Source organism: Amblyraja radiata, chromosome 25 (assembly GCF_010909765.2).
Source record: "Amblyraja radiata isolate CabotCenter1 chromosome 25, sAmbRad1.1.pri, whole genome shotgun sequence".
Lineage (NCBI taxonomy): Eukaryota > Metazoa > Chordata > Chondrichthyes > Rajiformes > Rajidae > Amblyraja > Amblyraja radiata.
Window position 1 is genome coordinate 24,842,482 of NC_045980.1, and position 60,948 is coordinate 24,903,429.

A 60,948-nucleotide genomic window follows, 5' to 3' on the forward strand; every position below is an offset into this window, starting at 1 on the left:
AATCATAATGTGACATGGTTTAGATGAAATATCAAAAAGTATCCAGTACATTGTGAAACAGCAACTTTGTTTTTATTATTCGAGAAAAAGGCTACGATTTAACTTAAAAGTTCAAAGTAGATTTAGAATATTCCCTTCCACCTATATTATTTCCGCTGACTTCACAATTCAGACCTCTTCTGTCCTTATCTCACACTTTTAGTCTTTTCTTCTTTGGCCTTTGTCTAACCATCTGCCAATCAACCCCCCCCCCCCCGCCCCCCCCCCCCCCCCCCCTCCATCACCACCACCACCACCTCTATCCACCGATCATTCACCAGGCTTTGTCCTGCCCCCACCTCTCTTCCAATTTTCTTCCTCACCACAATCAGCCTGAAGAAGGGTCCTGACCCAAAACATCACCGATCCATGTTCTGCAGAAATGTTGCAGTTACTCCAGCACTTTGCATCTTTTTTTGTACAAAGCAGAATTTGCAGTTCCTGTATCTCCTATTGACTATTTTAATTTATTTAATGTATATATTTTGACCAACATGAATTTCAATCCAAAACTAGTGTTGTGCACTAACTTGAGCTGGTCTTTCATCTTATTCCATAAAGACTGACACAAGTATTTGTTTAATTTCCCTTCAATTTTCTTATTCCCCAAATAATTTCTCCTCAGAACTTACATTAACCTTTACTTTAATCCTTTCCTCTTTACATGCAGATAAAACCATTTGTAGTCTCCATTTATATATTTCGTAAGATCACGCTGTTTTCCTTAGCTCTTTTATCAATGACGTTAAATCTGGTTCTAACCTTGGAGCCCAGTTTTAAAGTGAAACGACACACAGTGCTGGAGTAACTCAGCCAATTGAATCAGTCTGAGGATGCGTCCCAACGTCACCTACCCATTATCTCCAGAAATACTGACCCGCTGAATTACTCCAGCACTTCGTGTCCTTTTGTCTATTAATCATCATCTGCTGTCATAGACAGTAACGGACACCTCTCCCTCTGCTATGATACGTTTATGTTTATGAGTTTATAACTCAATGCATTAAGATATTTCCTCGTGCTTGCAACATTAACAGAGATAATAAAAGTGGAAGAGCACATTTTAATAACCATATATAGAATCTCTACAACTTTAAAGGGCTGAAAAGTAAATTTTCAGGAAAAAAAGATAGAATAGAATGCCTTTTATTGTCATTCAAACAGACAAGGTTTGAACAAAATGTCATTCCCACAGTCATGATATTACAGAAAAAAATCAAGACACACACTTAACACAATTTACACAAACATCCATCACAGTGAATCTCCAACATCTCCTCACTGTGATCAACTCCTATCAACTTGTTGACATGGCAATAAACTTCTTGAATCTTGAATCTGTGATGGAAGGCAAAAGTCTTATCTCTTCCCTTTGTTCTTCTCCCACGGCCCAGCAGTCCAACCTCAGCGTCGAGGCGACTGGGGCTCACAATGTTAAAGCCCCTGGCGGGCCATGGTAAGTCCCGCAGCCATTTAAACCCCGCGATTCCGGCGGGAGAAGTTGCTGTTGCGGGAGCTCCGAAAAGCGGTCTCCCACCAGGGACCTGCGAGCTCCCGATGTTCCTGTCCACCGGGCCTGTGGCCAGAGCCGCCGAAGCTCCGAAGTCGGGTTGCAGCCGCGCGCCACCACAGCTCTCCCCGCTCCGAAGTCGGCCAGCTCAGTGATGGCGAGTCCGCAGGTTCCGCGACTGGAGCCTTCAGGTTGGTTCCGGTTGGAGGCCGCCGCCGGCTCCATGATGTTAGGCCCAACGACACCGGAGACCCGACAGGTAAAAAGAACCAAAAACATACACGTAACGGGACAAAAATTTTAAAAAGACAGACGGACTGCAGTCGAGCCGCTGTCGTTAGGCGCCGCCACTTTGATTTATCTCAAGTTGTGATAATTACACAAATTAAGAAAGGGTTGACATTTAACAAGTGTTTATAACCATTATAACTGAGCAATGAGTTCCTAATGAACTGAAATCAATCATACTCAAAACCATGTTCTAAACAATGATAGTTTTTGTAGATCATAGCAAATAGCAACTCAATCAGCCAATTACTGATAAAACATCAGAAGCAATCTTTGCGATTACATGTGTGAAAATGTGGTAAAATAGCAGCCAACAAGTTTTTTAGAATGTAAAAGGCTGCCGAAAAGATCTGTGGGAAGTAAAGTCCAAAGTAGTTTTTTTTTTAATAAACGGCTGGCCAACTTTTAATAAGATTTGTCTTTAAAGGTAAATCTCGATTGTTCAAAATGTTGAATGAAATGTGGAAATAGCGAAAAAAGGATGAGGAGAAATTTCCTTTATCTCAACCTGTGTTGCCAACTGATATCAGACAGCCCTTTCACACAAGCTGGTGTAGATACGAAGTGGCAAATAAAAAATTAAAAACCAGAGCGGCAGCGTGCCATATGGCCTTTCATGCACACTTTACCAACAAATTATATCAAGACGGTTGGCCTCAACCCCCATCTCCTGTCTAATCCCTATAATCTTTAATTCCTCTACAATCCAAATATCTCTCTCCGTTCTTTGGACTCAGCATTCACAGCTCATCAAAATATAGAATTCTAAGAATGCATAATCCTCTGAAGAAGAAAATAATCCCTTTTTTTCTCAGAATTAAATGGAGGACTTTTGATTCTGAGATATGAGATGAGATATGGCCTCTGGGTTTAGATTTCCTCAAGAAGGAAAGCACTGTCTCAAAATCTATCATGTCAAGGTTCCCCAGCATCTTATATGTTTCAATGAGATCATCTCACATTATTCAGACTTCAAACAAAAGATTCAATCTATTCAATCTGTCCTCATATGACCACTTTGTCCCAGAAGTAAATTCAGTGGGCATGTTCTCTGATGCCTTCAGTATAATTATATTCATTATTAAATAAGGAGACCAAAACTGAATATGGTACAGTAAAAATCTAATAATTTTCAACGTATTATTCAGAAATCACAAGGTACCAGTGGAAGTCAGCGGAACCATCTAGGCTACACCATTACATCAATGACCCCATGGACGTCCCTGGCCAGGACCTGCCCAGAAAGCAGTGGACAACCCTCAACCGCTTGAGGACAGGCATCGGACGCAATGGAGTAGCGATGAAGAGGTGGGTCCTCGTGGACAGCGCCTCCTGCGAGTATGGGGACCCAACACAGACAGTGGAGCATATAGTCATTAGTTGCCCCAAACACCAGCCACCGAATGGTGAACGAGGTCTGATTGAACTGGACGATGACACGTTGGCCTGGCTCTCCTCAACGGAGCTGCAGGTCTAAAAGACATACGACAGAAGAAGAAAAAGGTTCCTCATCCCGCAGTGCCTTGAAAATCACCTGGTTCCCACGGTCCTCTGAAATCCAGAGTCCAGTTTTCAGATTCACTTGAAACTCAACAAGCTTGTTCCGACATTTTATTGAAATTCAGAGCGTCTCCTATTGCTGCGCACCCTTTAATCTTATTGGGTCCTCTAAAAAAGATAGTTATACAGCATGAAAACAAGTACTTCAGCCCAACTTGCCCATGCCAACCAAGATACCCCATTAATGCTAATCCCACCTGCTTGTATTTGGCCCATAACCTTTCCTATCCACCTACCTGTCCAAATGTCTTTTAAATGCTGTTGTTATAGTGCCTGTCTCAACTACCTGCTCTGGCAGTCGCATGTACCCACCACATGTGAAACAGTTGCCCTCAGATTCTTAGTAAATCTTTCTCCACTCACCTTAAATGCATGTCCTCTGGTTCTATCTACTTGCATTGCCACTTCCAGGGAGTTATGGATACGGAACCCAAGACCCCTCCGTGCATCAATGCTGTTAAAGGTCTTGCCATGCATTATATATCTTCCCCTTACATTTGATCTCCCAATGTGCAACACATCACACTTACTCGTATTAAACAGCGTCAGCAATTTCTCTGCTCATTTCCATAGCCGATCTATATCACTTTGACAGTTGTCCTCACAATCCATTACCCCAGCAACCAACCAATCTACTTTTACGTCCAAGTTATTTTTCTCTGCTTCTCGATGGTGCTGTGCTTGAGAGATTGGAGTACATTTGCTCTCAACTTTCCCGCACTGGTCATCAAACTGCTTCCTGCGATGGTTTCAAAACACCACACGGCAAAATGTCGGTGAAAATATCTGTGAAATCATCATTTGACTGCAACACTTCCTTCTTTCTTTTTTCAAACTCAAATTTATTTCAAATTGCATGCTTGGATAATTTTTTTTTAATTGGATTTGAAACTGATTTCACCACACCTATTGATGATAATTGTATGAGAAACCTGAAAAGTAAATGCTGACTGAGCAGCTGAATTTTTTTTAAAAAGTAGGTATTTAACATATTTTTTAAATTTCTAATGTGCTATTGGCCCCTTGATTCTTCCCAGAAATTTGCACATTAAAACCCAACCCTATATACATAATGCAGACATACATTTCAGTTATTCAATGGTAATTCTGAGTCACTACTTATGCATGCAGCCAATACATCTATCTGTAAAGTACAGCAATTCATCACAAAAATAATGAAAAGGAAAATAATCCTGCCACATTCACCTTGTAACAGTTGACTGCAGCACACTGATAGCATACCAGTCAGCCATATGAATCAACTTATGCTCATACCTAAAAACGCCTTCTAATTGTTGGCCTGACATAGAGAGAAATAGAGGAAATAGAAAATAAAGTCATCAATGTATCATGCAGTAGAAAATGAATTCGGTGGTAATGGAAAACAGGTGATATTGCATCACCTTTTTACTATACACCCCACTTTGTATTTAATTCCATTGACGTCAAGGAATTGAATATGGAATACCATCTATGTTGTACCATCGCTTAAAATGAATCACTACCTTCATGAACTAGAAATGTAAATCAAGTATTTGACAACCACGAATGGAACTGAAATTGAAAATGTTTTGTCTTTTTAACTTTAAGAACTACTATTACTTTTTAATAGCTATCATTACATCTATCAGTGACTTAATTGATTTTTGTGCTTAATTATGCTTATTTCCCCATCTGTGCCTACAAAGATGGTTAAGAAAAAACACAAAAGGTTCACAGATCCATAAACGACATCATGAATAGCATTTCTCAAGCTCCCCCCCCCCCCCCCCCCCCCCCCCCCCCCCCCATACATCATTCTGTACATAATTTATACACACAGTCACTGGAGTGTTTTTTATGTGCTTCCTAAATGCAGAATGCTAAATTGCTTTGTAGGCAGCACAAAATCGATACTTGTTTTGCTTTAATTTACTTGCTTTATAAAAACCAGCCCTTGAGGCAGATTAAACCTGTTAAATATCATGTCTCTGCAGAATTGTTACCATGTTACTTAAAATATTATAAAGTGGATGATTAAGCTTTGCAGGCAGCTAGGGGAAATAACCATTATTAAGCAACAAATATTTAATAATATTGGTGATAAGATTAATGTGACATATGTTTAAGGTGCATGACACCTGGTACGCATGTTTAAAATGTAAAATATAACATTAATTCAGATGAGAAAATGTATGCATTTTGGAAATTGAAAGTTAAACAAATGCATCTACTGTATAACAAATCATATATCATGCAGATAATTACCAATATATATATCTAAATACATTGCTATAAAAGTCAAAAATCATTGAACAGAAGAAAACTGGAAATCTTTGATAATTTATTCAAATAAATATTATGTAGGCGTCAAATTAGAAAATTGAAAACAATTATAACCCTTCTAAATTAATTTGGTTTAAATCAGTATGTGAGTGAGCACATAAGATCATAAGATCTCACACATACTTCCAATCTCTCTGATGTCCAGATGTTGGACTAGAAAATCGGACCTAAGCAACCCAAAACTAAATAAAATATTATCAACCTAGTTGCTGGATATATGGTTTCTAGCATGCTCCACAATAAAATGACGATCTATGACACAAGCTAGGGTCTTATATAAAAATGGTAACATGACATCAGTTTGAATCTAATAAATCATGGTTCCACTATTGACTGGATAGAATTTCTGGTGGGGTTAGGAGTTATGAAACCTGTAGATCTGGCTTTCTCCGCTTATTACAAAATGTTTGTTTTTTTCTCTCCCAGCAATTCTTCTCCAACCAGATTTAGCCAAATGAACAAAGTTGGACCCCTGACTGGTATAAAGTCTGGTGCTGTGTAGGATTGTGGGAGTTTGAAATTTGAGGTGCAAAATCCCTATACTGGGCAAGTCCAGATCCTGATGGAGAGTTGGTAATCCTGGGGTAAGCAGGGTTCCACAAACCTGAGGGAGGAAGCTGCTGTGCCCAAAGGCCTTGAAAGGAGGAAGAGCTTCATAATCATGTGGGCGTGGGGGTGGTGGGTGGAGGGGGGGGAGATGTGGGTGACAGGCAAATGCAATGTGTAATGAGAGAAAATATTTGCTTCAGCCAAGGTTCCTGCCCCATAAATAGTGCTCGAAAGGTATTTAATTCCACTGCTTCACAGTGCATACCATCTGTTAGCTGCCAGCTGTGCCAGGACTCTACCAGCAGGTCAAGGTCAAACTTAAAATGGAGATAAATTAAGAAACATAAATTTTAGTTTAGAGATACAGCATGGAAACAAGCCCTTTGGCCCACCGAACCCATGCCAACCATTGATCACAAGTAGTTCTATGTTATCCCATTTCGCATCCTACACACTAGGGGTGATTTACAGAAGCAAAATAACCTACAAACCTGCACATCTTTAGAATGTAGGAGGAAACTGGAGCACCTAGAGAAAACCCACTTGGTTACAGGGAGAGCATATAAACTCCAAACAGATAGCACCCAAGATCAGGATCAAACCCAGGTCTCTGGCACTGTGAGGCAGTAGCTCTACTACTGCGTCACTGTGCCACACTTTGGTTGGTTGGTTGCAATGTTTAGTTGCAACATCTACAGTGGCTTGCAAAAGTATTCATACCCCTTGAACTTTTCCACATTTTGTCACGTTACAAACACAAACGTAAATGTATTTTATTGGGATTTTATGTGATAGACCAACACAAAGTGGCGCATAATTGTGAAGTGGAAGGAAAATGATACATGGTTTTCAAATTTTTTTACAAATAAAAAACTGAAAAGTGTGGCGTGCAAAAGTATTCAGCCCCCCCTGAGTCAATACTTTGTAGAACCACCTTTCGCTGCAATTACAGCTGCAAGTCTTTTGGGATATGTCTCTACCAGCTTTGCACATCTAGAGACTGACATTTTTGCCCATTCTTCTTTGCAAAATGGTTCAAGCTCAGTCAGATCGGATGGAGAGCGTCTGTGAACAGCAATTTTCAAGTCTTGCCAGAGATTCTCAATTGGATTTAGGTCTGGACTTTGACTGGGCCATTCTAACACATGAATATGCGTTGATCTAAACCATTCCATTGTAGCTCTGGCTGTATGTTTAGGGTCGTTGTCCTGCTGGAAGGTGAACCTCCGCCCCAGTCTCAAGTCTTTTGCAGACTCTAACAGGTTTTCTTCCAAGATTGCCCTGTATTTGGCTCCATCCATCTTCCCATCAACTCTGACCAGCTTCCCTGTCCCTGCTGAAGAAAAGCATCCCCCCAGCATGATGCTGCCACCATCATCTTTCACAGTGGGGATGGTGTGTTCAGGGTGATGTGCAGTGTTAGTTTTCCACCACTCATAGCGTTTTGCATTTAGGCCAAAAACTTCAATTTTGGTCTCATCTGACCAGAGCACCTTCCTCCACATGTTTGCTGTGTCCCCCACATGGCTTGTGGCAAACTGCAAACGGGACTTCTTATGGCTTTTTTTCAACAATGGCTTTCTTCTTGCCACTCTTCCATAAAGGCCCGATTTGTGGAGTGCACGACTAATAGTTGTCCTGTGGACAGATTCTCCCACCTGAGCTGTGGATCTCTGCAGCTCCTTCAGAGTTACCATGGGCCTCTTGGCTGCTTCTCTGATCAATGCTCTCCTTGCCCAACCTGTCAGTTTAGGTGGACTGCCATGTCTTGGTAGGTTTGCATGTGTGCCATATTCTTTCCATTTTTGGATGATGGATTGAACAGTGCTCCGTGAGATGTTCAAAGCTTGGGATATTTTTTTATAACCTAACCCTGCTTTAAGCTTCTCCACAACTTTATTCCTGACCTGTCTGGTGTGTTCCTTGGGCTCCATGATGCTGTTTGTTCACTAATGTTCTCTAACAAAGCTCTGAGGCCTTCACAGAACAACTGTATTTATACTGAGATTGGATTACACACAAGTGGACTCTATTTACTAATTAGGTGACTCCTGAAGGCAATTGGTTGCACTGGATTTTATTTAGGGGTATCAGAGTAAAGGGGGCTGAATACTTTTGCACGCCACTTTTCAGTTTTTTATTTGTAAAACAATTTGAAAACCATGTATCATTTTCCTTCCACTTCACAATTATGCGCCACTTTGTGTTGGTCTATCACATAAAATCCCAATAAAATACATTTACGTTTGTGGTTGTAACGTGACAAAATGTGGAAAAGTTCAAGGGGTATGAATACTTTTGCAAGCCACTGTATGTCTCCACTCTCTATGGAAATCCGTAGAGTTGTGGCTGGAAATGTCTTGCTATAATATTCATAATCAATCATTCAAAAAGAACGAACCCTAAATACAGTAGCTACAGGAGCTCAGAAAAGAATTGAAATTATTCAGATTAGAAAATCTATGGAGAATATAGCTAAATTAGAAAGTATTAAAATAGACAAAGAGATCATGAAGCAGAATTGTGCCATATAATACAGGTAGACAACAGGGACTCAATTTGTCTCAATGCTACCGTGTTTTCTACACATTGCCAATGCTATACCTGCTGTTGTTGGCTTCCACACATAACCATGGGACCAAAGAAAAATCACACAATTTTGCTCCCCTAAACTTCTTTGGATGAAGGTCATTGGGTGAAGATGGGCACTAATTAGCTGTGCGGGAAATAGTTCAATCGAATCAACTTGTTATGGATCACAAGGATTTCCTCAGAGAAAGTCATGCTACCGGAAAGTACATGTGACTCATATACCCTGAGGTATTGTGCAGCCAGCATTGCACAATGGATCATGGAGCACAGGGGCTATCCTCTATTTCCATGGCTGCTGACACCAGCTAGGCTGTGGGTATGCATACCCAGGCTGTGGGTATGCATGGTGGCACAGAGCAATTGGAAACCAGCTCTTTTGATGTAATAGGTCTTTGTGGGTTTCCATGACAAAACACCTGCTTTCCCTTCTAGAGTCTTGGAGCAGCTGGGCTATAGCAATTGGGGAAACCATGTCATCGCATGTGTTCACTCAAATTTTGGAAGGGATTTGGATACACATTATTAAATCATTCAAACGTATCTGCTCATGGTTTCTTATTTCCCTCATATCAAAGGAGAGGCTTCTGATGAAGTGTTGAAAGGAATCACATGATAAATATTCTGAGCATCAAATGAAATGAGGATATATTCTTGTACCTGTAACTCGATACGCATAACAATTACAAACCAATATCAATAAATGGTTTCATATTGATCACAAAACATGGAAGTACAGCAAAGGGAGTTGCACTTCATTCAGAAATTTTAGGACATTTACAGGTGATGCAGAGGGGCAGTGGATCTCTGTACATAAGTCAGGCATTCATAAACCGGGAATGACCTGTAATAGAAAATTATTGAATGTACACTAATTTAATGTACAGTTCTTTTTTTTCCTTGATGGTTTCCTTGCTGAAATTATAAGAATTATAATGAATTTAATGCAGCAAAATATTTTCAAATTAAGAAGATTTATAACTTGAATGGGAACTTGGAGGTAGTGATGTTCGAAGAAGGGTCTTGACTGGAAATGTCGCCTATTCCTTCGCTCCATAGATGCTGCCTCACCCGTTGAGTTTCTCCAGCATTTTTGTCTGCCTTCGATTTTTCCAGCATCTGCAGTTCCACACCCCCTCCCTCCCCCACCCCCCGTCACCCTCCCCCACCCCCCGTCACCCTCCCCCACACCCCGTCCTCCTCCCCCACACCCCCTCCCCCTCCCAACGGGTCCCACGTAGTCTAGTTTCCTATATAGCTGCTGTCTTTTGGGGTGAGATGTTGAACTAAGGCACCAATTGCTGTCGCAATTGCAGGCACCAGTTTCCATGGTGATAACATATCCTGCTCACCAATTCTCAAAACTAGCACTGCAAAAGTCAAGCTTGTTAATACTTCATTTTCCTTTTTGGGATTTTGTGTGATTGCAACATTACTGCAAAAGAGATATACCAGCTGCAAATTGATTAGGAAATGAAAGTTTCTTCAATGCCAGAAATATTCAGTAGAGGACACTAATAGAACGCTAATTTGCATGATGCCTTAATTAATCATCTCTTTAAAGTTTGATTATGCAGAAGCTAAAATGCTGAGGTGGATTTAAATTTGTTTATTTAACAACACTTGGTCCATTAACAAATACCTAATACAGGTCCACCACCGATTTTTCGGCATGCTTGGTTCCAGAGCCTTTCTCGATTCTAGATTTTGCCAGACCAACTGAGGGCACTTTGGGCCTTTCGCTACTGGTGGACGATTGGGGCCGGCGCCTCGTCCCTCCGGAGTTCCCCAAGCCCGCAGACCATCCCAACCCTCAGCTGGGCACAGTAGCTGATGAGGATGGCCCGTATACCTCCATGCTTGCTGATTTCCCGGAGCTCCTGAACCCCGTTTTCAAGCAACCGCCCTCAAGCACGGGGTGGTGCACCACATCCCCACCGCGGGCCCCCCACTGCATGCACGGGCGCGTAGGCTCCCGCCCGACAAGCTGCGCATCACGAAGGAGGAGTTCCGCCAAATGGAGGACATGGGAATTGTATGGCGCTCTGACAACCTGTGGGCATCCCCGTTGCATATGGTCCTGAAATCATCTGGGGGGTGGAGACCATGTGGGGATTACCGGCGTTTGAATGCCGTTATGACCGTGGACCGCTACCGCCCCCATATCCAAGATTTCACGGCCCACCTGGAGGGAGCCACCTTCTTTTCTAAGGTAGACCTGGTGCGCGGCTACCACCAGATCCCGTCCATCCCGATGATGTGCCCAAGATGGCCACCATCACCCCATTCGGCCTTTTTGAATAGCTGCGCATGCCTTTTGGGTTAAAGAATGCCGCGCAGGCTTTCCAATGGCTCATGGACATGGTGGGCCGGGGGCTGGACTTCGTCTTTATATACCTGGACGACATCCTGGTCGCTAGCCGCTCCCACCAGAAACACTGCACGCATCTGCGGACACTGTTCCAGCGGCTCCAGGATCACGGGCTGGTCATCAACCCTGCTAAGTGCCAGTTCAGCCTGCGCTCCATTTCCTTCCTGGGGCACCATGTCACCTCGCAGGGTGCAGCCCTGCTGCCCATTAAGGTGGAGAACATTCGCCAATTCCCTCGGCCGCTCACCGTCAAGGGGCTGCATGAGTTTGTGGGCATGGTGAACTTCTATCATCGTTTCGTGCCGGCAGCTGCCAAGGTCATGCGTCTTTGTTTCAGTGCCTCGCGGTAAGCCACGGGACCTAGTGAGGACTGACGAGGCTGTAGCTGCGTTCGATGGTGCATCACCGCGGGCTGATGCCCCGCCGCCCTTACTGTGGACCCCTCTGATACGGCTGTCAGAGGGGTGTTCGAGCAGCATATGATGGCCGCTGGCAGCCGGACATTTTTGAGCCGTCATCGGCGACCCCCAGAGCGGAGCTACAGTGCCTTCAGCCGGGAGCTCCTAGCCCTTCATTTGGCTGTCCGTCACTTCCGATACTTTTTAGAGGGCAGGCCCTTCACTGACCACAAACCCCTGACGTCGCCTTCACCAAGGTATCCGACCCCTGGTCCGCCCGTCAGCAACGGCACCTGGCTTCTGTGCCTGAATTCACTACTGACATCCAACATGTGGCTGGTAAACTGAACCTGGTCGCGGATGCGTTGTCTCGTCCTGCGGTCGTGGTCGTGGCGGTTGTGGACCTTGGCGTGGATAATGCGGAGCTCGCCGCGGTGCAACGCGAGCAGGGAGATGGACAACTATCGGGTGGCTGCCTCCAGGTTGCGGTTGGCCGATGTCCCTTTCGGTCCAGCAGGGATGTCGGTCCTCTGTGATGTGTCAACCGGGAGACTACGTCCTATTGTCCCCGTGGATTGGCGGCAACGGGTTTTCGATGGTCCGGCACACCTTTCCATGGTCCGGCACACCTTTTCATCCGGGCGACTTCTGCGCTGGTGGCGGACACGTTTGTCTGGCAGGCCCTTCGTAAGCAGGTCGCGGCATGGGCCAGGGCCTGTATTCTCTGCCAGACATTGAAGGTCCAGTGGCATGTGCGGGCACTGGTGCAGGGTTTCGTGGTTCCCTCTGGTCGTTTCCTACACGTCCACGTCGATTTGGTGGGCCCACTACTGCCATATCGTGGCGCCACACGCCTGCTGACCATCGTAGATCTCTTCACGAGGTGGCCAGAAACAATTCAGCTTACTGACACCTCCGCCACGCCTTGTGCTCGGGTCCTCGTGGCTCATTGGATTGCCCGTTTTGGCGTGCCGGGAGAGATTTCCACCGACCGGGAGGCTCAATCCACTTCAGCTTTATGGGCGGCTTTGGCGGAGCTGTATGGGGCGCAGTTGCACTATACCACTGCCTATCACCCTCAGGCCATCGGGTTATCTAAATAAATTAAGTCATTCACCCTTCATTCACCCCTCTAGTTTAATTCACCCCAAAATAATTTTCATTCGCCCTTGGGTGAACCATTCACCAGTTTAAGAAGCATTGGTTTAAGGCGCTCTTAACACAGGCTCAACAATGGTGGTAATCTCCTTGGTATAACACTAAATAAACTCAGGAAGGAGATCTATCATTGGGTGTAAGAGAATACAATCATATAAAATAGAAAAGTTTTGTAGAGAAGCAAGAACAAACAAATAAAGTTTTAATATATATTTGTATCCTAAACATTTAGTAACATAATGGGAACAATAATTGGTGTACAGCTGAAAATACAGCAAGATTTATTGAATGGTATTAAACTAACACAAAAAAAGACATACATTATATATTTACATGCAATTTATATTAGATGCTGCAGATATACGTCTTCTGGATTATTCTGATGGGGAATCACTCAATGCATTTTCAAGATTTTAAAAATTGAGTAGCTATTTTCAGCAATTTCATCCAGAAGATACATGCCGCAACGATTCTACGACTATCATTTGTGTACAACTAATGCTGAACATATTCAGCATCAACAGTGTGCCAGTAATCAATTTACGGGTCGGTTTCAAGATAACCAAAGGCGAAAGGCTTCAACAGGCCTCTAATGAGGCCAAAGTGGGGGTAAGGTATAGTAGTGTGCTTCATAACTTAAAGCAAAACAATGGTAGAACTCAGTGGCTCAAGTAGTATCTGTTGAAGAGAAGGGTGTAAGCCAACATTTCAGATCTTGACCAGAACCATTAACGTACACCTTTACAGATGCTGCGTGATCTACTGTGTTCTTCCAGTATTCTGTTCTATGTTCCAGATTCTAGCAACTGCCGTTTCTTTCAGCTTCATTCGAAGGTCTATCAGAATCCAGTAAATGGATGGTGAGTTAATGCAGACAGGGCAAAAAATACCAGCATTTATAGTTGATGTTTCTGGAGAGAAGAAGAAAAACTAGCACGCCAGAGCTCAAATCTGGATGGAAATGAGATTACAATACTGCAGTAATATTTTGATGGGGTGTGGAAAGGGAGGAACAAGGATTCAGGTAGAATTTTGAATAGTCATCGGAAAGGGAGATTGGAAAATCAGGTGATTAGCAGTAAAATGTGAATGGTGAGATGCGATAAAATTAGTGCATACAACACTCATTTTGGATGGTGGAGATTGCAAAATCAGGACACCAACAAAGTTTTGGATGGTTGAAGGGGATTGGAAAGGGAATTGTAATCTTGGACACAAGTACATTATGGAGGGGCAATACAGTGGAGGAGTTGACAGATCAGGGAACTGGACTAGAGGGATCATGATACACTAAAATAATCGGAGGGTGGGTGGGGGAGGGTGGTGTTGGGAGTTTAAACACAGGGAATTGAAGAATGGAAGATTGCTTGCCAAGTAATAAATTGGGTAATGGTGGTTAGGGTCTTGAACTCAAGATTGCAAAATGGTATGTACATTATGGATCAAGAGAGATCAAGAGAGGGTTGAAATTTTCGAGTGGTAATTTGATGGAAGTAATACATATTTTGACAATGAATCTGTGCCACTGAATTCTCAATTATAAGGCTGATTGTGGATAACAAGCAGCCACGTATGACAAATAGCCACAGACCATAAACCCTACTAATCTTCTAATGTTTTGTGGGAGCTCGACATTTGACTGATCCTGAATGGATGGCTAGTGGAGAGACTGGGGATGGTGGGAGGGCATGAAGAAATCTTTTGTACCATCTGGGAAGTCCAAGATATGAAGGCAAGTTTCACTTTACCGTTGCACTGAGAGGGCCAGTTTCTCTCAGGAATGTCCAATAATGATCTTGTCTGGGACAACATGATCCAAGATCCCTTTCAATCTCGAAAACAATGTTCCAAGAGAAATGTCATAATTCCACGTGCCAATCACAGGATGATTCACACCCTGAATTGTCTGAAAAAAACTTCCAGAGTGATGTAAAATAATCTGTGAATGGTCAATATCTTAATTCACCACGTATAAATTGCTGTTCAATTGAGGAATGCTGAAAGCTGTGTTACATATTTTAATTCCTATGCTAGGATACATTGGAATCAAATATGATTTACAGCACCTAGTGGCAAGTTATGGAATTACAAAGGCACACAATGTGGAACCAGGCCCTTCAGCCCAGCTTGCCAATGCCAACAAACATGCCCCATCTACACTAGTCCCACCTGTGTTTGGCCTATATCACTCTAAACCTGTCCTATCCATGTACCTGTCTAAATGTTTCTTAAACGCTGTGATAGTACCTGCCTCAACAACCTCCTCCGGCACCTTGTTCCATATACCTACCACTCTTTGTGTAAAAGAAATGGACCTTGGATTCCTATTAAATCTTTCCATCCTCATCTTAACCCAATGTCCTCTGGTTCTCTATTTCCCTACTCTGGGTGAAAGACTCTGTGGGGTTGCCCTATCTATTCCTCTCATGATCTTGCATAACACTATACGATTACCCCTTCATCCTCTTGCGCTCCAAGGAATAAAGTCCTAGCTTGCTCAACCTGGCAACATCCTAGCTGAACACCATCTGAACAACTGTAAGAAAATCAACAGGATTAAAAAAACACTGAAATTTGTATTTGTTTTTTGTTTTTTTAAGTTGAAACAAATGCTAAACATCAAATATTAAAGACAATTTAAAATCAAATAGTTGAGCAAATATTCTGAGCCCAGTAGAAGGGCAGTGAGATGCATACAAAATGAAAAATCTTTCCAGAGAAATCAGATGGAGAAAAACAGTTTCCAACAGTGGGAGAGTCGAGAACAAAAGGATTTAGCAAAATAACTAGAAGTGACATGAGCACCAATTTGTTTTCATAGCATGCTGTTCATATATAGGATTTGCTGCCGAGGTAGAGGTGGGGCAGGTCGGTGGTGAAGCCAAATTCAATCATAGCAACCAGAAGGAAAATCAGTTGGAAGAGAATAATTTGTAGAGTGATGGTGAGAAGGCAAGGAGTGGAAGTAGCTGAATTGTCTTTTATAGTGACAACACAGAAAGCAAACAGCAGTTTGGGAGGTGTCAGATAGGATATTGTGGTGACCTCTGCCTTAATGAGTCCATGCAGTGGAAAATTACATCAGTACATGTTGAGATGAGGTACTCAGTCTTCAGTAGTAAATTTCTATACAAAAGTCACATTATTTTAAGATGTCAAATAGAACTATGATTTTCAAAACCAACTGTTTATTCTGAAGTATGGCATTGCTCAATCGTTTATCGTCCTTCACTGACTGAGAGCAATTAGGATACATGCAAGTCATTGTACAATAAATTAGAACAATTTGAATTAACTATTAAGCGACGTTTTAAAGGTTTAAAGAATTATGTTTCATTGCTTCACTCCACATAAATGTATTTAGTCCTCCACTGTTTGCCTACCTGGCATATAATTATGTCATTGAAAAAGTGAAACCAGATTTCTAGTTATTTATCTCTCAAAAATTTACTACACTGCAGGTCATGGTCCACAAAGCCTTTATATTTCACAGTTTTTTAAAATAATTTCCTTTGAGAAGTTGATGGCTTTGAACATGGCTTAATTGGACGATATTCCATCTTCTTACTGCTGTCTTCGTTTTCTCCAGCCTCATTGCTGTATGGCCTTCGTCAAATCAGCTTACGAGTATCAATGGATCCTTGTCCAGGGGGGTCCTTGCTGAGTGAATATTAACATTTGAGCGAATATTAACATTTGTCTGGTGTGAAGAAAGTGAAAAAATATTACCCCATTCTGTTCACTCAATTGTTAGTTGACCACTGTGTTTCTTGGTTATCGTTAGATCAATCTTCAACTTAATCTCATGATTCAAAATGAGTTATTAAGATCCGTTATATACTCTCCGTGCCATTTAACATGTGAGGAGAATTTTTAAATATTATATTATCGACATGGAATGGAGAAAGGATTAAATAATGGGAAGGGACCATCATGGATCATGTTAAATTTTGAAAAGAATCCTTAGATGCACAACCAAACATAACCGTTCCCCTGCGCTAGCTTCTCCATATCTTGTAGAAACTAAGAACTGCAGATGCTAGTTAATACACAAAGGGACACTAAGTGCAGGAGTAACTGAGCAGGTCAGGCAGCATCTCTGGAGAACATGGATAGCTGACGTTTCTCTAACTGAAACATCACCTATCCATGTTATCCATGTTCTCCAGAAATGCTGAGTTGCTCCAGCACTGTGTGTCCTTCTCCTCATCTTGTTCGGACAACTCATCCACTGTTGATCCAATTCCCATCAAATTGACCCTATTCGTCTTCTTATGACTTCTAACTCTCTGACACCTTATCTCCTTGCTGGACCGCTCCAGACATCTGGTGTGCCCTGCTGCTAGCAAGGTTGCAGAGCATATATGTCACATCTGCAAAATCTAAATCTGCAGAGAATCCACTGTAATATGTCTCCTGATCTGTGTATCCACACAACTTGTAAAATGTCCACTATAACAGAGTCCAGTGTAACATGTCCCCTGACTTGTGTATCTAGAATTTTAACTTGAGAAAGCTATTATTGTTCGCCACTAACATCCCAGAAATACAATGGCTCTCATTGGAGGAATGATCCACTGTTATGTAAGTCATACAAATACAACTTAATCCTTTCCTTCCAAGATTCATCCCTCACGATAGCATTGTTTATTAAAGATGTTTGACAAAGGAAAGTTCCTAGGAATGAAGATATCATGTGAGCTTCCAGAAAACTAGGCAGTGAATTAAAGAAGATGTTTTTCATGATCAACTCCATGCTCATCAAGAGAGTAGAAACCCTTTCTAGTTTTTCAGAACTCAGGCTTCTTCAAGGAACACCCTATGCCATGAGTGCTGTCAACGATAAGCTGAATCTTTGGAAGGGCTGCAATGATGTCAAACCATATTTTACAGAATGCCACCTCCTCTCTCTCAAGTTAATGTATATTAAATCAAGTATCCTAGAACATCAAGCTTGAAAGACCTCTCTAATGCTTCAGTGTAAAGAAAACTATTATGTGTAGCACAGCTGTCATCTGAAGTGATCTTGAAGCTGAGATTGACTGTGACATTGACCTTAAAACAAATCAGTTCAGACTGAATATCATGTAATTTTAAGGATGAATAATGCACAGTTCCCTGAAAATCATGCCACATGTAGACTAAATAGTGAAGAAGGTGAGGTGCATGGCATGTTTGCCTAATGGATGAAGCATTGAGATGTAACATTGTTGTTAACCAAGAGAGGATGCAGAGAAGATTCAAGAGGATGTTTCTGGAGCTTGAGGGCTTGAGTTATGAAGATAAGCTAGTGGAGGATATGGGACAAACGCATGTAAAGGGGACCAGTTCAGCTACACAAAAAGCTGGAGAAACTCAGCGGGTGCAGCAGCATCTATGGAGCGTAGGATTAGGCAACGTTTCGGGCAGAAACCCTTCTTCAGACCAGCTCAGGTAGGCATCTTGGTCGGCATGATTGCGTTTCCGTGCTGTATAACTCTACTACTACCCAACAAATCCTAAGTACAGAGAGGCATAGGTACAATTATGCTCCTTTAAAAACTCAAGAGATTAGATGTGCCTACGCCTCTAAAAATGTCAGGAATAATAAGTGTTGTTCTAAGCTTCCTCATTTGCACATCACTCCTTAATCCTCTGGCCTTGCCTGCAATTTCTCGCCACAAGCTCCCATTCAAGAAGTGCTGTGAGCATTATGACCACAGTGGCACCGACTAAATTAGCTAGTAGGAATTTATCTGGCCAAAAAGCACAATGTTATTCTTCATACTTTCATCTCCTCATTTAACAAAATCCCAAACTCTGAAGTCCTGCTTTCAACAGAATGGAGAAAGCAGCAGGATGATGACCAGGGTACACAAAATTGCTGGGGAAACTCAGCGGGTGCAGCAGCATCTATGGAGCGAAGGAAATAGGCGACGTTTCGGGCCGAAACCCTTCTTCAGACTCCCGCTGCACCCGCTGAGTTTCCCCAGCAATTTTGTGAGAAGGGTTTCGGCCCGAAACGTCGCCTATTTCCTTCGCTCCATAGATGCTGCTGCACCCGCTGAGTTTCCCCAGCAATTTTGTGGAGTCTGAAGAAGGGTTTCGGCCCGAAACGTCGCCTATTTCCTTCGCTCCATAGATGCTGCTGCACCCGCTGAGTTTCCCCAGCAATTTTGTGTACCTTCGATATTCCAGCATCTGCAGTTCCCTTTTGAACAGGATGATGACCAGTTTTATTTATGGCTGCCAAATGATTGTCATGCCACAGATTGTTCAATCCAATTTATGTGCCTCTGCATGATGTCCGACGTCATAAACTGTATACTTGCATCAAGATCTTGTTAGATGCGCTATAGTCAAGCCTGACAAATTGACCACATTTTATAATGGTTCAATTGTGTAATATGACCAGAAATGACCAGACACATGATTCCCTCCAGTTTAAATCAAGTTTTAATTGCATTGCACTGAAAACCTTGCGATTCAAAACAAGATAACAGAAAATACTGGAAATGCTCAGTGGAAAGAGAGATAGTTAACATTTCCAGTCCAGCTGCGAAATTCGATATCTATCGTATACACTTAACCACTGAAAGGCTATTCCTTCGCATGCTGAAACAGTTGGGTCCAGAAAGAAAATGATGGACCTTACAGCCCACATGGCTTTAAAATGTGGCTTTCCACAAACCATGGAGTAAATCCCAATTTTTCTTTATCAAGACGTTTTCCACGGAAACACAACAATTGTGATATAATGTAGATCATTTGCCAGCTGTAGTTTATTCAATCATAGAGAATTATCCATTTCATTGCAAAAATTAAAGTATATGTATATATAATTATATTTTATAATTTAGACTCATTAAATTACGTTTTTTAATTATATAAAAAATATGCAATATGTGATTTCAATAAATGCTGTTTACTTCATAAGCGAGCATTCCATGTAACACGCAGCCGGTCCAGTACATATACTGCCTACACTGTAAAAGATAATTGATGGGTGCCATCAACTAACACATATTAAGCTTTGGAGACACTGTCAAAAGATTCATAAAAGAACTGTAGCAAATTTTCATTGTCTATATTCTGTAATTACTATGTTTTTATTTAATAAAACCTCCATTCACTTGACAAACAAAAAAAAGTTTAGAATTTAAAAAAAAAAAAACGAAAACAATATGAAAATAGAAGCAGAAACAAAAATCTAATTATAGAAGATGACCACAACAATATTACTGAACTCAGGTTGAATTGCCAAATTAATAAAAACAAACAGTCCATAAATCTGGCAAATTTGAGTTTCCTGATCACAAATTCAAACTAGGAAACAAATGCGATGGGATCAATACGTCAACAGAATAGTACCCACACACATTTCAATCCAATGTTGTATCAATTTCTTACAGAAAATTAATACTATTCTACATCAACTAGATTATGTATGATAAAAATGTTATCCACTTTCAGTAAATCTCTAGCTATAAGCATTTTATTTCCTACAGTCTGGTGATTTACATCTTAAAGGTTTGGTCTAGATCAATGGAATCATCTATCGAGCTCAGCTGTATCCATAACAGTTAAAGATGAATAATTCGCAAGGAATTTGTTGATTTTGCTCAAAAGTATATACAAAGGGTAGGGGGCAGGAGGTAGGGGGCACCGTTGCGTATGGCAACATCGCCTGCAGCTCTTCGTCCTTTCATTTAAAAAAAATTTTAGGCTGTCAGAAAGTTTTGTTTTGGAGGTCTTTTAGTCTTTTTATGTGGGGGAAGGAGGAAACTGTTTTTCTCAGTCACTCCTTGGTCGAGATGCGTCTTTCCTCCGAGCCGCATCTTCGCCCCCTCCTCGCGGCCTACCATCTGGATTGGCGCGGCCTTTCCTGCGCAGCACTGAAGTACCATCGCGGAGCAGGCGATGCCTTAATGGGGCCGGTGTGCTGGGACTGCCGACTTTAAAACCGTGGAGCTGTGGTCTGCGGAGATCCCAGCCATGGGTGGCGCTGACTTTAACATCGCGGAGTCCTGGGATCCCTTTGCTGAGAGCCGCCAATGTTGAATCTCCGCCCAGCTCGGCCTGTAGAATTCGGGAGCCGCGGTCTCCGGTAATAAGTGGCCAATTCAGAAACTCCAAACCACTGAGAATGTTCTTCCGTTCTGACGTCAGAGTTTGGATCATCCTGGCGAGAGGGCCTGAACATCGGGCCGCCGTAGCGGCGACTGCAGAGGGCTCGAAGCCCCGATCACGGGTGAACAAAGAAGAAGATGACTGAACTTTATTGCCTTCCCTCACAGTGAGAAACGCTGATTCTGCTGTGTGGGGATGGTCATGTTAAATTCTATCGTGTGTTGTGTTCTTTTTATTCATATGGCTGTATGGTAACTCAAATCTCACTGTACCAATCGGTGCATGTGACAATACATGTAAACTTGAACTTGAAAGCTCTTAATCTATAAATAAATTTATGGAAAACTCGGATCCCAATCAGCCATGATCTAATTGTCAGTCCTTTACAAAACCAATCCAGCCAAATGTATTGCATCACACGGGTTCATTGTATTAGATATTCCTTAAATTCAAATATTTATCACTTCCTCTTTGGGGTAAATATCTTTGACTACATCAATCTGCTTGTAAAACAAACTGGACTCCAATCAATTTATGACTATAAAGTAAATCTCTGATGAGTAAAAGGTTGAATTACTGCCCATTTCCCAATATTTATCCAACCCAAAAAAATATTTCCCTATTCCTTTTAATAACACTTCTGTTAATACTAGCTTCTACATTTTGCACATTGTCAAATTCAAATATAGACGCATACGGACTAAACATGTGAGTTAATGATATATTAGCCTAAATATATTCATTTTCACACATTGAGAAACAAGACAGTTTCAGAACTTCACTATTTCTTCAACATAGTGCTGCCTCCTATTGGTCCTTTGCCTTTTTGCAAATGCATTGGAATAATCTTTTCCTTTTACTCAAGGAAAAGCCAGTAAATTACATGCAACAAATAAGCTACTCAATAGACAAGAATCATAATAAATAAAATACACAGATTAATGGATAAATTACCAATACTGAATTCACATTGTTTCAAACCAATAGCTGAACAAGCTGGGAGAAAACATAATAGTTACGACAAAGTGATAGCTATAAAGAATTCCTTTCACAACTCATGCCTCGGATGGAATACTTCGTGGTGAACCAATCTAGGACCAATTTCAGTCATGAGATTTTTTTTTTAAATCATGTTTAGCAATTATCATTTTCACTAATTGCTCAGCAAGGATATGGGAACAAAATGAAAACCGCCACAGACAAATTTTACAATTAGGGAAAAAATATTTTTTCATTGGACAGCATTTCGGTTAGTAATTTCATAACATCAATAAAACCAGTTTGGTTTTTAAAAGGTCAACATTGGGAATACTTCTATATCCCAAACTATTGAATTTACCACAGTGGCCCTAAAATAACACATCGGTTAATCTTAACATACATGCAATTAATGTTCTCACTCTTTCGAACAAAGTTTCCTACCTGAAGGAATCTCTGAAAGCATCTCGAGAGCCATGTGCATGTTTCTGCGACAAATATCCACAGGATCATTGAGCAGATCAGCAAGTGGAGCAATTGCTTCAAATTCCATAATTGCAAACCTTCAGGAAGAAAGAAAATGGTAAAAATAAAAGTATTGCATAATAAATATATAATATTAGCATGAGATGGGCTTTTGTTTTGTTAACATTTTGTTGTTAACACTTTTTGCCAACTAGCTAACCTTAAAGCTAAGCTTTAATAATAATGCAAATATGTTTTTTTGTGTATCAATAGCAACAGTTTATGCAGTTAAAGAATTTGTATGATCAATAACTCAACAAAAAAAATTAATTGCACCAACATTCATTGAATTTTCATTAACATTTCTGATCTTGCATGTGGACAAAACCTGCATTGCAATGTTTATATGCATTATGTAATTATCATGCTGCTATCATGCTTGCAAAACTACACAGGATGTTTACATGTGTGATGCAGTGGATGAAATTAAAGACTTAACTGTGTGATTTAACGTCCATGATTTTTCTCATTGTATTAGATGGTTTAATACCAAGACGAGAGCAGTGGCATCCAATGCTATTACATGGCACCTACTGTATACATCATATCTAGTTTTTTAATGCATGATTAAAATAAAAATTCATTGCTCACCACAAAAATAGACAACAAGCAATTTTATAAATATGATCCTTTGAACAACATAATTTTTTTTCATGGCTTTCATTATAGTTTCACAAACATTTAGCAGAATGATAGAGCTAAATTATCTTGTTAATCATAATAAGCACCTTCCCACTAACTACTGCTACTGCTCATTTCAACCTTGTCTGATGAATTCAAATAGCAGATCAGTGAGGCAAGGTGTTTCTTATTGGATTTCTCTGGCATCTCTACTATAGTAGAGGGATTTCTCTATCGTATTGTGGCATTCGTGTTATTAAGATATCCTAGATCTTTACAGGGAATACAATCAAACAAGTATAGACTGAAACTGATGTATAACCTATAGACTCTTCAGGCAGAGTCCCAGCTTTGCAGTAGTCCCAAACCATAGAAGGGGTCGCTCCTGATAATTTACATAAGAGATGAAATGGCATTAATTTATCCAGTGTGCATTTGATTTACAGAAAAGGTTGCACAATTATCTAGATGTTGGTACAAGCTTTGGGAAGTTATAATATTGTGGAGCAACATTTTTCAACATCAAAGGTTTTCCATCTAATCTTTCTGAAAGCTGCATTGTGACTTGAGACCAGGGGAAAATAAATCTGAACTCATAGGAACAATGCTGGTGGGATGGGAAGTGAAGAGTAGGTGGGATTGGGTGCCTTTAAAAAGTAGCTTTCAGACTTATCTCAACATTCTTTCTGAGATGTTAACATTATTTAATTGCTCATTAAAACTTAGTGGCCATTATAACATTATTAGGCTCCAAATTGATTATAATTTTATAGTGTTAAGGTAAACTTTGGTATTTGCTAGGTAAAGGTAACTTCACAAATGGATGAAAAGCCACAAAGAGAACCATCTTTTATTTGGCAAAGGGAAATATTTTATTCATTCAAGGAATATGACATTTAATCAGAACTGGAAAACTGAGAAGAAAAGTATGTTTTAAGTTGCAGAAATCCCAGCATGGGGTGAAGAGAACATAGGAAATGTCTGTGATAGCGTAGAGACTAGATTGTCTAGATGACAGAGATGCTGATGATGCTATCTAAGAGATGGCGATGAATCACTAATTCTATCTGAGCTGTCTGGAGAATTCCAAAAGGACGGAAATAAATTAGCACAATACAGCGAGAAAAAATTGTCAGAACTGTATGATGCAGAATTCAGCAGTTTCTGGAAATCCAAAATAAAAAATAATGCTGGAAATACTCAGCAGGTCAAGTAGCATCTGTAAACAAATAAAATGCAATTGAATGGCAAGGATAATTGGTCAGATTCTCACTTACTGAAGATAGTCAATGCCTGGCATTTGTGTACACTATCTAAGCCTCTCATAATTTAAAAAAAAATTGTGAGAAAGTCTCCCCTCAGCCTTCAAAACTCCAGAGAAAACAATCCTAGTTTGTCCAGCTTCTCCATGTAGCTAACACCTTCTAATTCAAGCAGCATCCTAGTAAAGTCGTCAAGTGGAGTTTATTGCCACATAATCAAGTACGGTAAAGTACAGGTACAATGAAAAATATAGGCAGAAATTCTAATTGACAAGAATAAGACTGCAAAAAAAAAAGATATTAGTGCAAAAATACACAGATAGAAAACGTCCATGGTTGTGCAAGAGTTAATCCATAGTGTAGAAACAAACAATTGCAGATGCTGGTTTACAAAAAAAGACACAAAGTGCTGAAGTAACTCAGTGGGTCAAGCAGCATCCCTGGAGAACAGGGTTCCGTGACTTTTCATGTTGGAACCCTTCTTCGGACTGATTGCGGTGAGGGGGGGAGGGAGAAAGCTGGAAGAGAGGAGGGTCAGGACAAAGCCTGGCAAATAATAGGTGAACCAAAGGAGACAAAAAGATTGAAGAGTGGCGAATTGCAAAGCCAGAGGACGAAATGCAGATGGAAAGGGGTAGGGAGGGAAGAAATAGGTGTGTCAAGGTGAGGCACGGGCTTGGAGCATGATGGAACTTGATAGTTGTTGGAAAGTAGACGTCCTTGAACCTGGTGGTGTGGGACATCGGCTTCTGTATCTCCTGCTCATCAGTAGCAGCAAGAAGAGGGCATGATCTGGATGGTGGGGATCATTGATGATAAATGCTGCCTTCTTGAGATACCCTTTCATATAGATGCTTTCAATGGTGGGGACGGCTGAGTGTCTTCCTTCTATCCAGATGGGTTGGAGCAGAGAAGAGAGCCAGTGAGATAGCATTTGCTGTTACCTGGTGTGGCAATAGGTAAACTGAAATGGATCCTAAGTCAGGAGTTGATTTATGCCGTAATCAAACTCTCTGAAGAACTTCTTGCACACCATTACACTAGATGCCCTTTTGAAGCAGGAAGGATCCTCGGACTACAGAAACAAGAGATGATGACGTTCTTGAATATCCCAGTCAGATGGTCTGCACTGCTCTTTAGCACTTGGCCAGGTATACTGTCTGATATGAGATAGATGACACAATCACAACTTAAAATAATCATCTGAATTGGAACTGAATTTTATCTCCGCTCACTGCTCGGTTTCGTGACCACTAGGAAACCGTTAATTACATTCCAAATTAAAATACAACTAAAAAAAATCTCCTAGCAGCAAATAGTCACTGACATATACATCAGTGAGTAGGCTACTCACTGGTAACCTAGCATGCATAATTTAAACCACACCTAGCATGCATAATTTAAACCACAAAGTGAGCACATTGGAGTCCAGCTGTGGTCACCCTCCACATAAGTCAGCTTTTTCTAAACACATTATTACATCTCATTGGGTTCACTTATGGAAATGTGCCTTATTTTTAACACAAGGCAGCGTGCAAGACAAGATGGCATATGCCAGGGTTAAATTGGAATGTCCCTAAATGATTGTGGCCACTACAATCCACAATTACTATGCAACTATTAATGGTGATTATCATCATAATCTTCCAGCAAATATTAACTATATAGACCTTTACCATGATGTTAGCTTACATGCTTTACATCAGAACTATGAATCCACATAACATCCTGCTATCCATTGGTCCCTTGCACAGCCCAACTAAACCCCACATGTCTAATTTCCATCTGTCATCCATTTTCATCAAGAGACTCTGAGCTGCTTTAAAATTAGTTCCTCTTACCTCCCAATACTATGGGTGGCCAAAATATAGAAAATTTCTGTGGACTTCCGGCGGACAGTAGCATCATCATCACACAATAGGAGCTTCAAGTTTGGCATACAACCTAGAGAAAGCAAAAATATCCAACATTAGCCATCGAGCTAAATTGAAATCCATAAAATCAAATTAGGATATTAAAGCATATTTATAGGTGTTCATAACAATCTTAAAGCAGCCCCTTCATATATGATGCAAGAACATCCAGAATTAATCCCACAATTTGGATAACACTAAGCCATAAAACATGACATTGAATGAACAATTGGGCTGCAATGGTTGTTTCCGAACTGAAAGTGAATTAAATGGAGTAATTTTCAGTTTAATTTTCATTATTCTCATGAATTAGACAGAAGAGGCTCAGCTGCTTTGAAAAAAACTAAAAATGGGTGATATATTCCTTCTGTAACATCTACAGTTTGATCACCTAATGTTTATATTTTCACAGCAAAGCATACTTGACAATTGAATTTTTCGGGAGTAAAGTGTAATAATGACCCTATCCAAGGTAGAGAAAAATGCTGGAGAAACTCAGCAGGTAAGGCAGCATCTATGGAGTGAAGGAAATGGGCAACGTTTCAGTTCTAGACCCTTCTTCAGTCTCGACCCTAAACGTTGCCCATTTCCTTCGCTCCATAGATGCTGCCTCACCCGCTGAGTTTCTCCAGCATTTTTGTCTACCTTCGATTTTCCAGCATCTGCAGTTCCCTCTTAAACATAATGACTCTATCCATGTTGATTTATTCCTAACAATTCAATGGGACATTTCCCAGGGAAAGTCATGCCTGTGCAAAAAAGGCATGTCCAGCACATGTTTAACAACCAGTGGTGTCAATTCGCATGTAGCATCAATTTCTGGCCAACCCAGATTAAATTAAGTCACATATTGTTCTTGGTCATTCACAGGCCAAATAAGTTTTCATAATCCTACTTGATCTGAAGTTGCACAATTTAAAGGAACAGTTATGCCCCTGTCCCACTTAGGAAACCTGAATGGAAACCTCTGGAGACTTTACGCCCCACCCAAGGTTTCCGTGCGGTTCCCGGAGATTTTTGTCAGTCTCCCTACCTGCTTCCACTACCTGCAACCTCCGGCAACCACCTGCAACCTCCGGGAACTCACTTGTAACTTCTGCATCCTGCAACATGGTTCTTGTCTGGCTGACAGTCCAAAGTAAAACCTGTTCTCAATGACCACAGAGATTACTACTAATCTTTAATGTTTACCACTATAATGTTTGGAAACTATTTGTAATGTACAATTGTGCAGAAATTTCTTTGGTTTTGTTTTTTTTAAACAAATAAAATCCCAAAACAAGCACAAGGACTCCACAGGAATTGGCAAGCCAAGGCTTATTACCAAAGACTATATGATTCAATTGGCAAATAACTACATTTTCACTCTTCCATTTTCCTTATCCTATTACACAGCTCCAATGAAGCCTAATATAAACCCAAGGACAGTATTTTGCTTTTCATTTGGCAGCCTGCTGCCCTTGGGACTCAAAATTAAATTCAATTATCCCCGGGAACCACCCTTCACAGTTTGTATCACAACTGGCCAGTTCAGATGCTAATGAAAATCAATAAATTACACTTGATGCAAATCTGAAACAAAATCAGAAAATGCTGGAATCAAGATCTTCAATCTGAAAAATCGAAAAAAAACTGCAGGTGCTGGAAAATTAAAATTGAAAATGCTATAAGTACTTAGCAAGCCAAGCTGATCTGTCGGAAGAGATAGCGAGTTAACATTTCATTTCAAAAACCTTTCATTAGAAAGGTTAGACAGTTCTCAACTTGAAACGTTAGCTGTTTATTTTACTATAGATGTGAGCATAATCTGCTGATTTTCTAGCATTTTTTGTTCTTCAGTCCTCTTGTGCGGTCATCAATTGTTAACATTAGTTCAATTATTCTCTCTCTGTGGATGCCATCTAACCTGCTGAGTATTTTCAACATTTTCAGTTTATCCCATCTCACAGGCAGTGTAATTCCTTTGCTCACTTTTCCTATTTTAATGAAAGGTCAATGACCATTTTTTAATTTTACCTTTCTTTCCACAGATGCTGCTTAATCTACTGAACATTTCCAGCATTTTCTGCCTTCATTTCAGATTTCCGGCAACTGCAGATTTTCTTTAATTTTAATCCATTTATTCCTCACCATTTTCCAAAGTTTGGAATTATGACAATCATGAGAATTGGCCTTAATTTTCCAGTCTTCCTTATTTACATCTCACGCTAATCTTTTTGTGGGGTTTATACATGCTTTCTATGCAATTTATTACACCATTAACAACGGGATTCCCTTGCATTCCCTCACACTCGGTGGAAAATATTGGAAGGACCAACATGAACATGGTTCGAACCCCAACTCCGCCACCTCGACTTTCTTTTAATTTGATATCTTCACTGGTGTACATTGTGGGTGGGCTGGGGAGAGGGGTCTTGGTGACGCACTTACCGACCATCACGGCCGTATAAGCTAACTCGGGGTCGTGGATGAGGTCACAGAGGGCCATGAGCGCTCGCTGCCTAGTGATGAGATCAAGATCGACCAGCTCCCGGCTGAGTTTGGGCACAGCTCTCTCCCCGAAAGCGACCGGTGCTTTGGTCGGGTCGATATGCGGAGGTAGTTTGGCAGAAATTCTCGTGTGAGCCATGTTCTTACAGGCACGGAGATAGAATTAAATTAAACGACTGTCGGCGTTAAATAACTCAAGACAGCAGGTCGCGAGTGGAGGTGTTGGAGCGGCGGCAGCGGCGGCCGTTTGGAAGCGCTCGTGGTTTGATTCTGTTACCATGGCAACTGCAGAGGCCTAGTCCTCCCGGGCCGGCGGCCAATTATTTGTTCTCCACCGTTAAATAATCGCCCGTCGTCAACAACAAATCTACTTTGTGTGGCGAATTTAAAAGTACTGTGGCGTTCAAGGCACTCTCGGAGATACAAACTAAAGGATATCCATGGACTTAAAGGAAACGGAGGCTGTTGAAGGACAGACCTGGGTGAGGTGGGCGAACGGTCAGAGGCGGAAAATGAAAGTAGGGGCAAGGTCGGGTGGGAGGCTGCGGCCCCGAGAGTGGTTCCAGAATTAGGGTAGTTAAAACTGTTAAGATATTTAAACACGAAGATCGACTTTTGGATTGCATTGGAGCTGTCAAGGACTTGTCAAGTGGGGTCAATTAGGATAAAGGTGATAGATGGCCAAGATCTTGTGTGAAACATTGCAAATTATTCAATGATATTTTGTTTGCCTCATAATGCCTATTCCACACATTGACGTTTCCCGACCCTCCGATACTTTGATGATCATATTTTGATGAAGGCTCCTTGATATGAAGTATCATCTCTGTTTCCCTCTCTACCCGTGGTGATTACCCTGCTGAATGTTCTTAACATTTTTTTAGTTTTGTTTCAGATTTCCATCATGCCCTGGACCAGGCAATTCAACCTCAGTAATGGGTCAATTTCTGGAAACAATAATCAGGAACTGAGTTAGAATTCACTTGGCCAATTGAAGATTAATTGGAGGAAACCCACATGCAACTGGTAAAGATCATAGAAATAGGCCCTTTGCCCAAACTCGTCCATGCTGACCAGGTTTTATAGCTGAGCATGCCTTTGTCCCATATTCCCCCAAGCCTTTTCTATCCATGTACCTGACTAAATGTGTTTTTTAAACTGCCATTTTATCCACCTCCGTAGCTTCTTCTAGCACCCCATTCCATATATACACCACCCTCTGTGTGAAGAAATTGCCCCTCGTGTCTCTTTTAAACCTTTTCTCTCAGTTTAAACCTATACCCTCTAGTGTTGGATGTCTACTCTGGAAAAAAAATTGACCCTATCTCTGCCTCTCATGATTTTATCTTATACCCTTCGGATCTGCTTTTTGTAAACTTAGCACATCCTTGCGTCGACTGTACCACCATTTTTTATGTGATCTGCAAATTTACTAATCACATAGTCAACCAAGTTGTTAATGTTGATGACTAACATCAGTGGACCTAGCACAGATTCCTGGGCCAACCTTGGTCATATGCCTCCAAACAGATAAACAGCCCTCCACGACCATCTCTGACTCCTTTCACCGAATCAATTTTGAATCCAGCTGGCTAGCTCGCTTTTTTTTCCGTGTTATCTAACCTTCCTGTCAACCCATCATGCAGGACTTTGTTGATGTCCGTGCTGAGGTCTATGTAGACAACAAATCTATATGAAGGGTCTTGACTCAAAATGTTAACTGTCCATTACCCTCCACAGATGCTGCTCATTGTTCTTCCAGCTGTTCTCTTTTTTTTGTTCAATATAGATACCATCCATTGTCCTGCCGTTGTCGATACTGTTAGTGATCACTTCAAAAAATGACTCTTAAGAAATTTGAGAAACAGGACTAACCATGCACAAAGTCATACTGCCTATCCCAAATCAGCACTTGTCTATTAAAATGCTGATAGATCCTGTCCCTCAGGATCCTTCTCGTAAATTACCCACTCACTGATGTCAGGCTCACTGGCCTTTAGTTCCCTAGCAGCTCTTCTTAAAAAAATAGCCATCCTCTAGTCATCCTTGCCCATGGCTAAAAATGCCTGTGCCCAGCAATTTCTTTTCTAGCTTCGCACAATGTTCAAGGATACATGTGGTCAGAGCCTAGGCATTTATCCACCTTAACATTCTTTAAGACTGCTAGCACCTCCCCTTTTGCAATTCGATATGGTCCAATGCACCACTACTCATTTCCCTCGGTTCTTTTGCTTCCATCATCTTCTCTTCAATAAATACAGAAGTATTCATTTGCACCTGGCCCATCTGCTATGGCTCGGCACATAGAAAATTGTATTGGTCCTTAAAGAGGCCCTTTCTCTCTTGCTCTTTATATACCTGAATAATCTCTTAGGATTGTTCATTATCTTTCTGCCAGAGCGATAAAGTTCTTGATTAAAACAGAACAGAAATTGATGAGGAAAATGTAGTTGATGTGATATATATGAGCTCTCAAAGGGCATCTGATAAATGCTGTAAAATGATTTTAAGATTGAAGGTCATGGATAAAACTACAGGATGGATACAAAAATTGATTCTCACAGCTACCTTGACTGCAGTGAGTGAATCTGCTTAAATTACATAGAAATATAGAAATTAGGTGCAGGAGTAGGCCATTCGGCCCTTCGGCCCTTCGAGCCTGCACCGACGATATGATCATGGCTGATCATATTTACGATCATATTTACGGTAAATTACGATACAGCAATCCCAGTTTCAGGCTCACCCAAATACAAAGGTGTCGAAGCATTGTGCTCCCGATATATATCTAACATTGTGTTCACAATTATTTAATTTTCAGTATTGTGTTAAATGTTTTGCAATTGTATAGTGATATTTTTTTAAATCTATGATATCACTACAATAAAACTGTGATAATCTGCCATCTGATCTGGATCACCATGTGATGATTGCTCCTTCCTTTTCAACCTTCTGAAGCCCAACTTCCCAAACTCCCTCTAATATCCAGTACCGATGCTGCTTTTAATACATCAGGCTCCAGATCTCGTGGACCCTCCAAAACACCAGGGCCATGGATCCCGCACTTCCTTCCTACTCGTCTGCACCCCAGATTCTGTGTTGCGTTTCAACCTACCTGGTTCACTGTAAAATGTATTATCATGGTGTGCATGATCTAAAAAGAAGTGAATTGAAAGAAGAATGATGAGGTGTTAATAGAAATAACATCAATGTCTCAAATCTAACAATCCAAAAGGGTGGCACAGTGGCGCAACAGTAGAGTTGATGTGTTTCAGCGACAGGGACCCGGGCTCTATCCTGACCATGGGTGCTGTCTGAACGGAGTCTGTACGTTCTCTGCAGGTGCTCTGGTTTCCTCCCACACTCCAAAGACTTACAGGTTAGTAGGTTAATTGGGTTCGGTAAAATTGTAAATTGTCCCTCGTGTGTGTGTGTGTGTGTGTGTGTAGGATAGTGTTGGGGTGCGGGATCACTGGTCAGCGCGGACTCGGTCGGCCGAATGGCCTGTTTCTGCACTGTATCTCTAAACTAAACTAAAGATTGCAAAATTTGCCAAAAGCGGCACCACCAAAGTCTCAAATATGCCATTTATCAGATTTTTTCTGGCTAAATGGCTTTTTTAATGGCTAAAAGCCTTTCAGAAGGTTGCACTGCAGGTAACCTTTTTATATTGGAATGTAGCAAAGAACCTACGGAGAATATTTTTGACCTAGTGAACAGATCTGTTAAGTGTCATTGACTTTATTAGGAACTGTCACAGTGCAGCGATGTGATGTTCCCAAGTGGCGGTCTGTCCACTCAAATTTATGTATTGTGCAACTATTGCTAAAATGTGACACTTCTAACACTTCACATCTTCTCAAACCTGACAGAAATGTCATTCTGCATTTGCCCATCTTTAAGGTTAAAGTGACATCAGTATCTTCGAATAAATGTTTATCTTTCTACAACAATACTAATACCTTTCGTCAAGCAGTGAAAACTGTGTTTTATGAATACTGCATTGATCATTGACTTTTTCAATTCATTTTAGAATACTGTAAAGACTGACAGAACATTCACATGTTAGGTTCTGCAGTCAAAATTATTAAGAATCAAATGGTTGATCAACGTGATTTAGAAACATAGAAACATAGAAATTAGGTGCAGGAGTAGGCCATTCGGCCCTTCGAGCCTGCACCGCCATTCAATATGATCATGGCTGATCATCCAACTCAGTATCCCGTACCTGCCTTCTCTCCATACCCTCTGATCCCCTTAGCCACAAGGGCCACATCTAACTCCCTCTTAAATATAGCCAATGAACTGGCCTCGACTACCCTCTGTGGCAGAGAGTTCCAGAGATTCACCACTCTGTGTGAAAAAAGTTCTTCTCATCTCGGTTTTAAAGGATTTCCCCCTTATCCTTAAGCTGTGACCCCTTGTCCTGGACTTCCCCAACATCGGGAGCAATCTTCCTGCATCTACCCTTAAGAATTTTGTAAGTTTTTATAAGATCCCCTCTCAATCTCCTAAATTCTAGAGAGTATAAACCAAGTCTATCCAGTCTTTCTTCATAAGACAGTCCTGACATCCCAGGAATCAGTCTGGTGAACCTTCTCTGCACTCCCTCTATGGCAATAATGTCCTTCCTCAGATTTGGAGACCAAAACTGTACGCAATACTCCAGGTGTGGTCTCACCAAGACCCTGTACAACTGCAGTAGAACCTCCCTGCTCCTATACTCAAATCCTTTTGCTATGAAAGCTAACATACCATTCGCTTTCTTCACTGCCTGCTGCACCTGCATGCCTACTTTCAATGACTGGTGTACATGACACCCAGGTCTCGCTGCATCTCCCCTTTTCCTAGTCGGCCACCATTTAGATAATAGTCTGCTTTCCTGTTTTTGCCACCAAAATGGATAACCTCACATTTATCCACATTATACTGCATCAGCCAAACATTTGCCCACTCACCCAGCCTATCCAAGTCACCTTGCAGTCTCCTAGCATCCTCCTCACAGCTAACCCTGCCCCCCAGCTTAGTGTCATCCGCAAACTTGGAGATATTGCCTTCAATTCCCTCATCCAGATCATTAATATATATTGTAAATAGCTGGGGTCCCAGCACTGAGCCTTGCGGTACCCCACTAGTCACTGCCTGCCATTGTGAAAAGGACCCGTTTACTCCTACTCTTTGCTTCCTGTTTGCCAACCAGTTCTCTATCCACATCAATACTGAACCCCCAATGCCGTGTGCTCTGAATCTCAGCAGATCATCATTGTTCCATTTTATTTCATTGGTGTTGGAGTTGACAAAATTACCACATTAATTCATTTATATGGAATCTGTTGCAACAAATCCAGTATGTGTATTGCACAGATCAGTGTAAAATGGTGACAAAATATCCTCAAAATAAGAGATACCAGAATTGCAAGCAAAAAAACATAGAACGGAAAATTCTGGAAATGTTCAGGTAACCTCTGTAGAAAGTGAATCCACAAAATTTGTAAGGGCATAGAATTAGATAGAGTACACATTACATCTAGATCTATATATATGTATTAAGGAGCTGCAGATGCTGGTTTAAATCGAAGATAGATACAAAATGCTGGAGTAACTCAGCAGGACAGGCAGCATTCCTTCGCTCCAGAGATGCTGCCGGTCCTGCTGAGCTACTTCAGCATTTTGTATCTAGATCTATGTAGTTTGCTTTCTACTATTCTGGTAATTACACAACCTAATAATGGAGCGGTAGAAAATCCTGACAATCAATTCCTGTTAATTAATATATAATAGAACAGTATTATACTTCTTTCATCATGGCAGGGACTAAAACTGGAAATTCCCTGCTTAACAATGATATGAGAAAACTTCTTGAGAAAGACTGTCAGGAAAATATCTCGCCATATGTTTCCCAAATGGCAATTAGGAATTAGGAATAATTGCTGTTTTTTACAAATGATTAAACAACATATTTGTTTAATAGGTTGGTCATCACTGTTCTGAAATAATTAATTATATATAAAATGCATCGAGGGATTTTGTATGACTTGCCCATACCGATTAAGGCAAGCACACCTTTTTTACAACTCTATCCACTTGTGTTGCAGCTTTCAGAGAGTTATGGATTTGGACCCCAAGATCTCTCTGTACATCAATGCTGTTAAGGGTCTTACCATTACATTCCCCTTGTATTCAACTTTGTAAAGAGCAGCACTTCACACTGACTCAAATTAAACTCCATCTGCTCATATCTGTAACTGATCTAAATTTTGCTCTATCCTCACTACCTGCAAGTCCACAAATTACACATACAATTTTTAAAAGAAAGAAGATAGCAAAGAAACAAGTCCTAAATAAAAACATAATTAGAAAAATCAAGTCTATGGTAGTGCAAGAGGTGGACAATATTATTCCTTTTTCGAGATAGTATTAAGATTGACCAAGTTGGTTCAACAACCTTACGAGTTATAGGAAAGTAGCTGTTCCTGAACCTGTTGAAGTGGTATTTTGGGCTTCTGTATCTCCTGCCCGATGTTGGCAGTGGGCATGGAGACCCAAGGAACCGCAGATCATGGAATCTTGAGTAAAACATAAATTGCTGGAGTAACTCAGCAGGTCAGGCAACATTTGTGGAGGACATGGATAGGTGCCATTTTGGGCAAGATAAATGTTTTTTTCCTGAGAGTGTCTTGTGTAGATGCTTTAGACAGAGGCGACGGTTGTGCCTATGATAAACTGGGCTGAGTCCACTACTTTCTGCAGCCTGTTGCATTTATGCATTGGAATTGCCATACCAGGTCATGATACAATCAGTCAAAATAATTTCTGCAGTACATCTGTAAATGTTTTTTGGGGTATCCAAAGACATACAAAAATGTATTAATTCCTAAGAAGTTGGAGGTGCTAGTGTGTCATCTTCATCATCACATCTATGTGCTAGGTCCAAGATGGGTCATGCTAAATATTAACACCCAGGAATTTGGTGTATCTTAAACATTAGAAAATGTGATGGAAGGGTAGCAAGATTGTGTGCTTGTCAGTGTTGTTCAGCCTGATCTTTGTGTGCATCCTGAGTTATATTATAAAAGACAAATTTAGGGGTATAGATCCATCTCTGGCTCAATAGCTACCTCTTTGACCTTTGGAAAAGAGGCTAAGACCGAGATGCTGAAACCCCTCTGCAGATGACTGTTCAAATGGTCCATAGACCCAGCAATCTTCAGATCATTGTTAATAGATTTGTCTGAGGCATCCCAACTCTTTCACCTTATAGCTATCTTGCTAAGACAGGGGTCTTTTTCCTCATTTCAATAGCCTCATGGTAACCTTGATTCATTATCATGCAGGTAAAACATGAACCAGTTCACAAATCTGGGCATTGCCAACATCATTGATAGTATCCTGAGACAGGAAGTTGCCTTCAGAATCAGGAAAGCACCTGACCTTCTGTCAACTCTGAACACAAGCCACTCTACCATCAGCCATCGTAACATCTATATTGCAATCAAACAGAAAATCTATGTAGAATACAAACAGAGATCAGGGAGAACAGAGAGGAAATGCTGTAGCAAAGACCAATTTGCTCTGGAACATCTGGATAACAGAAACACGAATGTCAGGCTGCTGTTCATTGACTAAGTCAGTGTTCAACACTATCATCCCCTCATCACCATGCTCTAAGACCTTCGCCTCTATATCTCCCTTGGTAACTGGATCCTTGACTTCCTCCTCAGCAGAGCTCAGTCAGTGCAGATCGATACCAACTCCTCCTCACTGACCATCAACACAGGAACACCTCAAGGCCGCATGCTTAGCCCCTGCTCTACTCTCTTTACACCCATAACTGCATGGCTAAGCATAGCTCCAATGCCATCTATAAATTATCTGATTACACCACACCAAAATGGTAATGAGCCAGCATATAATAGAGAGATTAAATATCTCGTTTTGTGATGCCGTAACAACAACTTCTCGCTCAACATTAATGGGACCAAGGAACATGCTTTCTCCTTCCCTTCCCAGCTCTCCCACAGCCCACTGTCTCCGCCTCTTACTTTCTTGTTTCCGCTCACCCCACCCCCACATCAGTCTGAAGACGGGTTTGACCTGAGACGTCAACTATTTCCTTCGCTCCATAGATGCTGCCTCACCCGTTGAGTTTCTCCGTCATTTTTGTCTACCAAGGAATGAATAGTTCTTTTCAGAAAGGGGAAACTGGGAGACAACGCAGCAATTTCTATTGATAGGTAGGTGGTGGAGTAAGTTATCAGCTTCAAATTCCTGGGCCATTAACATTCCAGATGATCTGCCCTCGACATTGCACAAAGATGTAATCATGAAGAAGGCGTGCCAGCGCCTCTACTTTCTGAGAAGTTTAAAGAGACACTGCGGCATGCCAAATACCGTTAACTTGTTTCTACAGATGAACTGTAAAAGGTACATTGACTGGTTGCATCATGGCCTGGTTTGGCAATTCCAGTGCACAGGAATGCAAGAGGCAGCCAGTTGCAACATTTTTTTAAATTTTATATGTAATTTACGTATAATTTGTTTTTGTTCGTTTGTCTGAGCCGATGTGACTGATGCTGTTGCAAGCAAGATTTTTCATTGTATCTCACTGTACCTATGCATTTGATAATAAACTCGTTGATTTGACTTCCTCGGGTGACTGAGCCAGAATGAAAGCTGTGGGACCTATAGAATCCTAGTTGGGAATGGCATCAACCATTACAAAATATCATTCTAGGGACATTTTCCATTACACATTGGACAGGATTGATGATTCATCATCCGTGATATCTCAGAAGCTAGTTAGGAGTGTTGTATCCTTATCTGAAGCTCTCGAGCAGTAGAAGGAAAACTATCATTATGCACAGCAAGAGGCAGAGGATGAGTATTGAAGGGAGATTCTCAGCGAAAATCTAATTTCCCACAGATTTTCCAGAATACATGATTCTACAGGTTCCTTACCCAATCAAGTACTTCGACCAGTGTAGAAGTAAAGAGCCTTCAGATAATCATTTACCAGCAGTTGGCAAGGACTTGTGAGAGATCAATATTGCATTGCCATCCTTCCCTTTATTTCCAGCGAACTTTACATGCAGAGAATACTAATAGACTGCATTCTTGTCAAGAATGTTTAAGAAAAACACACAAGGCTGTATATGATGCCCGCTGAATATAATACACATGCACACACACCACAATCAAGTTAGAAATAGGTGGAGGATACAGAACTACTTTAGGAATCTACATCATTGCAGCCATACACGTGTATTGCCTTTCCTTTGACCATGTGCACACGGATGTGTATATCTTTGTTATTCTTTGATCTACCACTAACAAAGATAGTTTACCTATCTTAAAAAATACTCTTAAGATCTAACACCATAACTATGGTGAAATAAAACACAATTAAAATCTCACAGCACCATGTAAATTTGCCAAGGAACCTTTTGAGTTTAAAAGTAAATTTCTCAATACTGCAGAATTTAGGGTAGTAAAGGAGTTTCACATCTTGATATTCCCAGAATTTAGGATTTAACTTATTTCTGGTTGGAAGATTTAAATCTGAAAGGGTTCAAATGGGATAAGTGCATTTTTATATATTTTTGCATTTCTCCACTTTAGCTATTATTTTTTCTCATATGCCTTCCTACTTACAAACATATATATAGGTAGATGGAACTGTGAATTATGAAAGTTTTTGGACTGGGCACAATAATGTAATATTTTATTAGTTTCTCGGTTTTGGTCTAAAATGATCATTTTGATTGCAATAACGTTGTAACCAATCTGAAATAAAATAAATAAATTCATCCTCTGGATATGGAGCTACATTTCAAAACAGACAAAATGGCCTCATAAGGTGATCACACAACTTATGCTGACCCTTGAAGCAATCTGTATTAAGATTGTAAACGGATTTTAAATGATTCACATTTAAATACATTTATAATTTCAATCATTCCTAGACAAAGCCAAATTGTTCAATAAACTCACAATGATAATATTAGGAATGCATAAGTTAGCTATTGCCCTGCTCTTTTTCCTGGTTTTAATCCTTCAAATGCATCATACGTCCTTCAATTTGAATAATTAACATATATTTTTCGGACCTTGGTAGAGTTAATTATTTGCAATCTCCAAGTTAATCAATTATGGTTTCATTACTGAGTGAGTCCCTTACTAAATCCTTCATCATGTCTGTCATAGCATGAAACCCTGTGTTCAGAATGAATGGCATTTTTTATTGTATTCTAAAAGCCAGTTCAAAGATTTAGGGGTGGTTTTGATACAAAGCATTGAGGAGTAATAAGGAAACATAAAAATAAATTAGTGGATGGCATTAAAAGGCAAGCAAAAGTCCAACGTAAAAGATAGCTAATAAGAATACCACGACATATTGGGGATCAAAGCGAGAGCACCATGGGGAGATATAGTGTATAGGTGTGTGTTTTTTTTTTGCTTTCGGTTAGGGATGAAAAAGTAAAGATATTAGATAAGATAATAAAAATAGTGAAAAAGGAGATAAGTGAAAGGTTTACATAAAACACAGAAAACTAGCAGCAATCAGGAAGGCAAATCTTAATTACCAGCAGGGTTGTGTAGGGAAGACACAAAGTCTTGCTGCACCTGCAAAGGGCGGCCTGTAATGTTCGTTGGTGAGATCATATCTGAGGTGCTGTGTCTGTCTGTCTGTCCCTCTTCCACCCACCCTCTTCCTGGGGAGGTTAGGTGGGGGAGTGGGGAGATTGATGAGGTAGGAAGGGGGAGTGGGGGAGGTGGGGGAATAGAGGGAGAGGAGGGGGAGTGGGGGAGGTAGGGGTGGGGAATAGAGGGAGAAGAGGGCAGTGGGGAGGTCAGGAGGGATGGGGGGGTTGGAGGGATGGGGAGGAGAGGAGGAGAGGGGAAAGAAGAGGGAGGGTGAAGAGGAGAGGGAGGGAGTGCTGTGGGATGAGAGGAAATGAGCCGCGTCTGAGCAGTTAGGGGCTATGCGTGATTGGTAGAATATTGCGTTGGGGGGACGGGTTGTGTTGGGGGAACGGGTGAGTGGTGGAATATTGCGTTGGGGGTGCAGCCCCAACGAATCTGCACTTAGTCTAGTACTCATATAAATCTTCCAACACATTGAGGAACTTTGTATATGAAAGGGGGATTGAAGGTGAGTTCGAGTTTGCAGGGATGGCAGCCTCAAGGTAACGCAAATACACACGGAACTATCAAATTCAGTGTTTGGGACAATAATTAATAAGGAACCGCAGATGCTGGTTTACACTGAAGATAGACACAAAATGCTGGAGTCACTCAGCGGGACACGCAGCATCTTTGGAGAAAAGGAATGGGTGACGTTTCGGATCGAGACTCTTCTTCAGACTGATAGTCAGGAGAGAAGGTAACTGGAACGATGGCCAAATTAATAATTATCACATACGGAACTGTACAAGGAACTAGGATGTTGGCATTTTGGACAAAACACAAAGTGCTGGAGCAACTCAGTCTGAAGAAGGGTCCACACCCAAAACGTCGACTATCCAATCCCTGCACAGATGCTGCCTGGCCCGCTGAGTTACTCCTGCACTGTGTGTTTTGTCACTGCCTTGTCACAGACTGTCCCTGCCCGAAGTGTCTGAGTTGGCTCCGCGAAAGAGCTAGATTGTAATCTTTGTACAGGAAATATCTCAGAAATCATTTGTCGCTGAAACGACATCAAATTGACTGCCTAAATTAAGACGATCAGCGATTGTCGCAGGTGGCAAGGACAGGAGGAGTAAATGCAACGGTGGGAAGGAAACCCGAACTTCTGTAGTGCAGGAAGGAAGGAACTGCAGATGTTGGTTTACACCGAAAATAGATACAAAAATGCAGGAGTAACTCAGCGGGACAGGCAGCATCTCGGGAGAGAAGAAATGGGTGACGTTTCAGGTCGAGGCGACCCGTAATGTCATCCGTTCCTTCGCTCCAACGATGCGGCCTGTCCCGCTGAGTTACTCCAGCATTCTGTGTGTATCTGAAGTTCTGTAGGCAGGCTCCTCCTATCCTGACGTCAGGATAACCTGAGACGCTAGTTGCCATGGAAGCTGGCAAGAGGCGAAGGTGCTGGAAGATGGTGGTTTCTATGTAGACGTTTGCATCCGTAAACTTTACACTGACTGGCCCCGGATCGGCAAAAAAAAAGTTAACATGTGTTATCGCCTTTGAAGAAAGGAGTTGGCGCAATCGGCGATCCTGCAGCGCGGACCGCCCCTGCTGTGTGTGTGTGTGTGTGTGTGTGTGTGTGTGTCGGGCTGCCGTCGGCTGCCCCGGGCTCTGTGTGTGTGTGTGTGTGTGTGTCGGGCAGCCCCGGACTCTGTTTGTTGGTTTGGCCGCTTGGCCTGGTGCCCCTCTCGGATTCGCCGCAGGGAACTGGAAGAATTTCTTTCAGGAAAACAAAACAGGATGAATAACGGCGTCCTATACGCCCCTCCAGTCAGCAGGGACCGAGTGATCGCCAGATTCCCCGAGGTACGTCTTTAATAGTTGAACCAGTATTATATATAACTGGTTAAGTTTGGATGGTGGGGAAGGCGAAGGTGTTGACTGGTGATGGCAGTTTTCTCATCACGTTAGACCTGCAGCCAAAGCAGCAGCAGAAACCAGAACTCAGACAGTGTCTGCTATAGAGCGCCCCCTCAAAGTTGGCACACGATGGTGTACCTATGTCAAGGGAACTGGCTGATTTAATTTTGGACTGCATTCAACAACGCTGATATGGATGGTCAGGAGTTTTATAACACTGTTTCTTCTCCCGCGCATTGATCTGATCTGATCTGATCTGCTTGGCATTACCAGCATTTTTTTATTTTCATTTCAGGGATATGGCATCTGCAGTTGGAAAAAAAACCTTTTAAAGTAATTAAAAGTAATTTGCCACGCTGAGTTCTAATGGTGTTATTAATCACTGGTTTAAAATGAAAGCAATGCGTGTGCGTGCGGTGGAGGTGGCGAGAGTTAGATCGATGAGCTTTTTTTCAGAACGGAAAGTTGTTGATCTGCAACAATAATTGTTTCTCTCTGCACAGACGCTGCCTGACCAAGACTCAAGCGTATTTAATTGGCATATGCACCGGGAATGGTACAATGAAATTCTTACTTGCAGCAGATTTGCAGGCACATTAACCCAACAATACAACAAATAAATATGCAATAAGCAATGGCACAATACATTGTCAATAATACTAGGTAACCAGACCATAACAGTGCAAGCTGAAGTACGTGGTATAACTCTTCAACAAAGTCCATAATAATTCAATGTTGAGGTAGAATTGTGGGGGTAGGTCCCCTTTCTTTTCCCTCTTCCCATCTTTCTTTATCTTCTTTCTCTTCCTCTCCTCCTCTTTCTCACCCCTTTACCCTGCACTCTACCCCTCCACCCCAGTCTCCCACCGCTTCTTCTCCCCCCTCTTTCACCCTTCTCCTCCCCACTCTTCTCCCCCATTTTTTCTCTCCCCCTTTATCTTTCCTTTTCTCTAGCCCCTCTCTCTCTCCTGACCCCCTCTCTCTCTTCCTCCTCCCCCCTCTCCCCCACCTCTCTATTTCTCCCTCTCCTCGCTCTCAACCCCCACTCTCTTCACTCTCCTGCCCCTCCTCCCCATCACCCCTTCTCCCTCATTCTTCCCTCCATTTCTTTACCCCTCTCTTTCCCCCTCTCTCATCCATCCTATTTTCCCCCTCCTCCCTTCTCTTTCTCTCTCTCTCTCTCCCACCCTGTCTGCCCTGTCCTCTCCCTCCCCTATCCCGTCCTATTTGCCTCCCCTCCTCTCCCTCCCCCTCCACTCTTCCCCCTCCCTCTCTTCCTCCTCCCCTTCTCTCTCCCCCTCTGTTCCTCCACTCTTCCCTCCTCTCTCGCCCCTCCCCCTCTCTCTGCCCCCTCATTCCTTTTCTCCCATTGTCTTCCCCTCCCACAGCCAATTGTTCTCTGTCCTATTCGCCCCTCCTTGCTGTGCCCATTCCCTTCTCAACCTGGTCCTCTCACCCTCACTAGCCTAGAGGAGATTGATGATTTCTGGTCTGAAGTGCTGTAGTTGAGAAGAAGTTTGAGTTTGGGAACAGCAGGACCTTTTTCTATGCATTTGCACTGTTTTATACACAAGAACAAATTATCTGTGAGTATCAGTGTGCATTGAGCACAGTGAATGGAATTTCAAATATCATTGTTGCTCTTCCTTTTGCCTTGTCTTCTCTCTTATATTGCCAAGGGAGATGTAAATATGTGATTTACAGCTGACATTCTGCTGATTAGAAACATGCGAGGAATTTTAACACCCTGGCATAATGTCGCAGGCTGGAAGTTATTGATACACACTTTATTTCTTTATGGTTTAGTGGTTGCTCTTATGCTATTAATTCTATGGCACAGTTTCAGAACTAACATACATGCTTGGAACAGTAATGATATTTTGGAGGCATCTGATCCAAAGTGACCATTCGAAATACAGCATTACCTTTTGTTCATTGTGTATGTGTGTAGTGTATCTTGCAGAAAATACTGAGTAATACTTTAAAGTGCCAAATAAATTCAAATAATAATCCCCCTATGCACATGCAAAAAAATCAATCTGTTGATTTTTTTTTTAGATAGCTCCACTGTCACCTGTGATCTACAGGGAAGTGGACAGATGATGTCAGAAGATATTTGCCTGGTATTTTTTATTTGCTTGTTTATTCACCTTTTTGACATTTGAGCAATGCTGGGAATGGCAAGGGTTCCAGGTTAGAATGATATTTCTGTGAACACCACAATACGACTCCAATGTATGTCTAGCCTCCGAGAATGTCAGAAGAATGTTTGCACAGTTCATGTTTTGTATATATTTTTTATTCTGAATCAAGTTTATTTTGATTATTTTTTAAATTGCTGGAAAGGTCAACATTTATCCCCATAGCTCGCCCTCGAGATGGTGGTGGTGAACCACCTTCTTGAATCCCCTGTGATGATAGTTCCACGATGCTATTGGAAAAAGAGGTCCAGGATCAGGACCCAGTGCCAATGAAGGCACAGTAATAATTTCCAAACCAAATCATTTCCAAACCAAATCAACTCCTAGAGATTTGGCACAGCAGATGTTTCAATAAGCAGCATATAGCAGTCAAGGGAAGTTGTTGGATTTGGAAGGTCTTAAAGCTGTCCATCAGTAGGATATCGGTTATGGATATAGGTGGAGAAATAGCAGTGTTTAAACCATATAAGCATGAAGTATTGCACTTTGGGAGGTAAAAATGTAAGGAGAAATCATAACAGCATTGATGTAAAGAGGGATCTTGGGGTCCAAGTCCATGGCTCTCCAAAAGTAGTAACACAAGTGGAAAGAAAGCATATGGCAGAAAGCTGCCTGACCCACTGAATTACTCTTGCACTTTGTGTCTATCTTTGGTATGAACCGGCATCTGCAGTTCATTGTTCCTATATATGATATACTTGCCTGCATTGGTCAGGGCATTGAGTATAAGATTCAGGAAGACATATGGCCGCTGTATAAAACTGTAATCCAGCCACATTTGGAATATTGTGTGCAAGTTCTATTTGCCCCAATACAGGAATGATATGGAAGGTTTATAAAGTTTGCAGAAGATGTTCACCAGGATGGTGATGGGAGAAGAGGGTATTCGCTGTAAGAAGAGGTTGGACAAACTTGGATTGTTTTCTCTGGAGCATCAGAGGCTGAAGGAAGACCTGATAGACGTTTATAAAAATATGAGGCATAAACATAAAATCAGGGGAGATTGTCAGACCTTTTTAACAGGATGGAAATATCAAAAACTGGAGAGCAAAGCTTTCAGGGCAGAGTGGGAAAGTTTAAAGGAGATGTACATGGCAAGTTTTACACAAAGAGTGATGGGTGCCTGGAGCACAGAGCCAAAGGTGGTGTGAAAACAGATATGATACTGGAGTTTGTAGCATTTAAAAGTAAAATGAATATGCAGAGAATGAAAGGTTATGGATAATATGCAGGCAGAAGAAATTAATTGAATGTAGCATCATGTTAGGCCTGAAATCATGGGCCGAAGGACCCATTTCTGTGCTGTACTGTTCTTTAGTTAAAAGACTGAGAATGATGGGCACGACATTCGATTTACTAGTCCAACACATGGTTAACTTTATGAAGCAATATCCTGGGAGTTAGTGAAGAATGTGAACTGAAGTTGTATTACTAATACCAGTATTTTATAACAGCCGCTAGGCAGGGATTAAGGGTCTGAAGAAGGGTTTCAGCCCAAAATGTAGCATTTTTCCTTCGCTCCATAGATGCTGCCTCACCCGCTGAGTTTCTCCAGCATTTTTGTCTCCCTAGGCAGGGATTAAAATGACCATGATGAATAATTTGAATATAGATACTCTTATATAATAATTTAAATAAACAAAAAAATACCTGCTTGTTTTTTTGCCTTGACACAACGCAGCACTAATCTGTTTTCAATCTTACCACAGTGTTATAGACCTGAGGCCTGTCTCCAGCTCAAAGATCATTTCAACGTTGAAGTTAAATATGCCTGCAAAGGACGACAAACCAGAAATGCTGGGTAAGCAATTTGAGACGCTGTTAGGTGTCCAACACTGGTCTCATCTAGAAAGATAGGATTACTTCTGGTGACTCACTGACTTTAACAACAAGATCCATTTTAATATTTGCAAGCATTATCTCCTCAATAAAGTTTCCATTAAATATTATAGCACTTTTAGTAAAAGTATACAGTTAATTTAAAAAAATGAGTAAAATGTCTAACTCTCCAAGGAGTCCCAAGCGAACTTCAAAATGCGGAGATAGGCACAAAATGCTGGAGTAACTCAGCGGGACTGGCAGCATCTCTGGAGAGAATAAATGGGTGATGTTTCGGGTCGAGACCCTTCTTTCATAATGTGGAGGTTGGAATTGAGCAAGAATTGTTCAGGGGATGGGAAGAGGCGGGAATTTTCGCCCCAAAACACAACCGTAGAAAGAAGGTCGTTTACTAGAAATCCTTTTGAACGTGTAAAGTGATGCATTTAATTGGAGATATATAGCAAATAGGATCATGAGGAATGGGGAGGATGATTGGACTTTAAGAATAAGGGGTACGCCATTTAGAGCGGAGATGAGGAAAATCTTTTTCACACAGAGAGTTGTGAATCTGTAGAATTCTCTGCCTCAGAAGGCAGTGGAGACCAATTCTCTGGAGGCTTTCAAGAGAGAGTTAGATAGAGCTTTTAAAGATAAAGGAGTGAAGGGATATGGGGAGAAGGGCAGGAACGGGGTACTGATTGTGGATGATCAGCCATGATCACAGTGAATGACGGTGCTGGCTCGAAGGGCCGAATGGCCTACTCCTGCACCTATTGTCCATTGTCTATTGGGTCAGCCTGGTAAAAAATGCAACAAGAACAGAACTATTTTGTATAATTGTGTGGCCTTGTAATGTTATTGCCCCTGCAGACTTAAAATATCAAAGGTGGTGGTAGTCGGGGATCTTTATGTGGGAAAGACGAGCCTGATCAATAGGTGAGTATTGGTTATCCTGATTTATTATAATAAACTCATTTTCCAGTCTTTGAAGTAATACATATTGTGATTATATTAAAATTTCAGATTTTGTAAAGATCTGTTTGACCGAGACTACAAGGCCACAATTGGGGTTGATTTTGAAATTGAGAGGTTTGAAATTGCTGGAGTTCCATTCAACCTTCAAATGTAAGTACAGATTCAAAATTTTATACAGAACTTCAAAAATGTCCCCATCTAATAAAGATTGCGGTGTTTTTAACTTTTAAATTAGTCTTGTACAATTGCATTCTTTGAAGTACAAAATTAATCTGCTGATTCTTCCCTCAGGAATAAATGACTGCGGTGCAGAAACCCTGAACAGACTGAGTACAAAGCTTGACCCACCGAGCTAACTTAATTCCCCCTCGCCCCCCCAAAGTGCCAAATAGGAATTATACATACTTCTTTGGAGAGCAATGCATGGAGTGGGATCACGTATATTTTTGGATGTGCAGATGTGTTCCTGAGCACTTGAATGAGTTCCCTCCATCAATGTTAACATTTAAAGGCGGCACAATGACGCAGCTGGAAGCTCCACTGCCTCACAGCGCCAAATACCCAGGTTTCCACCTGACCTTGGGTGATGTCTGTGTGGAGTTTGCACGTTCACGCTGTGACCGCGTGGGTTTCCTCCTACAAAGACATGCAGGTTTGTAGGTTAATTGTCCTTGGTAAATTGCCCCTAGTGTGTAGAGTGGATGAGAAAGTGGGATAACAGAGAACTAGTGTGAACGGGTGATCGATGGTCATCCTGGATTCGGTGGGTCAAAGGGCCTGTTTCCATGCTGTATTTCAATGTGAATATTAATTTGTTATTGAGAGAATTGAACTGATGGACATCTTTGTTTGTTTTAGCTGGGACACAGCTGGGCAGGAGAAGTTCAAGTGCATTGCCTCTGCCTATTATAGATGTGCTGAAGGTAAGCTTGATTACCAGTAGATGAAACAATGTGATATTGTCCAGGTGATTTTGTCCCTATAGAATGTTTAAATTTTGTTTTAAATTTGTGCTTCCAGTCATTATAATAGCCTTTGACCTGGCTGACATACAGACCCTGGAGCACACAAAGTAAGTCTTGGTTCTTTCATCAATGTGCAAATGTATAAAGTCATTTCATCGGTTATCTTTTTTACTTCAACGTACAGTGTGTTATTCAGTTATTATACATCTAACTGATAAGTATTTATGTTGGTGATTTATATCAAGACTTCTTCTTTTTAGAATCCCTCACATTGAGAATCACTTGCCTCCACTCCACGCCAGTTTTATGGGTTCTGAGGTAGTTGATGAGGCCAATGTAGAACAATAGACTCTACCACAGTCGGGTCAGGAAGTACCTGATGGGCAAGTAGGGCACAGTTAGTGACTTGATCAGTTCCTTCTGCCAGCTATGGAGAACTCCTGATGCATGGACTCCAGTTCTTTATACCATCCCACGAATCAAGGTGGCAAAATATGTCAGTTGAGATATTAAGCCTGCTGCTATGGCGATAGTGGACCATTTTGAGTGCTAGAATACATTAAGTAACCAGCCCCAGAAAGTGACACTTTGGGCGGATGAGTTAGTTTCCTAAGCAGAGGAAATGCCATTATAATGATGATTGAGCCGACCCTTGGATATTTTTGACGATGTCCACAACCAACACCAAGCATGGACAATCTAAACACCACCGTACTTGAAGTGCCGTCTCAAGATCACAGGTAGTTAGCAATTATTAATAGTGGTGATTTTTAAATATCCCAGGTAGTTATTTATTGACCATCATGATTTGATTTATTTCTCTTCATGTGGTTACTTTGAATGGAAGCAGAGTGGAAGAGGGAGGGTGGAGAGGAAACTAAAGTTAAATTCATGACCTAAATTCAAGTCTTACAAGACTAAATCTAAATAGCATTGTATTAATCCATGTCGAATAATGTCATTGTATAATAAAGTAATTCTAAAACTCAATTGAGAGTTAGCTTGCACATCCATGTTATTTTTGCCCAAGCTTTTGATCTTCTTAAAAAAACAAAACAATGTTTAACATTTTATTTGTCTCTCCCTTGTGGCATTTTACTATTTTAAACACACCATTGGAATATAGATTTTGTTGAAGTCGATTTTCTACAAGCAAAATACCCCAGAATTGTATTGTAAAGTGAATCGACTTCAATTGTTTTTAGTCTTTTATCCTTCAAGGATTCAATCTATGTGACTTCCACTGCATACTTGGTTTCAATTGGTTTCCAGCATGTAGTCAATGAGTTTGTTAATTCTTCTCATAATCTCGAATACTAACAATTCAATTTGAAGTTTCTCCTTTTTTTACATCTTTACATTTCTGAGCCAAAATGTTGAATTGCATTGCAATCCAAAATCAGTTTTATCCAGACTAAATTGCATTAAGAATCATTTCCAGGTGACTTGTGACAACTGGAAATTTAGGCCAACTTCTCCCTTTGGCAATCCACATCAGTGCATCTGATATCAGGCATGCACATCACGATGTGAGCTGTGCAACGCACTATTCATGAACCTTCTGATGTAAATTGAAGCAATGTGCACCACATGTGACCATTGTAGAACAATCTTAGGAAGATAAAGAACACAATGCACCATAGTCTCACGCAGACAATGTAGGGAGGAATTGTAGATGCTGGTTTACACTGAAGATACAAGGGTCTCGAACCGAAATTGCCGAGGCAGCCCCTGTTGGCGAGGCAGCCCCTGCTGGCACCACCCGGTGTTGCTTACCTTAACCTTAAGGCAGTCTTCTCATTAAGATTGGTATCAACTATATCAATTGTTCAAGACTTTTATACATCGATGAGACCAAACGTAGACTGGGTGATCGTTTCGCTGAACACCTTCACTCAATCCGTCTGGACCTACCTGATCTCTGCTAAACACTAATTCTCCTGCCTATGTCACACACTGACCTTTCTGTCCTTAGTCCCCTCCATTGTCAGAGTGAGGCTAAATGCAAACTGGAGGAACGGCATCACATATTTCGCATGATATTGATTCTTGATAACTTCAAGTAACACTAGCATTCCCACCCTCGCCATCTCTCCCCCACCCAAGTTGCACCAGCTTCTCGTTTTCACCCAACAAGCAGCTAACAATAGCCTGTTTCCTTTATCATCGTTACTGTTTTGCATATCTTTCATTCATTGTTCAATATTTCTCTAAATCATCATCTATATCTCTCGTTTCCTTTTCCCGTGACTTTGTCTGAAGAAGGGTCTCGACTCGAAACATCACCCATTCCTTCTCTCCAGAGATGCTGCCTGTCCCGCAGAGTTACTCCAACATTTTGTATCTATCTTCGATTTAAAGGGAGATTCGGTTGACATCAAATTACTTCACAAGACTGCTTATCAAAGATTCAAAGATTATTTATTAGTCACATACACCTAGGTGTAGTGAAATGCTTCTTGCCAATGCAGCACATGAAGAAAGAATACAGACATAACATCAATAAGAGTTTTAAACACAAAGAACATCCCCCCACAATGGCTCCCACCATGAGGGAAGGCACAATGTCCAGTCCCCAACCCCAGTTCACCCATAGTCGGGCCCATTGAGGCCTCCACAGTTGCCTCTACGGAGGCCCGATGTTCCTGGCCGTTCTCGCCGGGTGATGTTGCTCCGGCGTCGGGAGAATCCTCGCAGCGGCCTGGGATATTGGGGATGAGCCATAAACAGTTACAGTGCTCAGCAAGTATTCTGATGAACAAACTTTTTGGAGGATGTGCAGTAACTATTGGGATGTTATGTTAGTCAGGTGATCATTGGTCAGGGTGCAAAAGCATGGACTGGGTATGGCTTGGTGTGACAGGTTACTATGGGAAGGTAGCTGGCCGATGGATGGGGGAGCGTGGGGGCGGAGGGGAGGGGGGGGAGAGGGAGGAAAATAAATTAACAATTGTGAAGACTGCATCTCCTGCAGTCTACTTCTCCCCAAATACAGGTTAGTCAAAACTGCTCACTGCGACACCTATACAGTTAAACTTTTTGAAGTGAAAATTATAATAATGGCATTGTGTACGTGTTTTCAATCAGCTTTGTAATCTTTTTGCGAGTGACTCAAATTCAGTCTAGGATTACACTGCTTTAGCACACTAAAAAAAGGTATTGCTAGTGATAATAATTTTGGTTGCCTTTTCTGCAAACCTTCTCAAGGATAATAATATTCATTTCTGTGGCAGGCAGTGGCTAAAGGATGCAATGAAAGACAATGATCCAGGTTTAAGTTCTATATTTCTAGTTGGATCGAAGAAAGATTTATTGGTGAGTAATCATTTTTTTCCACTAATTAATTTGATGTTCAATAAATTACAGTTTATTCTCCCAACTTACGATATCTCTTGTAGATGAAAGAAGATTCAGGGCACGATTGTTTTGGGTGCTCCAGGCAACGTGATGATTGCAGGACATCTACACTTTACTGATACCAAGCAGACTAAATACTGTATTATTAAAAGCATAAATGGCATGAGTATAATTTCTGTTGGAAGTATGCTAAACAAGGTTTGACACCAGCCTGCTATTTTGGAGCTTACCGCTCCCGCCAAGTCCCTCACGAAACCTTGGAAGGCTGGATAAGCATTCAGCAGCAAAAAGGTCCCCAGGTAGGCTGCTAAGTCATCGACGACCACAGACAAGTTCATTGCTTGTTAATTTTACATGGTTGTTGCCAGAATTCTTCATGCTGTTAATGCAGTCCACTTTACTCAAACCGTCGTGGCTGTGCGCAGGGTAGCTTTAATTGGTGCTCGCACTTTGTCAGCAGCCAGACTACCAGGTGTTTGCCAGGTTATCAGACTTATTTCTGCCATAACTGATTTTTGTTTGATGACTAATTGCTTGATCCAGCAATGAGAATAATACAAGCATGAACAGGCAGGTCAGACCCTTCTGATTGCACAGGCTGTTCTCATGTACACTTATTTGTAGTGTGCATTAGAGTGGTCACAACAACATCCTGGGAAATGTGCTTGCGAGTAATGGGATGCACCGATTTCATTATGTGTAAATGGACAGCTGGGGGCTGCATGTGCAGATATCCACAATATCCAGAAGCCACTCTACAAGAGGCAGTCTTTTCTCTGGAAGTTTACCAGAAGTAGAATCTGCCACCTGGTAGACTATTCCACTTAGGTTGAAGAGCATGCAGCTGATGTATTTATGTGGCAGGCACAGCCTAAATGAGTATTCCAGTCCAAGCACATTGACATCCAAATGTCAAACCTAAATTATTATCAAGCATCCACTCTGGTACTTAAAAATTCATTTTCACAACTGTGGACTCTCATTTTTCCCCCATCATTTAATTGAGAATCTTTTATTTCCCTCTATTTAGATTTTCTAGCTGAGTTAATGTTGATCTAATTGTTCATAGCTGTAGTTGGTTCAGTCTCTGCACTGCTCAGTAATCCTCCAGACTGATTAGTTTGGGTTATGGTTGGCTCTGTTGCATTGGCCCCAGAATCTTTTAACAGTTTGAATTTGATTGACAGCAGCTTGGCTTGAAAGAATCAAAGGTCCTTCATCTCAGAGCAAAATCTGACCCAGTGCAATGACTAATAATGGCCTTTTAGGTGGTTATTCACATTTAAAAATTGAATAATTTCTCTTAGTTCACAGAATCTTTTTAGCATATCGTGCATCAGTAGAGTTGCTGCCTTACAGTGCCAGAGACCGGGATTGATACCGACTGCAGGTGCTGTAACTTCTCCCTGTGACCGCACCGGTTTTCTCCAGGTGCTCTGGTTTCCAGCCACACCCTAAGGATGTGCAGGGTTGTAGGTTAATTGGCTTCTGTAAATTGTCCCCAGTGTGTCGGATAGTGCTAGTGTATGGGGTGATCACTAGTCAGCGTGGGCCGAATGGCCTGTTTCCACGCTGTATGTCTAAAGTCTTAATATCAAACTTGCAAACATCATTAGTGAGAGGGCAATTTCCTGCAAGTTCTCTTCCAAGGCCAAATCAACCTGCCTTAGAAATCGAGATACAAGAAAATGCTGGAATCTTGAACAAAACACAAAATACTAAAGGAACAGTGCGTCAGGCAGCATCAGTGGTAGGAATGGACAGGATGTTTAGGATCAGGACCCTTCTTCAGATTGATTGGAGTAGGGTGGAGAAAGCTGGAGAACAGAGGCGTGAGCGGGACAAAGCTTAGCAAGTGACAAAGGAGACAAAGAGTGTCAGCTAAGGAGAGAAGAGGAGGAGTAGATGGATATGGGTGGACGTGGACTGATGGGAGGGGAAAGAGAGAGGGTAAAGGGGAAATGAGGGACTTGGGATGGGTGGTGAGCGTATGAAAGAAGCGAAAGTAGCTGGAATGCAAATGAATGTAATAAAACTATCTTCTGTAGCCTCTGCAGAGACTACATTTTTCCAAAAGTGAATCTGCTTCACTCAATATTCATTTAAATTACTGAAAATCTAAAAAGTGCAGATGTTGGAAATCTGATATTAAATACAAAATGCTGGAAATATGTAATAAGATCAAATCAGGCAGAATTGTGGAAAGAGATTCTGAATTAATGTCTAGGAAGGGACTGCAGATGCTGGTTTACACCAAAGATAGACACAAAATGGGACTCAGTGGGACAGACAGCATTTCTGGATAGAAGGAACACCCATTCCTTCTCTCCAGCGATGCTGCCTGTCCTGCTGAATTACTCCAGCATTTTGTGTCTATCTTTACTGAATTAACGTTTTAGGTCAGAGATTTTTCATAATAATAATAATAATACATTTTATTTATGGGCACCTTTCAAGAGTCTCAAGGACACCTTACAAAATTTAGCAAATAGAGTAAAAACATGTAAGCGGAATGAAATCAATTGTAAAGACATCACCAGTACACAAATTAAAGACAGAATTCAATCCAAAGACAGAATTCAATCCAAAGACAAAAATCAAAAACACAATATGAAGAGAGAGCAGCGGCAGCTAAAGCGCGCCAGCGTACACTCTCCCTTCCGGCAGCCATCTTGGACACAGAATAAAATAATCATTTACACACACAAAAACATCCCCCCCCCCCCTCATAAGCAGCAACAGGATTTTTTAAATCTTTGATCTAGATCCCCCTTAATTCCATCCAGGCCTGCTGTGCTTTAATTCCCTTCAGGCCTCCTTTGATCACCTGTGGTGCAACTGGCCACATCGGATCATTATTCTGATGAAGGCTCTTGGATCTGAAACCTTAATTCTGTATTTCTCTCCGTAGATATACTATGCAATGTGCCTAGTGTTCTGTTTTATTTCAGAGAAATTATACTTCTCTGAACTGCTGGGAAGAATTCCGGAAAAATTTAATTAAAGAAAGAAAAAGATTTACTGTTTAATAATTTTGCTAAGTAATTTAATCTGCTTAACCATTCAATTCTCTTATCCATTTTATAAGGCTTAGTTAGTTTGGTGAAAGGTCAATTGTGATATATGTTATAATGCTGCAAAAATGGCCACAGATGTTATGGATAATTGAAAGTGTATTTATCTAATTTACTTATTACAACACTTGAATTATAAAAAGGCTATGATGTGCTGAACTGTCGCCCCACTGTTACAAAAGGGTCTGTGTGCCTCTTAAGCTTCCAGTAAATTGTGAGCAGGAGCTCTTGAGGCAGTTTTCATATCTAGACAAATCAAAGTTTCGTGTTAAGCAGGTGCCAATGATTGTATGAAGTATTTGAGCCCTGGTACCCAGGGATAAGTAAAAGGACACAAATGAAGATTCTTATCAGACTGCAGCATTGAGAAATCCACATTCCAACTTTGTGTGTGTTTATCAATCAGTCACAGGCAGAATGTGAAAGAACAGAAGCTGATGCCATTAAAATAGCTACTGAGATGCAAGCAGAGTATTGGTCTGTGTCTTCTAAGACAGGTGAGTGCTTGGTCAGTATTAGCTGCTAATCTTCTGCACTGAGGAACTGTGAGCACTGAGGTTCTCTCACTCTCGCACACATGGATTCTGTCGCATTCGAACACCCCACACAAATGTTTGCTCACACATGCACACGCATGCACACTGCCACTGCAGTTTACTCACTCCCTCATGCCTGTGTACTTGCTTGCTCACATACTCACACTCCTAACACTTTGGCTTATTTGTTCAACAGGCACACTAACATGTGCTGACTTATTCATTCACTTGCGCATGCTCATCACATTTTTGCATATACCAACACTTACACTGATTCTGAAACACCCACTTACTCCCAATCGCAGTTTCATTGACACATTCTTGCTCCCTTGTACATATGTTTGTGAACCATTATGAAAGACAAATCAGCTTCATTAGTTGATTTAATCAACTGAGTTGGCATGCATCAGATAGGGAAGAGGATGAAATGAAATTTAGAGATCTTCATGTTGGAGAATAAATTTGCGATGCATTCTTCCCACAGGTGAAAATGTGAGGGAATTCTTCTTCAGAGTAGCTGCCCTGGCATTTGAAGCATCTTTGCTGAAAGATTTGAAAAAAAAAGACTGTTCCTTAGCGAAGATTGGCGAGGGAAGCACCATCTGTAAGTTCAGTAAATTGATGGGCGACATTGCAAAACAAATGATTTCTCGTCTTACTTTTATCCTAATTGAAAGCTCTTATTATTTGTAAAGCCAAATTAACTCAAAGATCTCTGCTCTTTCTAGCTCCCATATAGATATGCTCTTTTAGTACACTTTTTATGCAATTTTTCTTTGGGGAATAGACATCATTGTTAGTTCTCATAACAATGTCCAAATTGGCATGAATCGGTCATACACAGAAAACAGTAATTTGATCTCCATACCTCACCCCATTTCCTCTTTCCTGTACTAATAAGTATATTGCAGATTAACAGGAGGTAAATACAATGTGGAGAAACAGCAGACCTGATGATGTGCAACTCTCGGACAGTAGCAATCCAGTTAAAAGTACACATATCAGAACTCCTTTTCGATTAATTATCCTTTAACCCAAAGCAAAACCCCAATACATTATTCCATTTACAATGCAGAGAGCAAATATGCCTTTCAATTTAACTGGATAGAGAGGATGATTCTCTAGATATAGCCATGAAGCAACAGGATTCAGATTTGCAGTATTTACAGTCTTTATAACAAAGCATATGGGCTATACCAGTCAGCTCCAACATGGACCAAATTACATGGAGCAGAAGGTGAGTACGGGGCCAAGGATGGAGATCTAATAAAAAAGGATCTCTTGTGCTTAACACAACTCTAAGAAGAAAGTTCAGAAGGAACAACCGAGAATCTAGTGAATTACATCACTACAAACCTACCAATAAATGTAGATAAGGTGGATCAAAAGGCAGAGATGAAGTATAGTCAGAACTCTTATAAAGAGAACTACATAAAAATCTCTTGTAAATTTCTTGTTTGTTTTATTTAATCAAAAACCCAGGCATTGAAAGAGCCACAACTGAACACTTGGAAAACACACCAAACTCCACCACTGGCTGCTGCTGAAGTTTAATCACCAACCTTTTGTGAAGTTGAATCACTCACTATGTGACTTGCAAACTGTGTTGGCAAATACAGGATTTCAAGATGTAAAGAATATATGGACTGCAATCTGTTATCAGGTCTGGACGTGCATTACTTGTGATTTATATAAATGGAAAAATACGGGGATGACTGGAAACTTTAGAAATCAAATTGGATGTTCTGAAATAATAATCCTAGATGGCCTTTTTGAAAGAAAAAAGTAAGCAATAGCATCAATGTAACTACATAATAAAGACATGCAAGGTAAATAATCTAAACAGTAGTCAGCACTAATAATCAGTCATTTACTAATATGGAATAGGGATTATTCAGTTACCAGTCCTGCTCATGTCAAAAGCCTTTTCTATGTGATCTGATGTCTATAATAAATAAGCATCATTGAATTTGTTTATTTTCTGAAATAGTAACAAATTAGCAAAATAACTGAAGATTTTCAAAGTTTTGATGTGTAATCTTTGTGAAAGTACTGTTACTAATCTTTGATAAGGTAGTTCTAATGGTCAAGACCAAAAAAATAAATCTCTGAGAACGGGGATCTGTTGTGTTTTGTTTTGTGAATGACAAGATAACATCAAAACTGAAATGAAGGCCTTTTAATGGAATATGGTTGTTGAGCATGCATGCGAACAAAGAATGCTGAGCTGGTAAATAGTTTCAGATGTATATAAAATATGATGAAAGTTTTAAGAATTTCCATCCTATGTATTTAATATGTTTGGAGTTTTGAATCTCTGGGAGAATGCAACATGTGAGCCATTTACCTCTCAACATACTTGCATGCAAACGTAATGCAATCCCTTTCCAAGGTTACCCAGTTCTTTTGACTGCCAGCATTTTGCAATGTATCACTTTCTAAAAAATATTCTGCTTTTCCATTCTTGCTAGATAATTTCACACTTCCCCACTGTCCACTTATTTAACTTGCTAGTATCGTTTTACAGCCTCTCGCTGGGGTTCAAGCACTGGCTCTTGCTCCTCTGAGAGGCTGGTCGCAGAGTCAGACTGCCACTGTGGGTGACTATAGAGTCAGGCCTCCACCATGGGTTACCCTGGAGGCAAGCCTCCATTAGGATAAGCCATAGAGATAGATCACCATCACAGGTTACCATGGTGACAGGCCTCCACCATGGGTGACCATGGAGACAGACCACTGTGGGTGACCAGGCCTCCACGTTTGAAATTCAGCAGAGCAACAGACTGTGTGGCCCACCACGCCCATGCCAACCTTTTTGTTCCTACACTAATATTTGCCAGCATTAGGAGCATATCCTCCCTGAATTTCTTAGCACCTCTTTCTTGAGACCTTTTATGCCTATCATGTTGACCCAGCCCCAATACCATTGCCGTATCTCTATATAACTAAAAGTCTTCGGTTTGTGCCCACAATGTGTCTCTGTGTCAATGGTTAATTCCTATCTTTTTCCAAAAGCTAGGCCACAGCCTTCCCATTTTCACACATCCAACTCACATTTCCCTTTGGTGGTGATAAACATCTTCCCGTCGCATTTCCATCTATAATTCCGAAGTTATTAATCGTTAAAAAATTTTAAAACAGCCAAAACAGCCTTCTCACAGACAGCTTCCAGCCTTCTGACAGTGATGATGTCACAATGCCTCTCACAGTGCACCAATCACAATGGGCTCTCAAGCTGACTGCCGACTGCCACAATGACATCACAATGGGACGTTGCCAACGGTAACAAGGTTGCTGCCCCTCTACCAATATCTGAAGGGGCTGCTCATCAAGTTCTGGTTGCATTTTAGTCCCACGATCCTGGTGTTTTGGCACAAGGCAGGGAGTGGGGAGGGCCGATCAGGGAGGGGCGGGAGGAACTTTCATCGGCCCCCCCAAACCCCCACCCACCTCCCCACCCCGTCATCCCACCCCCCCCGCACCCCCCCCCCCCGGGTTGGGGGACAGGCCCAACGGGTCCCACTTGGTCTAGTCTGACATAATATTCTATTTCATAGCACTCCCATGAAACACCTTAGAACATGCTATTATATTAATGGAGTTGTAGTTTCCTACCTGACTACAAACCTGAGGCCAGCAACACAGTGGTGAATAATTTGTTGTTTTGATTAAATTATGTATTATTCTGTAACCCCTACAGCTTTTCTTAACATAATTCAACTTATTCAGACAAATGGAAGACATTTACTTATTTAGGTCTCAGTTTTTTTTCACAACTCCCTCCAAAAATCACACCTTGAGCATTTGAGCTTTGGCCACACAGTTTATCACCCAGTCCTGTGTCTTCCATTGTACACTGCCACCCACTCTTCCTCTAAAGTGGACAGAGACGGGAATGAAATGGAGCAAAGCAGGGAATTAGTACAAAGGAAGAGATAAAAGGGACCAGTGGGAAGAGGAAACCTAAGATGGAAGAACTCACAGGCAACACATCTGTCTGGAATCTTCAAAGCACTCACCATTAGTCAGTGCGACATGCCCTGTGACAGTGGTCTGACCTAATGTGAGCACTGTGGTATTTTTGATAAAGAGTGTATGTTTAGATTTGTTTCATTGGAATTATTTGCTTTTCATTCCAGTGTAAATGTGCAATGACTAAAATCAGTTGTTTTTCTTGGGGAAGAGTAAAACCATTGTTTTGGGTATAGAAAACAGCCATTGAAACATTTAGCCAGGAAGATTCTAGTATTTACTATTTTATATCAGGTATTAACTAGATTAATATATGCCAGGCAGCATCGATTGGAATTTATATAGAGTATTACTCTGATTTTTCAGACACCATTATTCAAGTCTAATGCTGTGGGGAATGTGAGAAATTATGGTTAGATTTCCAATTGCCTTGGGGTCACCCTGTTCAATTTACAAATTAAGTTATGTTTTTTGCAGGATGGTGACCAAGGTCACAGATCTTGTCATCTGTCCCGTCTGATTTCATTCAAACCAACTTCAAAGGAAATGAATGTTCTGGAAAGGGAAATCTTCCCATTTTTTGGATTGTAACTAATGCAAACATAAGGGAAACACAGATAATAGTGTGATAGACACAAAAAACAGGTAACTCAGCGGGACAGGCAGCATCTCTGGAGAGAAGGAATGTGTGACGTTTCGAGTCGAGACCCTTCTTCAGGCTGAAAGTCACGGGAAAGTGTAACGAGAGATATAGACGATGATGTAGAGAGATACTGAACAATGAATGAAAAATATGCAAAACAGTAACGATGATAAAGTAAACTGGCTATTGTTAGCTGTTTGTTTGGTGAAAACGAGAAGCTGGTGCAACTTGGGTGTGGGAGAGATGGCGAGGGTGGGAATGCTAGTGTTACTTGAAGTTATCAAGAATCAATATCATGCAAAATATGAGATGCCGTTCCTCCAATTTGCATTTAGCCTCACCCTGACGATGGAGGAGACTAAGGACAGAAAGGTCAGTGTGTGAAATAGGCAGGAGAATTAGTGTTTAGCAATCAGGAGATCAGGTAGGTCCAGACGGATTGAGTGAAGGTGTTCAGCGAAACAATCACCTAGTCTACGTTTGGTCTCACTGATGTATAAAAGTCCACATCTTGAACAATGGATATAGTTGATACCAATCTTAATGCGAAGACTGCCTTAAGGTTAAGGTAAGCAACACCGGGTGGCACCAGCAGGTTCACCAACTGTTGCCTCGCCAACAGCCTGTCTGTTCTTTCTTTTTTGTTATTTTTAGTATGTGTTAAAGTATGTTTTAGTGTTCCTTGGTTTGCTTTATGTGGGGGGGGGTTGGGGGGAAACTTTTTTTCAATCTCTTACCTCGATGGAGCTATGATTTTTTTCCATATCATATCTCTGTCCCCACTGCGGCCAAACATCGTGGTGTTGGCGGCCTTTCCTGGAGACCAACCCGGCACGCCAAGCCACGGGAGTCTGTGGGACTTTAACATCGCGGAGCTCGCAATCCCTTTCCCGGGGATCGAAGTTCCAACCGCGGGGCCTGTGGACTTTAACATCTTGAAGCCCGCGGTCGCTGGTAAGAAGAGGCAGATTCGGAAACTCCGTGCCCCGGAGAGAGTTTCAACTGCCCTGACGCGGGAGTTTCAATTACCCCGACAGGGGCATCGATCGTCGGCTGCGGGGCTTTGATCGCCCCGACAGCGGATGGTTTGACTGCCCCCACCGCGGGAGAACAAAAAGGAAGAAGATTGAACTTTATTGCCTTCCATCACAGTGAGAAATGTGGGATCCACTGTGATGGATGTTTATGTTAACTTTTATGTGGTTGTGTGTCGTTTGCTTTTAGTATGGCTGTATGGTAACTCAAATGTCACTGTACCTTAATTGATACATGTGACAATAAACTGACCTTGAAACCTTATGGTTGATACATGGTTGATTTCTGATGGATCCTTTTATACTTTCATGTTGTATTATGTATATGTCTAAGGTAGTAAACCTCAAAGTAGAATATCTTCATGGCCTAGCAATGTATGTTTCCCCTTGTGAATACCCAGCATGGAGTTTCATATCTATGTTTAAATTTTAAATTAACGTACCTACTTATAATTGCTGTTGTTAACAGATCTGTGTTTTAATTTGGAGAGTATCTACCAAACAAATCTCAAAGTCTGTTAAATTCAATCAAGACAGCCCAAAGAATACAAATCAAATTGAATTAGCTGGTCTTCAAAGATAGGTTACTGTGGCCAAGTAGATGAACATTGCTCTGGAATTGAGGTGTGGATGCTCCCAGTCTTATGAACAAGAGCACAACTTGGGGGTGCAGTATTAAATTCAGACATTACCCATGCCTAGTTAAGTGTATACCAGCAAAGGCCACAATTGGGCCTTAACATTGTTAGTAGGATTGGGAAGATAAAATAAACCATGCTCCCAATTACTAAGTTACACAAAAATGCTGGAAAAACTCAACGGGTGCAGGAGCATCTATGGAGCGAAGGAAATGGGCAACGTTTCGGCCCGAAACGTTGCCCATTTCCTTCGCTCCATAGATGCTGCTGCACCCGCTGAGTTTCTCCAGCATTTTTGTGTACCTTCGATTTTCCAGCATCTGCAGTTCCTTCTGAAACTCCCAATTGCTAACCCAGGCCAGAATGTGAAAACCCATGTGTTTGAGAATTGAGTTTGGAGCCTAGTTGCTGCCCATTGTGAATGGCAACAACATTCATTGATCACTCTCGAGCATGGCTGAAGTGCCACATAGTGGTAAGAGGCACTGATACCTGTGTTTT

General features: G+C 41.3%; 2 protein-coding genes across 4 annotated transcripts; one reads left to right on the forward strand and one right to left on the reverse strand.

Moving 5' to 3' along the window:
• Positions 1-15,300: 15,300 nt before the first annotated feature.
• rsph14 (radial spoke head 14 homolog) lies at positions 15,301-28,846 on the reverse strand. Its single transcript, XM_033043034.1, has 4 exons — positions 28,626-28,846; positions 26,124-26,226; positions 22,319-22,437; positions 15,301-15,323 (listed from the first exon to the last, which is right to left on the reverse strand). The coding sequence occupies exons 1-4, from the start codon at positions 28,822-28,824 to the stop codon at positions 15,301-15,303; spliced, it is 444 nt and encodes a 147-aa protein (XP_032898925.1). The 5' UTR covers positions 28,825-28,846.
• On the forward strand, positions 28,677-56,279 carry rab36 (RAB36, member RAS oncogene family). Of its 3 annotated transcripts, XM_033043513.1 has the most exons (11): positions 28,677-29,172; positions 29,581-29,711; positions 45,142-45,233; positions 46,124-46,189; positions 46,277-46,378; positions 47,087-47,151; positions 47,249-47,300; positions 50,427-50,508; positions 54,031-54,121; positions 54,645-54,764; positions 55,643-56,279. In XM_033043513.1, exons 2-11 carry the CDS (start codon positions 29,703-29,705, stop codon positions 55,705-55,707), a joined length of 744 nt encoding a protein of 247 aa, XP_032899404.1. In that variant the 5' UTR covers positions 28,677-29,172; positions 29,581-29,702; the 3' UTR covers positions 55,708-56,279. The 3 variants fall into 3 exon arrangements, with proteins under 3 accessions (XP_032899404.1, XP_032899405.1, XP_032899403.1); XM_033043514.1 differs by lacking the exon at positions 28,677-29,172 and having other exon boundaries at positions 29,273-29,711; XM_033043512.1 differs by lacking the exons at positions 28,677-29,172; positions 29,581-29,711 and adding an exon at positions 40,590-41,177.
• The last annotated feature ends 4,669 nt before the right edge of the window (positions 56,280-60,948 follow it).

Bases quoted from the DNA above. Each gene is read 5' to 3' on its own strand.
- rsph14 (XM_033043034.1), bottom strand. From the start codon at position 28,824: ATGGCTCACACGAGAATTTCTGCCAAACTACCTCCGCATATCGACCCG. The intron at 26,227-28,625 runs GTAAGTGCGTCA...TGCTTTCTCTAG, and splicing joins TTATACGGCCGTGATGGTCG to GTTGTATGCCAAACTTGAAG. The intron at 22,438-26,123 runs GTAAGAGGAACT...TTCTTCCTGAAG, and splicing joins GCCACCCATAGTATTGGGAG to GTTTGCAATTATGGAATTTG.
- rab36 (XM_033043512.1), top strand. From the start codon at position 41,112: ATGAATAACGGCGTCCTATACGCCCCTCCAGTCAGCAGGGACCGAGTG. The intron at 46,379-47,086 runs GTAAGTACAGAT...TGTTTGTTTTAG, and splicing joins GTTCCATTCAACCTTCAAAT to CTGGGACACAGCTGGGCAGG. The intron at 47,152-47,248 runs GTAAGCTTGATT...TTGTGCTTCCAG, and splicing joins CTATTATAGATGTGCTGAAG to TCATTATAATAGCCTTTGAC.